This window comes from Anguilla anguilla, chromosome 10, assembly GCF_013347855.1.
Source record: "Anguilla anguilla isolate fAngAng1 chromosome 10, fAngAng1.pri, whole genome shotgun sequence".
NCBI classification, from domain to species: domain Eukaryota; kingdom Metazoa; phylum Chordata; class Actinopteri; order Anguilliformes; family Anguillidae; genus Anguilla; species Anguilla anguilla.
Genome location: NC_049210.1, coordinates 6,201,961 through 6,274,049, shown reverse-complemented (window position 1 = coordinate 6,274,049; position 72,089 = coordinate 6,201,961).

Sequence of the window (72,089 nt, the reverse complement as noted above, 5' to 3'; positions counted from 1 at the left end):
TTAACCCATGGTGCATTGCGGCTCCGCGCATTCCACCTTCCGGCTCCGCGTAATAACTTTGGGGAACGCCATTTCCCCTCGGCCCAGAGCACTTTGTGTGAAACTGACACAGGCGCACTGCTAGGGAAGGGTGTTTTATATTAATATTGACAAAAGCAATTCCCCCCCCTGCTTCATCTCCACCGCCAGCTGTGTGCAGTTTTTGCTTTGGATTACCCGTACTGGGGAAGCGTTCTCATTTAGCACAGTTTCTAACGGCAAACTTTCCACCTGACCAAAGTCCTTTGTCACTGTTATCGGATTTTATCCACTGCTAGACGTGTTTTTTTTGCAGTTTCCTCATCGAGAGCTATACGCATAGCCTCATACATCTCTACTGTTTCTTTCATTAGTATTTTTACATATCAGCAAGAGTGTTCTTATCTTTCAGAGTCCTGTAGTTGCATCAAAGAAGGAAATTTGCAGCCTTACTTGCAAGGATGTAGATATCTTTCTAACAAACAAGATTTTTTTTTGGGGGTGGGGGGTCAAATAATACCATGCAATACAACATGATAATATTCGGGAGGAACAAAAGTTGGGGGGACAACTTGCCCATCAGCCCCCCCCCCCCCCCCCCCCCCCGCTCCCCTCCCAAGGACCAGCATGTTTTAGATTTCACCCAAATTGTTCCTGGGCACAGCAAATGTAGATGAAAAGATTGCTCTTTCATCCTGCCCTGAAATCCAAGGTACATTAATATTATGACAACTACTATCTGTTATGGTTTGGAACAGTAACAGAATGTACTCGGCGAGCTTGTTGTCTAAAGGCTGCTGACAAAAGTAATGGTTTAGACTACTTTAGCTTGAAGGCCAGCCTCTCTTCTCCACATTATCATGGCTTCGAGAAGTATACCTTTCATTCCCTTTAGCAGAGATAAGATCAGCAGAGACATTCCGTCCTCACAGGCGGCTTGAATTTCTGAAACAAAAAATATGTAGGTTGTGTACATCTCTCAGTCAGCCTTTCATACAAAGGTTTACAGAGGATTATATAGATCAGATTAGTATGAATACATAAAGTAGTCACTGTCAGTAGCATATGTCAAAAACAAACAACTCGTGCACTAGAGACAGGTACAGCTGTTTTGATTTATTGTAGGATACGACTGCTTATACATCTACAGTATTTACTACATGACAAGAAATTGCAGCGTGTCATTACATTCAACCTAAAAATAAGTTTACTGCCAAACATATGTTCTCTCTCCTGTTACAGCTATTTTAATGTTTGTACATTTAAGTACAAAGTACATAAAACCTCTAAATATAATCATACCAGCCAAAGCTTGTGCTCATACACCCAGTAGACACTTCTCTTATCCCCTGAAACATAAGTTTCATGTATTAAAAATTTAACTACCTTATTAAAAAGGTCTGCACTGAGCATTGATAAGAGGAGGCAAAGGATTTAAACATTTTGGCATACTGCCTTCATCAGTGAAATGGTGTTAAGTGCTGATGGCAACATTTTATAACCTAACACTAAAACTTCACAAGTGTACGAATCAATTAGAGAGCAGTTACCAATCAAATCCTCTATTTTCAGGTCAGCTATCACTGAATACTTTGGACAGCAAAATCAAAAAGGAATTGAACGTACATCTTTCATGAATGTAGTCACTGACTTAGTTTGATCTGTATACCTCTGTTTCTCAGCTAAAAAAAATACACTCATTTTCATTTAAAATATAACCTAAATATGATTTTCTGGGGTTTGTGTAGAAATTAATAATGGTGTTGAATAACCCAGTGAGCAAAAGCCGGAATCTTGATTTATAAAGGGCTAGAAATTTAGGTTTAAAGACATTTTGACATAAACAGACTAGGATAATATAGCTCAGGGGTTTTACCCAGATATAGCCTGACTATGTCCTAGTCGGCTAGAAAACTCACTTTTCAAAGTACTGTAACTGGGTTTTCACCTGAATGCGACTTTTCACCAAAAACATTTCACTGGGAATAGTTGCCATTGGAGCAACCAAATTTTACATGACTGGTGAAGGACGATGGATGAAGAAGGATAGAAGAATACATATGTATGCGTACATGCAGGGACACCGCCAGGGATTTTTTGTGCCCCATGAAAAGATCACACATTGGGCCCCACCACTCCAGGCCACCCCATCCCTGCACAAATACTGGACCCACACCATATGTTTTGAAGGCCCCTGTCAGTTAGGGCCCTTGGAATCATCCTGACCTCCATCCCCCGCTGAGTACGTGTGTAATTTCAATAAAAGTACAGTAAAAGCTTTTTTTCTATGCTGTAAGCACTGTATAGTCGTGTGTACATAAAAAGACCAGCTACATATTTCTTATATACAGAATGAAAGTAACAACCTGACCGCAATATAATCTGTGCCTTCGTGGTTCATAGACTTTGGACAATAGCTCATGAATTTGAAAGGAAATCCGAAGAAAGATGTTTTTCAATACCGACTACTTGACCTCCCTTCTCAGCTGCCCGAAAATCCTTTTTCGTCTGCTGAGAACGCGATTCGACCTTTACTCCCGTTCCTCGATGAACTACCAGCAGGGCACCGCGGCCGCCGTCCTGCGGCAGGAAATCGATACTAATCAATTTGCGAGTCCGTTAGGTAATAACAAGCTTAGAAGCTGCTCGGAAAATATGCTTTCCAGACCTCTTTAATTTGTCATAATACAAGGGGAGAAAAACCAAACGAGATTATCTGTCCCTAAGTCCCTAATTCTTCATACGTGGCGGACACAAGGGGCAGGAAGTGAAGGTAATTTAAAGGAACAGCGCGCACCCTTTTGCAGACTCTCCACTCCGGGAAGATCCAATTTGGAAATTGCGCCGCTCCAAATCTTATTTGTTTCCAGTCAAGCTCAGGTATGTTTGTCCTTAGAACCCGGTAAAAAGGTAAGGTAAAAAAAAGTTGAGATTCTGGGCAACGGATGTCCGTACTGGTTGAGGGAAACCAGGCTTCCTGCTTAACTCAATTTTTGGATCAGTGGATTAGCTTCGATGTGAACCACAGAGCTTCCATTAGATGCCAAATCTCCTACAAAGAGCTAGTTTCATTTTAACCCTTGTAAGATGCAAGATCACGAATATATGATTAGAATGTTCTTAACCGAACATTCTAATGCTGATGTCACAATCACTACTGGTAATTGAAAGCAAAAAAACAAAAACAAACAGCAGGTCTTCAGCAATAGCTGGTTAACAGAAACACACTGTCATGGAAACAGGCACACGTATTGTAAATTTTCCACACGAGCGCAGCTAACATGTGGAAGCCAGCTAGCTCACAGATGTCACCTGTGCGGCACCAGAGACATTGTATTCATTGAATTCAAATGAGAAGTTCTGAAATATGCCAATGGAAATGCAGGGGAAGTGAGGAACATTTGGAATGCGCCCTCGGGGAGTGCATGAAAAGATCTTATCTTAAATATTATACAGCCTGAGCAACTATGACAAGTTCTAATGATACAGCCTCACAATGACACTAGCAGTATATGTAGATCAATAGACTAACTGTACAGTTGCCTTCCAACAGACGCCAGGGCTTACTTGCATCGTCAGCAATTAAATGCCTGGGCTAATAAAATAGGTTTTAACACACAGACACATGCACACACACAGCTTCATAGCATTAAATGCGCCCAGCTGCCATCCCAGACTAATCAAAGCTCTTTTGTTTGAAATAAAAAAAAAAATGAAAACTTCAACCCGAGAGAGACTGAAGTAGCTCGATAGGGCAAACTCAGCGGCGACCATTTGAAAATTCGAGCAATGAAAACTCAATGAATTATGAATCACAACCGCTTCTCATAAAGCCGCGATTCTCTGAAGTCATTGCAGCAGGGGTGAGTTTGCGGGGGCAGACCATCGCAGCCCCGTGTCTGTGTGGACCAGCTCATTCGCTCGGTTAAATTCGGCTGTGCCGCGACCATCGGTTTGCACTCTGCTTTGGAGTACCCAGTCCCCCGACTGCTGCAGTTCATGGAGCTCTAAGAATGGGCCTCACTTTATAACCAGACGTCTTAAAAACTTGACTCGGAGCACGGCAGGACAAGTGCGACAGGAGAGCTGTTCTGCTGCCACCTGGACTTAGATCCTACCTTCGATCCTCAGATCTGGGGCCTAGATTAGGCTGACTATCTTCTTTTACTGGCCATGCCTTCTGTTTGGGACCAAAAATATCCATCCATCCAGGCTGGATTTTTAATTCATAAAAATGTACAATTAGCTCACTCCATAGACTGTATATAAGCAAACAAATAGCCTAGCATTATGTTCATAACCCCTGACCACCTTCGTTCTTTTAAAAAAAAATCAAATATATGATCACACTAGTCTAAATCCTACATTCCTCATGAGGACCTATCTACATATATCCAGGGGTGTCCAGTCTTATCTGAGAACATGCCTTGAGGGTGGCGGCTTTTGTTCTAGCAGCACTAAAACACCTGTTTCTGCTAATGAAGGCCTTGATTAAAGAACAGGTTTCATTAATTGGACGGCAGGTGTTTTAGTGCTGGGCTACAGGTCTTGAATGAGACAGGCCACCTCTGAACTAGATTAGCCAAACCCTGACAAATGAGTGTACTGCTCCATAGATTATAAAGTGAAAAGGACGTGTTGATTTTAAGTCACAGAAATGGGAGACTGAGGCACTGCTTAATGAATAAAGGCAATCGTTAGTGCAGTGTGAGCAGCAACAAACACAGATCGACCTGTGAAATGTTGATGTGCTAAAACGTTACACTGAGTATATCCCGTCATTTTTTAAAAATGTTGCTGCTCCATACGCTTTGCTCTCTGTATAACAATGGCTTATTCTTCCACGTGTTTTTGCTCGTTATAATTCCTCTCGGCTTTCCTTCTTTCCGTAACGCATTCCTCAATTCGTTGGGTGTACTTTGATTGAGTGATGGGCAGGGACAGCTGGCACAGATACACAGTGCTGGGCACAGCTGCCCCATGCGTGCCCCACACCATCCAAAAGCACAGCGGGCACGCGGACCGATGCTCGGGTTTCTGCTTCTGCGGCAGGGCACGGGATCAGGGGCGACCTCTCTCCCCTTCCCCAAATACGAGGGCCATGACCTGACTGACAAACGGGACGTCCTGGCTAACGCCGACGGTTTCCGCCCCCCTACAGACGGCTGCCACCTCTCCAGCAAGCAGGAATTCAGTCGGTCGGTAACAGGGAGCGGAGAATATTAACACAATTAATACGCCGCGTAACACTGATACTTACAAACTCACTGAGTACTGGCACAAGTGTCTGGATTTACACACAGTCAGCCTCGGGTAGTTTTGCTGCTGCCTTTTAGCAGCGAGTACCGTCTTAATGTTTATTCGCTCTAATTTAGAATCGCCTCTCAAATTACCGCTGTGGGGCCTAAAATTCAAGCAATGAGCGCAGCCATCAAGGCACAATCACTCCCCTTAATGAACTCAACCGCAGTGCAGTGACTGTATCACAGCCCACACGGTACTACAGGAGAGCTAGCGTCTCTCTGTGACTACAGCTGGTAGCCTACGGGGAAGGAAGGAGTGTAGCAGTACCCTGCGGAAGCTTCTGGAATTCAACCCTCCTTTCCCCTGGCAGAAGTTAATGTTTTTTTACCGCTGAACGCTCCAGATCATGGAAATTTATGACCCTGGCAAGGCTTCAAGCTGTGAGACAGGACCAAGCTTGTGCTTTAATGAAAACAGAATATACTGCATATTATGTTAAATATGTGCACATCATAAAGACAAATGTATTTCAAAGCAACATATTTAACAAATATATTGCCTTAACTGAACATGGCAATAATTTGTAAATTTTCCACATTTTGTGAAGTGCAGTATTTTGATAACGTATTTTTTCATACCTGATTTAAGTGCAAGGAGTCGTATTTATGAAGTAATCCAGATTCTTTGCTGGTGTTCTCCCCTCTGTGTTGTGTTAAAACCGCTCTGGCGGAAACACAGATTAATCTTTTCACAGTTGGTGTCTGGTGTTAATTCATCAAAAGTGAACAGGGGGGTATTGATTTTCAGAATGTGAAGCCTACTGTTATTGAACAGTGACATTTGAACAATCAGCCCATTGTCAAAGCCCTGTCACCAACTGTACATGATTGTTTTCAGATAGCCTGCCGCTGTAATAGAAAAGATTCAACTGTATTAATTTTCATCGGGGTGCCAGGCCACAAATGTGCATGGTCACCCTATGATTTTTTTCAAGGATATACTTTTCTTATTACTGACTCGGATGATACCACCATTTTCGCAGACAACCATGTGTGGCTTTCATGTGGTCGAAGGCACAGGAGAAAGAAATGCATTATGAGACATATGGTAGTTTCAGTTAGCTAAACGGATAGCTGTGGGTGAAAATGTCTTTCCGTTTGTTTCAGCTTGAATAATTCTCATAGCTGTCAAAAAAAATATTTGAACACCACAGTCTCTGTACTCCAGAATGGATCAAAGATAACATTGATATGGATATGGATATGGACAAAATATTCCTTAATCTACCAAGCATTATGGGTAAATTATTATACTTATATCTTAATGGCTGCAGTGACTGGGTGGAGAGTATCGCAGTGCTCCAGGCATTCAGCAGTTGAACGCCTCAGGGGAAAAGCTGCCTCGTGCGAGCGCAGGCCTCAGCGTCCGCACCGTCTGTTAATCTGCATTCACCGCGCGCGACGGTCCCCAGCGCCGCGTCTCCCGATGATGTAATGCCTGTCGCGGCGCGGCGCGGGCTACGGCCCCTCTGCGTGCGTGTCCCTGCGCCCGCTGTCACCGTCGCCGTGGTAAATCAGGCGAGCTCTGCGGCCGTGCGGACCGCCTCGGAATCAGCGGGGACCGCGGCTGAGGCGGAACGGGCCGCCGGGACGCTATTGGCTGGCCGCGGAGAAGGAAGCGATTCCGAGTGGAGGCGCTCGCGCGCGGAAACTCTGTCTCTGTGTGTCGGCCTGGCGCGTGGTGTGGGATGACTGTAAAGCGTTACCAGGCTACCCAGGCGGCCATTTCTGAGAACAGGAGATTCCAGTGATGTGAGGTATCGGTGGAATCATGGGAATTTTCAGAAGATGCATCAAACTGGGATGCTTCAGCACCAGCAGACGGTAGATGGACATTTCAGCGTTAAGAACACAGAGGTGACCTCCGGGCTGATCTATTGCTGTGATATCTGTGGTATTACCTCATTGGCCAGTCGAGGTACTGCTATCTCATATAATTATGCCATTCATAAAGAAAGAATCCTGAATGAAAGCTTTCACATGATTGGTGAGGATTTGAGATGAATGGCATAGCTGTGTAACTGCCAAAACTGTCGCTCTTCAAAAATCCTCCTAAAACCCAGCAATTCATTTAGTCCCTGGCAGGGGACATGAGTCTCTGGTCATAAAGTCAAGAGCCATATATTCTGCTATGCTGGAATCTTCACTACAAGGCACATAAAATAAATAACATTCAGTGAAAAGAATTTGGAAAATATTTTTAAAACATGTTCATCTAAGACACTTGTATTACGTAAAAAAAAAAAAGAAATACTTTAAAAACTTTTTTTTCTGCTGGGTCTCAGGATATGAAAAACAAGATAAAATGTTAAGCTGCTTGAAAGTCGTCTTTATTAACATATTTCTATTTAAAGAGTACTTATCCTTCCTGCTGCAATTCTTGAGCAATTATCATATAATGCTGATAGCTGGAAATACAGAACCTTATCTTTTGTTACGCAGTGATATAAATATGTTATGCAAGTCCACCTAAAGTCTTCCCTCTCATAGCAGTGACATTTATAAATGTAGAGATACGGCCTTACCTGGTGTAGATCTTTGCTTCGTATCTGAGGTCTTTGGGTGGGGGGCGGAGGGGTGGCTGTTATCCAAAGTACAAAAGGGGGGTAGGGGTAGAAAGAGAGTGATGATTGACAGAGAAAGGCTATCCTTTTAATAACAGGGAAAGCTATTCAGCTAATCCTAGAAGAAACTAAAGATGACATTTAGTTATCCTTCAAGGCACGGAGAAACTCTGAGCCACCTGAAATATAATATAATTCCCTATTTGGTCATTTTTCGCTTTGACACGGAACTTCCTCCTTTTCTTTTCACTTTTTGAAATGTCAGTCCTGTTCTATCCGACAGTGGTCCATCTATAACTATTTACACTTTCTATCTTTATTTAACCCAACAATGAGATAAGATATGCACCAAACACCTAGAGAGATTCCAGAGTGAAAGTGTGAAAAATGAATGGCAGAAGCTTATTATTTTACATAAAAAATGTTAATTTCCACAATACTTTATACTTTGTGTGAAGTGAATTCAGTGTGGACTTTTTACCTATAGATGTGTCTGTGATGGCCTCAATGCCAGGGCTGCCCCTGCCCTTTTTTGGCAGAGATTGCATGGATGGGGGGGGGGGGGGGGGGTGCACCTGTGACTAAGTGCAGTATCTCTTTCAGGGGTGCTGAGGTCCCAGTGTCTCCCCCCTGTACTTCATAAGCCAAGGAGGGGCTATTTCCAGGGACACAAAGCCCCATCCTGCCTATAGAACAGGGTGGTCCTGCTCACAGCACAACAACCTTCACCTGACATCTTGAGATATTATATATATATATATCAACTTTAATACCTTCACACGGCTCCCTTTCCCTCTGCTGCTCGTTGTCTCTTTTAATCCCGCAGTTCATCCGCGGACCTGTACTGGTGCTGTGCCAGAACACACTGCGCAAAAGCATATCACACACTGGCTTCCGGAAGTCGGTATTAATGCAATAAAAATGGCGTCTCCTCTCCTGTGTGTGTTCAGAGACAGGCTTGCCAAGCCTGGCACCGTGACCTCTGCGCCTCGGCATTAATAAAGAGACGTTAAACCCAAGTCCAGATTCACTGCGGTCATTGAAGACCCCACGGAACATTCCGGAAGGGTAGAGGTGTTAACCCCAGTGCCCGGGTCTAATTCCCAAAACGGCCGCTCTATTGGCTGGATTAGCTCCACCAGTTTAATTCCTCTACACACATCCATTTTCCAGGTCGTCGCTGCAAAAAGAGAACTGAATTCTCACTTCACCTTTCTGGTTAAATGAAGGCAAAAAAAAAAACGTGTTCGCAAAAAAGTGCAGAAGTACAGAGATTCATTTTAAAAAAAGCATTTCCTCCAAAAGATCCCACAACAAATGTATCTTAATATTCAAGGGAGTGTGCATTTTTCAGGGATACGCATCCCACATTGTTACGGGGAGTGTAATTAAAAAAGATAAATCTTCACAACGGAGGCCCATTATAGCTGTAAAGAAAACTTGCGGTTGCTTTTTTTTTTCTTCACCGAATCTCTGTCTTCAGCAGCTGCTGTTGGGCCCTCAGGTTGTTGCTGTAACCTGTAGCTGCTCTCGCTCTTCTAATAAAAATAAAAAAAACATATCAATGTAAAACACAGGTGCTTTCCACCAAGTCAAACCACGCTGAAGTCTCCAAACCTCCGCTTTACTGTGAATTTGCTCATTAAAAGGGTGCTATGCTTTCTGTGAAAAGGTTATGCTTTTCAATCATACTGCTAGCCATTTAATGCCTCCAGCACTTCAATTTCTCAATGCCATTTTCTCAATTGCTTACATTTACATTTTAGGAATTTTTTTAAACACTTGTTTAGTAACGTGACAACGAGAAAAGAAATGTTTATGCCCATAATTTAATAAAAATTACGAATAAAGAACATACTCCACATTACAAAGCAGAGAAACAGAAAATATGCAAAAAAAAAAAAAAAAGCAAGGGTGTCATTTGAGCACATTGTGAATTTATTACAGGTCTGAACAGGGGTGCCCTATTAACATGTCTCATGTGACTGAAACAACACAGTCCCTGATCTCAGTGACTTTCCACACACATCCTGAATGAAAATCTGTTTTGCACATAATAGCCTCGGGGGGAACATTAATTAGGCAGCATCCAATTAATAATTAATCACGGCTATTTTAATGAATGTACCCGATTCATCGAAAGGGCATGTGAGGACTTCAGTGCATGCTGAAGAAGAGCAAAGCGTTAGGTGAACTTTATAAAACACAAACGGATGTTAGCGTTATGGCGACAGTGTCTGATTGTGTGCAGACTCTATGCTGTGGCCTAAATTCCTTCCACCACCAACCTAGCAAAGCCAATAGCTCCATCCCGACAGTATGCACACCAATCATCACCTGAGGAGTGTTGCAAAATGTAGCGGACCAATCAGAGTGAACTTCCTGTGTAACAGACAGAACGCTCAAAACATAACACTATGTTATGCCTGTCGAATAAACTCTGATTCACACTGAGATCCCCCATAAGGCACAAACTGTGACGCAGGGGTGGCCCAATCTTATCCAAAAACCGCTGGTGTGGCTGCAGGTTTTTTCTTTAGCCTAGCGCCATGACACCTGATTAAACTAATTAACTACTCACGGATTCAATCAAGACCTTGATAAGTAGAATCAGGTGCCTTCAACACCAGGATGAAGCAAAAAACCTGCAGCCACAACGGCCCTTTTCGTATAAGATTCGACACCCCCTGGTCTGAAGACAGCGGTAGCTGAGAATACCTGTTCCAGTTTGACCCGTTGGTGTACACGCACGGACAAGTCAAGGACCGTATAACAGACGATGAAAACCACGAATCACGGAGGTGGATCTGTGCCCATCCCCTGGGGGGGTGAGTGTGAGGACTGAAGGGTCATTCTAGCTCCTGGGGTTTTTTTTATTTTTATTGCTCTTATTAACTCTGACAACGACGTTCATGCATTTTATTAGAGCCAGCCGGGGTGTCATTACCGCAAAGGTAATGTAGTGTGGTCTCTTCTTCATAAAATACATTATGTTTTATTGAAAGAACATTGAGATATCATCTCTAAAAGATCTATGTGCACATTGCTCACTTATTCCAGGGATTAATTATTTATTATCCGTCCTTTGGATGAATTTGCCCTGTCGCGTATTGCAATTACACAGTTGATAGCGATGTGGGTTTGCTGATATTAAATGAATGTGTCATTTATATTATGCAGAAAAGAACACTATTATCTTCAGCTCATCCATATGTTACGTCTTTTGGTTATTTCTCCGAAGCCGTACTGTCATTAGCTTAAAACAGGATGTAGATGGCCAGGAGACATCCTGCTTGGCATTCAAACCCCATAATAACTAGAAAAGCCTGTGGTTGTGACACGGACGTAAGCTTTGCCCTGGGTTGCAGTTCTCAAGAGTCTTATCTGACGCCTCATTTGTCCTAATCTCTTTCGGTTTGACAACCGCAGAAACAAACTTGGTCGCGCCTGTGTTCGTATTGGGCAGGCACGTACAGTGTGACGTGTGTGAGTGTGCGCGTGTGTGTGTGTGTGTGTGTGCGTTTACCTGAGTGTGAGTAGACCGATTTCACTGGCATTTCAGACGATTGCTAGATTGCTCATACAAACCCCAGGCTGCTGCTTTAGACAAGTGTAGCATTTGCATTTTTGCCAGTGACACTGAAAGCATTCACTAAAGACGAGATCTGCAAAGCTTTGCAAAAATGACATACGCAACCTAGAATGCTAGCACCTCAGCTCTGATGTCAAAATCATCCATTATTATCCAATCGCATATGCGACTGGTTGTGGCAAATGAACATCCTTTCATGTCACAGAGTATCAAATGTGTATTTTAGTTACACTGTAAAGGCTGTAGAAGAGGATTTTTTCAGAGCTAGACAAATTCACCCGTTAATCTTAAACAAGACAATCATTCCAAGTTGTTTGAGAGGGTTTTTCCATGTCTTTATTTATTTGCTACACAATCTGTTGAAATGCTTTGGGCCATAGCTTTGTTTCCTTGTAAGCGAATCACGCTCACTCTCCCTAATGTGCCACAAGTGATCTGTTATTAAGCAGCAACACAAACAAAGCAATGAGCGGATATCATTTTTTTCTATTCTCTATAGAAATTGAGAACATATGGTTTGTATAGGAACAGGAAAATATTCATTTGAAGAGCTCTACAATTGAACAATTTATTACAAGTAAATAATATTCTCAAGCATACTTCACATCAGACATCTACATATTTCAAAAGCTGTGTTCTAAAAATTCATGTCAACAAGCCATTCAAAGTATTTAAAAAAAAGACTGATTAGGAAATACGTGAAATTGTAGCCACTTAGGAAAGTTACCTTTTTTCAAGAAAAAGTGCAAAACAATTCACATGCAGGTGAAAACATCGAGAGCCATTGACAGGTAAAGGTATGGTAGGCAGGCATGGTTCGGGAGCATATTGCCTGCTTTGGCTATTGAAAACACTGTCCTTGTGACACATAACCATTTTGTTGGAGCAGGTCATATAGTTATGTAACTCAATAAAAACCAAATAGCTGCTTCAAAAAGGAATTCGATTAACATCGAGCGCTGCGGCCCAGTTATTTGACCCAGGAAAATAAACCATTCCATCATCGCCAGTTTAGGCGGACGGGAATGAAGAGAATATATTGGGCCTTCCAGACAAATAAAGAGACGGCGTTGACCGGACGGAATGAAAGGCCCACGTTCTGGCCCTTGAGTTCCGTGAGGCCAGGGGCCTTTGGATCTTTACGATGATGTGTGTCCCAACTGAAGGTATACGGGCAGAGGCGACGGGGGGGGGGGGGTTTCTCGGTGTGTCACGTCCCACACTCTCGGTGCGATGCGCTAACCGCTACCGGCGTGGAGACACCGCGGCCCCCCCATTAATCAAATGAAAGGTCGCCAGCAAAAAAAAAAAGCCAATTTACCAAAATGCTCTCCGCGCCACTCTGAGGAGTAATGAAAACATGGCACTCAGAGAGGCCAGGGACAGAGCTCAAAATGCTCAGCGAGGCTTTTTTCTTTTTTAAAAAAAACCTTTTTTCTTTTTCTTTTTTGCTTTGTGACTCAGATAATATGATTCAGGGAGAGAGAGAGAATGACGGCAGTTCTGTGTTCAATCACCGCAGTGCAGAGCGCACACGGTCCCTGCGAGCTGTCAATAATACAGCAGAACAACGGGCACAAAGTGTCACAAACCTACACTTTCATTATTTAACGGATTTTATTGCTACACGACGACAGATAAATATGCTTAAAGATGCCGTCTCCCTAGAAATGACACCAGCGGAGGTATTAAATAGCAGCGATTAATGCAGTATTGCACCGGGGGGAGGATTAGGTTCCGGTAATACTTGCGTTTCTTGAGAAACGGAAACAGGTCCTCTGATGAAAATGTCAACTAAATACATGTGAAAAGCCTGTAATGCCAAAGGGAAACATACAGCTAACTTACTTGTGTGCATCTTCAAACAACTACCAAGACAACTGCACAAGCATTTTATTATTAAATGAGCATATTTCACATATTCATGTTCTAAAACAAACAAGGAAACAAAATCACCGCGGTGTGTGATACAGTGATGCCCCCGTAAAACTGTAGGCCTGCATACGCATGGGAAAATGAGATTGTAAATATGCCTCAGGAATGTACGTAACTGATACGACGTCCAGCTAAATTTTCCAGCGTTTTTGCGTTACACTGACGTGAAATTGTTATTAATTGAGAGGACCGAAAGTGAGATAATATAATGCGAAGCGTTAATCGTAATGATGATGATGATGAGGACGGCGATGATGATTTTGTAATTAATACCTTTGGGTCCTTTTCTTGCTGCACCGATAATATACAATCGCAGGGGAGAAGCGAGGCTGCTTCTCTTCCGGAGTTCTCCTTGCTGTGCATGTTCCTCAGCAGGAGATGCCATTTTACAACTTTTAAGTACACCGCTTTCAGCGCTTTCGTAAAAAGGGTTTAGTAAGTACTTTCATTCACCCTTTTTATTCGTGACGTTCCCTCTGGTGATTATCAAATAACCCAGAATTCCGTGGGCGCGCCGCGAGACTGCATTATGCCATAACAGTAATAGCATGCAAATACAATTGCATATGATAAATGTTTTGTACATGTTTAATGCTGGAGGCAGTTTTGCGAGTATTACACCCCCTGCAGTTCAGTGTGATCTGAACTAAGCCGAGAGCAAAGCTCTCTTCATATCCTTCCTCTGAGAACGGCAAACCAGATCAAGCTTCCTCCGTTTTTTAATTGAGAAGTAGAGGTAGGTCACTGGAGATCAGGAATAAATTAGCTGAGGATATTCTTAGCAGTCTATAAATACTTTCTTTTTTTTGGTATTTTTTGAGGTCAGAAAGAAAAGTGCATATTTGTGAGAGGAATTATTTAATCATTCTACCATTCTACTGGAATGAGACTACAATTGTATTTATACAAGAAAAATATTGATGTAAGCTAACAGGCATCTAATGTGCTTTACTCACAATGCTAAGCTAAAGCAGCAATGCAACTGCTTACACTTATAGTTTATGATCATCATTCTGCTAGAGGGTACACAAGAAAATCCACACCTAAAGTTCCGCTGTGTTTGATAATTAACAGCATACTAAAAATACCCAGCATCACTTTAGTAAGACTATAATTGACAAGCAACAGGATAAACAGGATATTTAATTGTTAAACGGCCCTGTGCAATCAAAATTTTGCTGGCAAAGGGTGATATCTGAAAGAGCCAAAGAAAACAAATACCATAATTAAACCTCTTAAATGAGTTAAAAAAAATTTTTTTTTAATTATTATTCTAAAAGTAATAACATTCTAACACTGCCCACTACAGGTCAATCTGGTATTTTCCCTCCGGAGGCAAGTTTACTTATATAATTAGCAGGGTGATTTACATTTTAACCAATCAGCAGCGCCTCCATTTAACGAGCGGCCAATCCGAATTTAACTTGCAGGGGCAGAACAGACACGCGCTGTTAGGCCTCCAGCTCTCGCATTTATAAATAACGCTACTTGCAAAATTGTGTTATTTTCCCCTCAAATAAATTTGGACCCAGTAAAGCACACATATTTATCTTGTGGCTTAGAGAACACTTTTATTACAAGGAGAGAAAAAAAAAGTGATGGCACAGGGTCTTTAAATATGAATTATGTATGTATTTTTACATGCATAAATTGCTTGGAGTTATTAGATTAATACACTAGACCTCCCACAAGCTTATCCTCAGCTTGCCTTAACATGTGAAAAATAAGATAATGACAGTAATCCAGATGACCTGGCAGCAAATGGAGCAGAGGCATTTTTTTTTTTTTGGGTATAATCGGCTAAATGAACCTTTCCCTCTCCCCTCTCCCTCTGAACACACACTGCCCCGGGATAATTACACCTTTCATTAGCAATCACAAAAAAGAAAATACACAAAGAGCAGCTGGACTGATCACTCTCATGCCATGGCCTTGACCCTGAACAGTTAAATTGGACAGAGGTCACCCCTAAAATCCTCCCCCCCCCCCCACACCCCCCCTTTCCTGCCACCCCACCCCCCAGCACCGAACCACCGCCGCTTTTGTTCTGGCCCGCGGAGACGACGCTACAGTAATGCATTTAACGCTGCAAAAAAAAAAAAAAAAAGCCATGGCTGGGTGCCAAAGAATGATTTTAAACGAAATGTTCAAAGGCATGTGGAAGGACAGAAAATGTAATCATTGTTATTCGTGCTTTCAACTGACGAAGCGGGAAGCAATTAGGCTTAATTCCTTTAATGAAAGGGTTGCGCAACACGGGCTGTGGACTGAGCGTTAACTGAAAGATTTTGCACGTAAGTCTCTTATTTGTCATCGCGTTACATTGAGTGTGAGTGTTGATATTTTTCATTTCGTGGTAGCTAGTCATTTTCGAAAAGGCCCTTTGCCTCGCTCATTCCCACCAGATGGCGTCTGTTTTGTTTTGTGAGAGAAAAGAAAACCTGCAGGTCAATAGGAATAAAAAATAATTAAAATCTTGTGTCTGTGAGGTTTCGCACTCTAGAATAAGCCTGCCTTCTGCTCGTACAGCGTAGGCCGTGTCTGGTGGTGCAGGTCATGCATGCTCTTTTTCTCTTTTTTTAAAAGTCTTTCCAGATCTAGCGATGCAATCCTCTCACTCGTCTGAAACCCAATCAGGGTTGTTTGAAGAAAGAGAAGGTTCCAGGGGGGTTGGGGTAATTCCCAAAGGGACCAGGCCCCCTGTCCCCCATGCCTAACAAACACCCTACATCCCCACTCCCCACGGACTCACATCCTTCTACAAGTTTTCATTTTAAACCTCTATTCCAGAAAAGCGATTAAAGTCCCCCCCCACCCCCACCCCCTTAGGCCTGCTAGTATGTCAGACCCCTGCATGCAGCTTTCCTCCACCGCCCCCCCCCCCCCACCCTCCCCCCACTCTACAGTGGTAATCCATCACAATCAAGCTCATCAATACCAAGACCTGCTTTAGACAAAGAAACAGTGTCACTTATCCTGTAACTCGATTAAAACACCATTTCCCAGAGAGCCGAGTAAGCAGAACGGCAAGAGGCCCGAGAACGCCACGCTTCCGCTCCCCGCGATTCGGTTATACAAAACCACGGGACACGGTCGAGAGCTGCAGCTCAGTAATCTCTGAATCTGTTAGGTTGCTGGTTAATGTGTAGGTTAATATACAGACGTAACAGACAAGTCCAGAGTGCCTTTCTGTTGTAACAGTGAAGTCTGTAAAACAAGGGCTTTAGATGCATAGAGTCACCGTGACATCTGTTTCTCATTTACATTAACCTGGGCGGGTTTAATGAGTGAGTGAGTGCCCATAACCCACTTAAAGATCAGCCTTCTGGCGCGCGATCCGTTTGTTTAAATTAGGGGCTTGCTGATTGCTGCATCAGCATTTGGCCTCCAGCCAATAAATACAGTTTTTATTCATGTTAATAAGAGGCCGCTAATCAAGACGCGTGCTCTGCTGAATGACTTTCTAATGAAGAACTACAAATGTCTACTGTTGCATTATGGTTAAATGCTGATGTATTCACAGTTCATTAAAACGCGATCTGCGAAAGTTTTTTTTTAGAGAAATACTGTTTGAAAAATGAATTTGTGCAAATAAAAGAGCCCTTTGCTGATTATACATTTCTTAATGAACTCATTTGGCCTGTGGCCCAGCTTGGAAAGCAGTTCTGGAAAATGTGACAGCATTGTGTTTGCAGTGTAAATGTGCAGAGAAATTAGCTTCTTTATTTTTCTGTCCAAACTGATTTACAGCCCCTGGAAGCCGCTGAAAGCAATTGGAAGGGTTTGTATGTGTCCCTGGATGGGCCCCACAATCTGGTGCACGGATGGGCCCCACAATCTGGTGCATGGATGGGCCCCAGAGTCTGGTGTATGGATGGGCCTCACAGTCCAACACATAGATGAAACTCACAGTCTGGCAAATGGATGGGCCCCATGGTCCAGTGCATGGATGGGCTCCATGGTTGGGGTATGGATGCACTAGAACAGTACATGGATAGGCCCCGCATTCTAGCGCATGGATGGGCTCCACGGTCGGTACTATCAATTCTCAATGCAGTGCTTCACTAAAGAAACAAATCGCAGTAAAAAGCAATTCTGAAGTCTTGAAGCGGTAGTGTAGAGCTGACGCAAACACACACACACATGCATGCACGCACGCACACACACACACACACACATCCTCACTGCGGCAGAAAGCAGCGTTTTTAACCATGACTGCTCAATATTTGTCTGGAGCCACACAAAGCCGTTTGTGAGTAGACGGTGCGGCAGAAGCGGCGCACACACATCACGCTCTTCGAATCCGCAGCGGGGAAAAAAGCTCCGCTTTCAAATCTCAGGCCAAGCGTGAGATGCTGCATCCCCACCAGCGAAGGCAAGAGACTCCATTCCCACCCGCTCGGGAGGCCGAGCCGGAGACCACCGGCAAACTGGATGATGAGATAAATTGTCCCTCTCGCGGCGGAAATTGGCTCCGAAAACACAGAGAGGGAGGAAAATGGGGGGGGGGGGGAGCAAACTCGCCGCGCCTTCCTCCTGCCTCGCCGCTTTGCCCGCACACCCCCGTAAATACCCACCGTGACCATACACTTGAGCCGGCAATATCAAATCAATGGATTAAAGCGCCTCAATGACTCAAATTTGCCATTCGAGTCCAGAAGCTGAACAGGTAGTAGCGTAGTGTGGTGAGTGTAAGAGGTTGCGGGTTCAAATCAAAGGAAGGGCACCGCTGCCACTGTAACTCTTGAGCTGAGTACTCAGCCTGAATTGTTTTAAATGAAATATCCAGGTTTAATAATAGATAGCATGCACTGTAGACACGTAGGCCTACATCGTATAAAGACAGCATGCGTGTTTCCATTCCAACCAATCACTACACCTGCTGATTTCACTAATTAACACACCTTCGACCAGAGAGGAGGGAACTAATTACTGAAATCAGCTGGTGAAGCGATTGGCTGGAATGAAAATCTGCATACTTTCGGCCCTCCAAGGCACATGATTGGCCACCACTGATCCGGATGAAGGTGAAAGATGTCCTCTGAGTAACTGAAACACGGCTGAATGTGATCTGTCCTTGTTTCATCGCAATGCTGTACGGTACATTCCCAGTTTGATGTGCCTGTGGATTTCACACCGTCTCATTGGTCCAGGACGGGCAGGTAAATCTGAGTCAAAAAAATAAATAAATAAATGAATCGGCTTCCCCACAGCTCCAGAAAGCAATATTTCATCCTGGCAAAACTAATCTCCCGCACTCTCATTCTCGCTCTCAGAATCCATCATTGGTTCTGTTGGATTTCGCTGACGCCTGCCTCGAAGCAGCGTTCCAGCCTTTTCTCCCGTATCAATCCCCGCTTCCCGACTAATCGGGCGGGCTTGCATCATAATTAAGGACCGTAGGGGCCGTACACTTATCAATCACCTGTCAAATACATGGCGATGACGACGCTACTTACAACCCTTCTCTTCGGCTACCTCAATAAAAAAAAAAAATTAAAAAAAAAACTGGCATGCAAATGAGATATAAAAAAATAAATACAGCGTGCCGGTAATATGCTAGCTGACACAAAAATCTTTGCGGCAAATTTTTCACAACTTTGACAGATTAAAGCCCCTACTTCTTCCTGCTGTGCTTTAAAAAAAAAAAAAGGAAAAAAAAAAAGTCCCATTCACTGCGACAGGACCCAAAGAAACCGTCCCCGGGTCTGACTTCATCATCGTTGCATATAAACATCGTCTTTAGCGCCGCCGCTGAGAGCTCACTTTTAAAGCCACCTCCGCAGCTTCCTCCCCGGACCCCCAGACCGGTACTTAAGTGTGATGGATACGTCTGGCCGCCCTCCCAGGGTACGGAGAGGAGAGGGGGGCGAGTTTATTCGGTGTCAGAGTAGAGAGTAATATCAGGGTTCTTTCAGAAGCTCCGCTCCTGCTTCTCATCTCTGTCACTAACCCAGAGAGAGGGAGAGAGAGAGAGAGAGACCTCTTCCTTCCCTCCCCGGTCTATTTCCCCCGTTCCAGAACATTCCAGAACCTGACAAACCCCAGGCAAAGCTAAAGACAGGCAGCCTTTGGCGAGGCCCCACTAAAGTCAAGGAAGAAAACAATATCTTCGTGTGTGAATCTTTTTTTGAGCTTAAAATGTTTCAAAAAAAAAAAAAAAAAAAAAAATTCTTTTAATCTAGGATTTCACACTTTGGAATGAGCCTACATTTGGTCTGTACAGCATAGACTTCACCTGGGGCGAGACACCCTGGACGCACTAGCGGTTTAACTGAAGAAAAAAGAAAAAAAAAATCAGAAAATCTCAGACCCGGGGATAATTCGGTCGCCCCAGAATGTTTCATTAAAAGCACTTTGTTTGAGAGGCTCTGTGATGAATCTCACAGCTACGCCAGACTCGTCCCTGTCTCCTGACAGCTGTGTGAAGAATCCGGGTCAAATTTAAAACGCGAGTGGCAGTTAGGGCCCCTTTTTTAAAAAGGCAATCTCCCGTTTGTCCCACGGTGCATCTTGCCAATGTGAAAAAGAGTCATTTTATTTATGAATCTTTTCCGGCCGGCGCGGTTGGGGGTTGTGGGGGGGGGGTGGCGGTGGCGGCTATTGATTGCACTCTCTCTCTCTATCGCTCTCTATGGGCGTGCGGACCCATCAATGATTGCCTGAAAGAGGCCTCCACCGGAAAAAAAGGGTAAAGAACCCCCCCCCCCCCCCACTTCTCCTAAGCCTCTCGTTATCTGAATGGCGATGTCACTCTAGCGCAGGACTGGGACGCGCAACACCACCCTCCTGAACCACCCGCCCCCGCCTTCTTGCCCCCCTGCAACACAGCCAGGGAGGAGTGTCAGCAGCACATCTGAAACAGGACCGCTGTTATCTCGTCCGCCTTGTTGCCACGGTAGCAGAATACACCTCAACATCTGACTGCTGTCGCTTCACTGGCCCCCCCAGGGGTCAGTGATATGGGGTGGGGGGGGGGGGGCGGGGCTGTTGTGGAGGGGGGGATGGGTGGATGGGTGTCATGCGAATAAAGGGAAAAAAACATGACAACGCCTGATCCATTTCTCACATTGATATATGCGTGGGGGCTTAACAGAGATTTAAATAATTCAGAGCACTTGGGCTGCCAAAGCTCCATAATCAGCTTTGGAGCCAGGAGAGGCCACATGATGTAGTGTACAGTGAGGCACATCACACGGGTCCACTGCATAATTAAAGGCATGAGAGGTGATTTGGGAGGGAGGCTTTTTAATGGCAGATGCGGTCAGATGTGGGAGACTTCCTATCGCTACCGGAAACAGGAGCTGTACTGGCTGAGTGAACTGAGAGTGTGTGTGTGTGTGTTTGAGATATATCTGTGTGTGTGTGTGTGTGTGTGTGTTTGAGATATATCTAGGTGTATATGTGTGTGTGTGTGCGTTTGAGATATATCTATGTGTGTGCGTATGAGATATATCTTTGTGTATGTGTGTGTATGAGATATATCATCTCATATATATATGTGTTGCTGATGTTTGTGTGTGTGCACGGTATGTAAAAAAAAAAAGCAGCAGTGCTTTGACATGACGTATTGGGATAATTAAGAGAATTTTTGAAGATATTATCACGGAATTTACAGGGCCTGATTGACCTCACAGTTAATTAGATCACTCAGCCAGTGATGAAGTGCTATGCTGTTAAGTGATAGATGAGAGCTGTTCTCCGCAGTAGAGCCCTGTTGCGTATTACCATTATGCTTTTAGTTCGGACGGAATCAAAAAGACAAAACAGTGCAGACGGAAGATAGAATGCATTACAAACTAGCGGTCAAAATTCCACTCAGTTATTCCACAAACCGGACCTGTACAACTAATTTTAAGACTGGACATTCCATTCCAAAACTGGGCATCTGGCACCCCTGCCTCTGCCCCCCCCCCCCTCCTGCACAAGCCCTGAGGCATTTATTGCCCAATAACTGCAGTTATTCTACCAGTGATTCTGCCAGTGCTGTGTGCCCATGTTGTGCTGACAACAAGTGATGATATTTTCAATATGGCGCTGTGGAATATTTAAATGTGAATTGTCATTTTACCATTTGGTGCGGCAAATCTTGGCCACAAAGAAATGTCAGGCTTTCTGTTATATGGCCAGTACACCCTCATGATAGCAGGTTCATTAGCATGACCGGTCACCTGCCCAAGCTTGATATGAATGACATATGCCATCAGTCCCGGTTTACAGAACTCAACATGACATTATCCAATTATCCTCCGATTGGCAAGGGCTACGCAAACTAGCATGTAGCCTACGCACGTGCAGATGCACACACGACGTCCACAGCGCAAGTAAGTGAGTCAAATATGTAGTGACACTGGCTCACGGCTTTCAGTAGTCTCCACCCCCTCCACCCTGCGCCCGCACCCCCCACCCACCCCACCCCCCCCCGAGCCCAGAAATGAACACCGGCCAATGCCTGGTTCGGTCTTATCTCCCCCGACAGATCTGAGCACAGCTGCTACCATCCCATATAAAACTGCCTTTTAATCAGCTGTCCTCGTCTCACCTCCGAATTCCTCTGTTGCTTCTGGCCAACTTCCCCCCCCCCCACCCCGCCGCGATCCTGCCTTCTCCTGCCGTTTCTGTAGCTCCTCGTGACTGAGGTTAGCGGTAATAGCGAGTGATAAACTCTGTCGTCGCAGCTCCCGATTTCTCTGGTGACCTCAGCTTTTCTTTTTTTTTTTTTGCCTGCTTCTCCTCCCGCCGCAGTGACGCTCGTCAGGGGAGTAGGCGGCGGAGTCGCGTTCAGTGAGAAACCAGTCGAAAAAAATGTTTACAAACAATTGCCTCCCCCCCCCCCCCCCCCGACATTACATTAATTTAGCAGACAATCATATGCAGAATGAATGCTGTGTGAGAGGCAGCGTGTATGCAACATCGCTATGCTAACTGTGACAGGACCATTAGCCGGTCTACGTACAAAAACGTAAGCGATCCTACTTCCTTCAGCAGTAGTTTCCAGTCGTGAGTCTTTTCTGCAGGGCTTCCGATTTTCAGCACGATCAAAATTAGATCTGAAAAGTCGGGCTTAATGACGAGTGATCACCAGCATCAGATGTGGCCGTAACCGAGATGTGGTCATGGAAACTTTATGGAAATCTGTTGTCATGGTTGGACGGTGGCTACGGATAACATGGTTAACCTCTGGTCAGGCTTCTAACGATTGCCAGCCGATTGTCAGGACATTTTGGCCATTCCAGAAGCCTATTTCAGCCAAAAATGTATTCTGTCTGTGCTTTTGTCCTTCGTTTGGAGGTTTGTGGAGGACGTTATGAGAATCTGAGCAGCAAGCAATGGTTAGCAAGCGCTTCAGATGTAATGAAGTCAAGTCAGGTCAATCTCTAGCATCCCAGAGGGAAATCTGTACAGACGGTCAATAAAATCAACTGTGACTTAAGACTCCACAAGGTTAAGAAGGATTAAATACTTCAAATTAAAAAACATGACACATGTTAATGACATTTATGTCATTAATGAACCTGTAGGAATGTGGACCTTCAAGGACCTTCAAAGAGACTCACTGGCAGAGTTAGGTGACCCAAACACGATCCCCTTGTCTGGCTTTTGCAATGCTAAATATTAAATACACTCAGGTTTCATCTTATGGGAAACTGGTCTTATCTCTTGAATTGAAATCCGATAACTTACTGAGTAAACAGATTACGTGAACTGTGTATCTTGTGATCATTATCTCATTCTGTGTATGCATATGTGATACTCTCCCACCAGCACCTTCCTTCGCACCCGCACTTTCTTATCATTGCTGATCTTGACTGTATAAGCGAGCATCTTTGTTTTTCTCTGAGGACCCCCCCCCCCCCCCCCCCCCGTCTGAGGTCAGGTCTTCTCCAAGCAGCCACCTTGGACACAAAGCTGAAAGCTAGGAGGATATTAAAGTTATTCTTTGACATGTTACAAATGGCCGAGCAAGTCCTTCTGCAACTCTGCCACAATTTATTCATGGAACAAGCTGTTCCATGAAAAGAACGCACAAAGAAATACACATGCTTGTGTATGTTTTTTTTTTGTACGCTTATCTGTGGAATGTCATGTATTGATTTATAGTTTTTGTGTCTGTCACTCAAAGCTTGAACGGCTAATCTTCTTGAAAATACGGTTGTATTACACGCGTGAGGGTATTTTTCAGCCTTGCAATTTACGATGCTTGATATAAAGATGACTGTAAGAAATTCACAGCTGGAAATAATCTCTTAACAGTTACTCTTGGCTAGTTTTTTATTTCTTCATCAACATGAATGATGATTGGTGAATTCACCAAACTGTGTCTGGAGGAAAATCATAAACCTGACAGTTGCCATGAGTAGTGAGTCAATATTAAGGGCACATGTTGATTGAATCTAGGTCACTGTTCGAGTAACGCAAATTGTCTCACATCCAATTGTCTCACAAGTGGATTATGGGGTTGGGGCTGGCTGTAAGTAATGGAGGTCTAGGCCTTGACCAAGCGGTCACGAACAGAATAACTGCGTTCTTTGATGGATGAAAGCTTCTGCAAAATCTCTAGCCTTCGAAGTGGATACTCTAATATGACCCAGAGCATCCAATGGCAGTGTCCATTACTCTAATATGACCCAGAGCGTCCAATGGCAGTGTCCGTGCGGGCAAGGCCAGGGAGTTGAAGCTCAGCGCAGTCATTTATCTTAAAGCTGGGCAGCGTGTTTACATGGTAAAAAAAAAGAGAAAGAGAGAGATTGCACAGCGGTGCTTCTCAGTAGTAATGGGAGAATGAGGATTGATAAACATCATAATGGTTGGAGCTACAGTTATCTGTCAATCATTAAGCTGCATGTGCTAATTTAAAACCGCAGCAAAATCAAGTCAGCGTGTCACTGACAGAAGACGATGGCTCCGCCCATTTGTTATGTCACAAAGCCCCATTCTCTCCCATCAATCACGACTGCAGGTGCGAGCTTCCCCCACCGCCCTGTCAGCCTTTGAAAGCGACAGCAAGGCCACACTGAGTGGGTGTATGGCGGAGAAAACGCAGACCCGTCAGTCTTCCTTGGGTTGGAGGTCAGCGGAAAACGATCCCAACTGCTCATCAAAAGAAACGAAACCAGGGGTTAATTAAGGGGTAATAAATAAACCTAACCCCTAATTCTTAGATCGAATGGTAAATATCATTAGAAAAAAAAATAAAGATAAACTGTCTGTTGCTGTCTACAGAAAAACGCGTGATTGTTTGTTTAGAGAAATTGACATAATGAGGTTGCCACTGTAGTCTCACATCAGATACATTCAGGGCATCCGTACTGTTCCACCATTGCATAACATCAGTTACGTAACATGGCAACCCCCCCGATTGTGTGTGATAAGAGGAGCAAAACCCCGCAGGTTCTTAAATCACTACCTGGGATTGTTGCTGAGAGGAAGAACACGACACACCATTCAATTAAGAGAGGGCCTCAGTTCATTACGACGTTATGGAAGGTTTTTTAATTACATCCCGTTCTCGGGGGGGGGGGGGGATTACACGCGCCGAACTGACATGGAATTGGCACGCGGAGGAGGGTGAGCGAAAGAGCTGCGGAGATGCAGCCGCCTGCGCGCGGTTCAGCCGCGAGCTTTTAACGAATTTCACTTTCAGCGCCCGTCACGCTCTTTCCGCTGCCGGGCGCCCGATCGATAAGCCTCGTTTTTTTTTTTGACCGGAAAACGTTTTTTTGCGTCCGTCTCATTCTGAAACCATGACCGTCTGACACGCGACCGTTGCGCGCGCTCTCTCCTCAACGCCTGAAGGCGGTTCACAGGAAAATAAAAAAATAAAATAAAAAATGTCGATAAATTTTCCTTCTCCGTGTCTCTTATTGCCTCCACAGGCCTCAAAATGGACTCCCAACTATCCAGAAACCACAGAGTTCGGATGCCTTTTTCGTAAGCTGAAAATAACAGGGTAACCGTGAAACAATGCGTCAATCTGGAACACAGCGGGGGGGTGGGGCTATAAATAAACCGAAAAAAATATAAACAAATAAAAGCAGGAACCGTCGAGCCCTCCCTGAAGGTGTCCCAGAGACGGTCGGGGCGCAGCTGCGATCGGAGCTCGCCGGTCTATTCGGGTTAGCGTCAAAGTCCCTGACTGACAGCGCCTCAGGGCACACCCCCACCCTCACACTCTCGGATAACATATTATGATAATAATGGTAATTGAAGTTAATAATAACCTTCAGAGGGGATTGTGGCTGAATGACAAGCGGGTGGATGTACTCTGACACCTGCGGAGGGAGGGGCCTGGCACAGGCCTCAGCCACTGAGCGGTTGGTGCCATGGCTGAGGGGAGGAGATTTGGGGGGGGGGGGGGCTACAGCTGCCAGGGGCCCCTGGGTGGAGCGGTGGTCACGTCCAGCTGATTCACTGCCATAGCCGGAAAAAAAAAACAAAAACCCAAAATAAATAACTGCATTAAAAACCCTGCCATAGTTTTGTTAATGGATGCCTCTGTCGCGCATGGCTCTTCTTTAAGGCTGTGAAAGAGCTCTGGTTTCACTGGGTCCTGCTGGCTATCGTGGAACTGAAGCTAACGTGCTAGCAACAGGCTTTGTTTGCACACACACACACACACACACACACACTTTTTCTCTCTCTCTCACTCACAGACACACAAAAACACACGCAAACATTCTCTCTCTCACACACACAGTCTTTCTCTCTCTCTCGCACACACATACACACACACAAACGCGCACACACACAAGCCTGGATACGGCAGTTAAGTGGGTAATTATTTGGCAATCTGCAAAATGTGGCACAATGTCCAAAGATCACCTCAGTTCATTTTGGCTGAGGGGGATTTGTTTTTCTTTTGTTGTTGCCAAGCAGCATCATAAAATTCTCTTTAAATAAATCGCATTGTTGATTACATTTATTTTCCTTTTTTTTTCTCCGGTGTTATTGCTGAGTTTTAAGTTAACACTACAGCACAGTTGATATCTTTTTTCCCAGCGCTGATGCAAATGAAATGTCAGAGAGCTCCATGGTCACCAAGAAGAGAGCACACCATCTCTCTAAGGTTTACTGTCCTTCATAACATAAAAAAACAGAATGTTACAAAGCCAACCAAGGCTGAGGAGTACTTGTGTATTTCAATATGCACAACCGTCCCACACAACGTTGCACATAAACAAGAGTACTTGAGCGAGAAACCGAAAAGTCATTCTGAGGATTCAGCCCAGGACGATCCTGAAGTTCCTGTCCTTGCACGACTTGCCGTTAACCCCTTCTCTCCAGGGCATACCCTCCAGTGGCGATCCTTCCGGACTCTTCCCACCGGCCTCGACGGTAACGCTGTCGGAAAAAAACGGCTGAAATATGGCTCCCTCCAGACGGCCCCGCAGAGCTGAACCTGCCGTAACCCCCTGAAGGTTTTGTTATGACAGGGGAAATTACAGCTTCTGTGTTCGGTCTCCGCCTCCAACCCCCCCCCCCCCCCCCCCTCCTCCCCCGCCCCATCCACCTCTCGGCTCGTCCCGCGACCCAGCGGGAACCGTTTACCGAACAGCGGCCGACGGCCCCTGCGTGGCGGTTTTTTAACGGCTTGCTGTCGAGCTCGAGCTCGAGCCTGGCCGGGTCCTCCGGTTCATCATCTCCCTGCCTCCCCCCCTCCCCCACCCCCCGCCGGGAGGCTGGTCGGCAGGATGAAGCCGTAAAGCTGGCCCATCATGCCTTGCGGTCGGGGGGATGACTGGGAATACACGAGCGGAGCCTTTGCGGAGGGAATGGTTTTAAAAAAATTAAAAAAAAAACCTGAATAATGAAGAAGCAAGACCGTGGGGGGGTTGGGGGGGGGGGGGAGGGGGGAGGGGGGGGAGGGGGGTGCAGTATGGCGCTCCCTCGTGTCCCGTCCGCTGAAATAGAAGGCAATTAACCTCCCTCCCGCCGAGCGCGTTGATGAGACGGCCTAAACGTTAAAACGGAGGCGTACCACGAGGCGAGCGCCACCGCTGCTCCAGCACCATGTGACCAAACAGAGCTCAGTGGAACCAGGACGCGGGGTTAGCACTGTGCCTGGTGCATCCTGGGAAGGCCTATCCATACTACCGGGCCCTCCTGGTTCTGACGGGCAACCGGACCCCTGATATTGGTGGGGTCGGCAGCGTTAGTGTTGTCTGTGGCGAAACGAGCAATGAACTCAACTCCATCGAGAGCCACAGTGCCAACAGGACTTCATCGTTTGCTTTTCGATCAGGGGTCAGTTCAGGCGCTCCTGAGCCAATCGATGATTTAAATGAAGCACTAGACACTGCTGCCCTCCAGGATTTTGAGGAGTTCCCTGCTTTAGATGAGCTCAACCCAGACCACAGGTCTTCAGCATCGGGGCGAGAGGGGCGGGGAAGGGGGAGAGGGGCATTTGAAAAAGAGGCAGGCTCGCAGAAGGCACGGCCGTACTTTGGGGAGTCTGCAGCATGGGGCAGGCCCCTCCCCCTCCCTACGGGGGCCACTCTTCGTACCCTGGCTGGTTTCCGCTAGGCAGGTCCCAGAGGCTCAGAGCAAAGCACTTTTAACGAGGGGGAATGAAGCACCACTTCCTCCCACAAAAACATCCACAACCCCAGCTCCTACCCCCACGAGGGCACTGCACTGAACCAATGAGAACAGTCTGATTTCAGTCCATCGCTCAACTTGAACCCCAACACACACATACACACACACACACATAGGTATGCACGCAAAATCCCACACAAGCACAAAAATACATGAAAATACGCATGCACTCACACACACACATGCACATATTCACATAAATACACACATACGCATGCAAAATCCGCAAGAACACAAACACTAGTGCACATACACAGACACACACACACAGACCCAAACCCGAGCCCATCTGGCTCTCCTCCAGTGGATCTGCAGCTCATCAAATGCCTGAGTGAGAGCGAGGCTCAGTGCTGCGGGTCTGTTTTTACTTCCTTTTTCATTTTTCACATATTGCCGGGGAACTACAGCTCATTAAACCGCGAGCACATAATATCCTCTCCCAAAAAAACCCGCCGCGGCTCGCCCGTAAACGCCGACGCGCGGTTCCGCTCCAGAAGAGCGCCAGTAAATCACTTAAGATAGCGGCGGCGGCGATGGCGGCGTTCGCGTCCCGTCCCGCCGAACCGCCGTCAGTCTGGGAGGCATGAGGCCCGTCACCGTGCGTCGCGTGCGTTGCGGCGCATTTGCGAGCGGCATCCGCGCGGCCTCACGCCATTACAGCCTCCCGAAATCAGCCCCCAAATTATTATTAATATTCACACTTGTCTTTAGGTCTTTCTGGAAAGGCCCGCCAGCAGGGGGCGCTGTGAGAAGCGACAGCCGCACTTTTCACGGGCTGCCAATCACTGCTACGCATTCCGTGGTGGGGAGGGGCTGGTTGAGGGTGTCGAATAGGGGGTGTCAAACAGTCCAGGAGGGACACGGTGTCTGCAGGTGTCGATGCTTTTCCTTTACATCGACACTCCGCGTGCAGGCCAGAGGTGTCAAAGTGAACTCCCAGGGGGCCGCGGTGTCCGTGCGTTTTCGTGGCTTCCTCTCAATCAGCCGCCAATTAAGGCCCTGAGAACAAGGTATGTGGACCCCGAGCCGATCGATGACCTAAACGAACCACCGGCGCCGAGAACACCGTAAAAAAAAAGAAAAACCCAGCCCACACCACGGCCCTCCAAGAGTGGAATCTGACACTTGCGATTTAAGGCCTTTTGAAACAGGGGCTTGTGCCAGGCCATTCGGCCAATCAGCCGCTAAAACGAACTGCTTAAGAGCTGAAAAAAAACCGCACGGAAAAAAAAAAAGCGTCGGACGGCGCGGGCCCTCCAGGCCCGGAGACTGGCACCCTGGGCTTTGATCCACGAGGCCGACAATGAGTCCCCATTCAGGCCCCCCCCTCGCCGACGGAGGGGGGGGATTAGACCGAGAGCCGAAAAGAAAGTGACACATGCTGAGGGGATTTCATTCCCCGTCTCTCTCTCTCTCTCTCTTTCAGACAGCCAGGCCTCTAGTCATGACAGGCAGGGGGTTATCTCCAGAACACAGCAGCCAACCGCCATCCCCCCCCCCCCGCCCCCCCTGTTCTCCTGGCGCTCTCTCCCGGGCTTGGCGGAGACCCGGGCCAAAAACATTCCTGCTACCGTTTACGAGCCCTCGGGGGCCACGGTCCGGACGAGGCGTCGCCTGCGACTCCGAGCGCACTTTCCGGCGAAACGCACCACCGACGGGAATGAAAGCCGCCCCGGTCACTGCGCAGCGTGGTTGAGCGCTGGGTGCGCACACGGCGAGCGGAAACAAAACCAACGCCATTGGGATTAAAGCGTTAAGCTAGCACAGATCACAGGAGGCAAATGTGAAAGGCTACAGAGAGGCTAAACTGAAGAGGAAGCCGTTGGGGAGTTTCTGACTACCCATTGAGTGTCGGATAATGCGCGTAAAAGCACGTACGCTCGAGGCCTGCTGTGGTTGGCTTCGATTGAGCCGGAATGCATTTTAGAAGAAGCATTCTGGAAAGGAATTCGGCTCATCTCTTCTTCAGTCAAAACCTACTTCACGTCTTATCCGAATCTTTTTTAAAAGGAAACGACGAAGCAGGCACTTAAAAATTCTCGCCCTCTCCTGTGTGATTCTGCCCTGGCGTACTTAATTCTTTAAGAGGAGCTCCCACGCTGACACTTTAAACCTTACGCAACAACCGCTTCTGCCGTTTGAAATAAAGCAAGCTTTCAATACTCTTAAAACTTGCGGTTGTACAACACGAATTCTTGCTGGACGCAGTAACATTTCTTCTTGTTCTGGACAGATGGTTAGGGATAATTGTTCTTGGTGGTTGGCGCATTGTCAGGGGAATTAATATTTTACCAGAGACAGATACCTAAGTGTTTCTGTGACTGAATCAGCTCTAAAGAGCTCTGTATTTATTTAAATAAAAACCCATCGTGATTAAGGTCGCCAGGTCCATATTTCAGCATGCGCAGCTAAGGGGCTTCTTGCATACAAAGTGTGAAAGAGAGAATTGATGCTAAGTTGATACTAAATCTTTAAACTTGTTTGTTATTCCGCAATAAGGAACTTGTGCAGGCAAACTCCTAAGTTAGACAAACTCCTGGAGCTAAGGGGGTGTAGCAGGGCAAAATTTCCCTGTCACTAGTGGGTCCAGGAGGCCTTTTGGCTGCAGTGATTTAATAATTAATATTTATTTGTGTTTTTACAATCTCACACCCACCCCCCGCATCGGTCCATGATCGCAATTCTCACCCTCCGTCGCATTCCCTGACCCACGTGTGATCACAGTCCCTCCCACCCCCCGTGATAGCAATCCCCCCCCCCCCACTCTGCGACCCCCCGCCCCCCCCCCACGATCGCCAACACAAACAATTTTTCCATCCACCGCTGCTGAGCTTCATTCGGACCACAGTGACCACTGCAGCCACAGTTGTCACTGGGATAAAGCGCCTTTCTCAACTAAAACTCATTTCCCCTTCTCTGCACGGACACCCTTCAGAGCTTTTCAAAGGCTGTAATCATTGAATAAAAGTAACCCTCGCTTGGTTTCTAATGACACCCACAGCTGAAATAGACTCATAATCTCTCTCCTGAATGCTCTGCCATAAATCTGCCATAAAGATTCATATCTGTTATAAGAGACAAAAAATCGGTCAGTTTTTCACCGCAAGCCACACTTTATTATATACATTTTTCCGTAAATGACGAAAATTTAAAAATGACCGGGGCAACTGTAATGATGAATGGAAGTAAGCCTGTCGCTCACATGAATAAAGCTTATCTAGGTGCTACATTCACATTGTTTTGGCACAGATTTTCAGATGAGTCAGATGAATGCAAATGCAATTCTGTTTTTTAAATTTTTTTTATTTAAGTACACTTAAATATTAGCTAATATTACCTCGCTGAATTTTCTAAAAAGGTTCTCTTAGTTTTTATTTATTTATTTTTTTTTATTTTTTTACATAGCTTACTAAATTCATTCAGTTAAATGCAGTGAAATGGGAAGAAATAAGTACGGGAACTAGGGTGACCATATATAAACGAAATCCAAACAACTAAAAGGGGGGACTGCGATTACGGATGGAGGTGGGGGGGGGTGGAGGGGGGAAGGTGGGGTAGAATGTACATACAGTTTATGAGAAGGCACTCATACGCGCATGTATTAATCCCCATATGGCAGACCTTTAACTCCAACCATAACAAAGCACAGCTCATTCAGCAGCGGGGACATCTCATTGAGCTGCTGATCACCAGAATCAGGGGTGCCAGATTAGGGTTGAAATGAAAATTCTCACGGGACGGTGAGATCTCCAGGAACAAGGGGTTGGGCAGCCCCTGCTGTGCAGAGTAGCCTACTGGTGCGTTCTGGCCCACTTCAAGCACTGCTTAAATGGCTATTTTTCTTCACGCAGTCAGCCCCTGGGGATATCGTCAGCTCGTGAGCTGCCTGAGGGCCGTTAGCACGTTAGCGTTCACGCAGCTGCCGCTGTGGAGTCGGCTGGGGCCGGTACAGATTCGGTGGCTAATCGCGCTAAGCTGGGCAATTATACACGGATTCTTGACTTTGGAATTTTTCAGTGTCCGGTGTCAGCACGTCCAGGCGAACACAGTGCCCCGTATTGTTGGTTGCCCGTCACGCTCTGCTGTTTTATTTTTTTAAAATCGCATCACGTAACAGCTAGCAAGCTACCGCAGCTAGCGAGCCTAGTACGGTGACAGCTCCCCTCACTCTGAGAATGCATTAGCCTGGCTTGCTGGTTTACTTGCACCTTGTGAACCTCTGGGAAAGTGATTTTCCGCAGCAAAACTTGATGCCAAGAACTTGCATCAAACCCGCTGAGGATCAGGATGTTTGGCGTGCGCACTTACAACATGAACTGTTTTCACTTCCAGAGAAGACAGGGATCTCAACAGTGGATTATCGCACTATCCTATATCCCATGTTTTATGATTAAATGGGTGATTTAAGGAGACGTTTTGGCTCTACTCCACAGCTTTGGATTTGTAATAAAAAAATTCACATGTGATTAAAGTGCAGATTCTCTGCTTTTATTAAAGGGTATTCTTATTGTTCTTATTCTTATCAGGTGAATGACTTGGCCAGCCAAAGCTTTTCCAGCAATTGGCTTTGAAAAACTCCTTTGTTGCTTTAGCAGTATGTTTGGCACAATTGTCTTGCTGTAGGATGAAGCAACATCCAATGAGTTTGGAGGCATTTGCCATTTGAACTTTGAGCAGATAAGATGCTTCTGCACACTTCAGAATTCATTCTTCTGTTGTTATCAGCAGTTTCATCATCAGTGAAGACAAATGAGCCAGTACCTGTGGCAGCCAGACATGCTCAAACCATAACACCCTGATGACCATGTTTCACAGATGAGGAGGAGAGCACTTAGGATCTTGGGCAGTTCCTTTTGGCCTCCACACTTTGCTCTTGTCATCACTCAATACAAGCAAAGCATTCTCTTCATACAAGTGAATCTCATTTGTCCACAGAGTTTTTCCAGAACTCAGCAGGCTCTTTTAGGTACTTCTGAGAAAACTGTAATCTGGTCATCCTGTTTTTGTGGCCAACTAGTGGTTTGCATCTTGCAGTGTAGCCTCTGTAGCTCTGTTAATGAAGTCGTCTGCAGAGAGCAGACACACGAGGAGTGTTTCTGATCTGTCAGACAGGTGTTAGGAGCTTTACATATATATACACATGGCTGCCTCCATGATTAGTATTATAGCATAGCATTAAGCAATCTGCCACCAAACCAAATTCGTGTCAATCAGCTGTCTTCCTCAGTGGGTTTCATGTAGCCCAGCTTCAAGTGTCTGGAATGGAGATGAGGTTTCATTCGGCTTTAAATTCTTTACCCACAATGCACTGTGCAGAGACTGAATCGGGGCTTCAGCATTCCGTGCCTGCTGTATTTCTCCGTCGGGTCACGTAAGGTAGCGGAACGTTAAACAGCATCTGCAGCTCTCTCCAGTCAGGTATGCCACCTTGTGTTTGACTAACAGCATGGAAAAAAAAAACAAAACATGCGCGAAGCAACTAACAACTAATGTGCCTGAATGCACCTCAGCTCATTAAAAAAAGACTCTAGTAGAAATACATTAAGTTTAAAAAAAAAAAAGAAAACAAAGAAGCCACATCAGCCCACCAGCATATAAAAAATTAAAAGAGGTCACAGTCACGTTATTTGTCGTTTATCGAGACTTGCAGGGTGGTGGTTTTTAATTCACTCTGGCCCGTGTGAGGAACAGAGAAGGTGGGGGGGGGGGGGGGATAAATACACGAGGGAAGCTAACGGCTGTGGGGAAGATGACAGGGGGGTCCGCTGGAGAGAATAGTCCCACCGCAGCCCCTGTCATCGCTGTCTCCAGGGCGGCCGATAGCGCGGCTGTCTTCCCGCCTGTTCCCGGGTGTCCTCCGTGCCGGCTGGGCTGGGGAAGAAGGGGGTCCCCCCTGGGCCGCGGAGACAGACAGCTCCCCGCCAAAGCCATTTCCACCCCCCAAACCAACACCACCCCCCCCCCCCCCCCTTTTCCCCGGGCCCACCGACGCTGTGGCCCCCCCAGGAGCCGGATTCATCACCGGTGTCGGGACTCCGGAATTCAGACGCCGCTCTGGGGAGCTTAATTACCTCCCCTCTCGCCCGCGCGCCCAGGCCTCGCGAGATGTGCAGTCGGGGGGGGGGGGGGGGGGGGGTCTGCGGCAGGCGGGAACTGAACCCCCGCCCTCGAGAAACGGAGGAAATAAATAAACCGCGCTGACAAACTGGAGAGCGCTTCGGCCCCGCAGCAATCAACTGCTTAGTACCGAGACGACTCCCCGGATGTCAACTGAGCCGAGAATGAGCCCAAACCTCCTAGAACCCCCCCCACCGGCTGCTCTCAGTGGGTAGCGTGAGGTTTGGGGGGGGGGGGGGGCGGTGGGGGGCCCAAAGGACGAAGGATGCTAGCGTGAGCCAGCCGCGTTTGGCGGTAAATCTCGCAAGAAGGGAGATTCGGGAGCTGGAGCGGCTCCATTAGCGGCACACAGGCTCCTGCTACAGAGCTGGGCCCGGCGGCGACGACGAGGACTCTCGGGCAAACACAGCCGATGCGTTTCGGGGAATAATTCGGTCCCCGGCTAAATTAGCCCGTCCGTACCGGCGGGCGCGGGCTGGTGGGAGGCGAGACGACGGAGGAGGAGGAGGAGCTGGAACGGGAGGGGGCGACAGCTGCGGGCGTCGAGCGAGAGAAGCGCGTATTGACAAGCGAGTGGCGAGGATGAGACGCGGCTCCTGCAGGCTCCGGATAACAACAGCCAGCCGTGAGTGCCTTTTTATAGCCGCGGGTAATTAGTCAGTGGGCTCAATGGCTCGAGACTCTCAAACTCCTCAATTAGCTGGAATTAAGATATTAAGAGGAGAGCGATCGGAGCAAAGAGCCCACCCAAGGCTTTCATGATGGTCTAGCAAAAAAAATAAAAAAATAAAATAAAAAAAAGCAGAAATGCAGATATCTCAGTGGTACTGGGAATGTAAAATCAGGACATCTTTCAAAAAAAATTTTGCATTGATTCCCACAGTTAATACTTAATTAATTAATTAACTTAAAATCTTTCCTCATTTAAATAATATTAAATCACAGAACATCAATTCCATAAGGACAGATTGGTGGAGAGTGAAATGGCTGCAAGTGGGGACTGATTTATACCGAACAGAAAATGGAGAACGTCGGACTAATCTCATATTCTGTGGACGGAAATTTAATTTAATCGTTCTCAACAGGTGTGACTCAAAAGAAAATGAGTTCCCTGGGTATAATATTTTATCATTTTTCTCATATGGAGGTTGCACATTTCGAGCCACGACTTCATTTTCCCGTGGCCTGTATTTTTTGTGCTGTGTAGTCGACATGACAAGAACAGTATTTTTCATACATAACCATTTTTTGGCCTGTTTTCCACTCCTGCTTCCTGATTGGCTCTCCAACTTGTCCTCATGACCTCCTGTTGTGTTTCAGATCACACACAAGCACCGCGTGAATTCAAGGCTTTTTTGGCTCGTGGCTGATTTTCAATCAAGTGCACATTGGCATTAATTTATAAGGACCCACTGAGTGTTTTTTGTCAGAAAATTTGCCATTCGTCGTTTTAAAACCGATTTGCGTGGCGCAGACAGTGCCCAAACAATCAGCTGCTGCACACGGGGAGTGGTTCTTCAGGAGAGCGCTGGGATCGCAATTCCTCTCGTATTCCGCAATACAGAGTAACTGACAGGCCGGCACAGTTGATGGAAGTCACATTAAAATAAAAGCACTTTTTTTCCCCCCCTCAAAAATGCCATTCAGCCTCCAGAATCGGGGAAAGCCTAAGGCGGAGATTTCTGCAGGTCTTGCACGGATCCGCGAAAGTCGAAAAACGGGATTCCTTGTGCCTCGACATTCAGGACAGCCGCCGTTTCTCATTAGTGTTACAATTAAAACGTACGTCGATAGCGCAAGTGTTCCTTGAGGTTTCATGTACGCTGTGTGTGTGGACCGTGCACGTTTTTCAGTGTTAATTGCTTGCAACACATGCTCATTATTGGGAATGTAAGTCGCGACCCAAGTAAAGGGTGCCTTCAGTTATTTTTAAGCGAAGCCGTTACTGCAAAAGCACGCGTAAGTACTGTATCATGAACCACGTTCACGCTTCAGTGGAATGAACTGGAAATGTACTGTACATATCTGAATATTTACTTTCCAGTAATTGCCCACTTACAGCCTCTAATAATGATATAAAGGCTATCAAGAGGATCCACGCACATCCATCCACATAAAATGGACCAGTTCTTTGCTGGTGAATTGCATACTTCACAAAAAAAATCAATACTTAAATAGCACATGCTATTAATCTGTGGCTTTATGTATCTACAGATATATTTCACATACTTTATATTCCTAAGTCTCTCTTGCAGAAGGAATGCCAACCTCATTATGATGTCTGGGTTGGAAAAAAAAGTACAAAAAAAAAAAAGATTCTACAGATTAATGTTAGAATTTAAGAGCATTTCAGAACAGTTCTGCCGTGCACAGCAAAGACAAAGTTTAAATTCTTCAATTCTCTGGGTTCAGTCAACTGTCAGAGCGGCTAAAAGTTAGCTGTAGTCACATTAAACCTGTAGAGCAACGGAACGGGCTGGCATGGTATGAACAGCTCATTAAATTATGCACAATTTTTTTCCCCCTGCATGTTCGCTGATTATGTGCTCTCCCTTTCTATCTTGTTTATGTTCATTATAGTCTTTGAAGAGACAAGCTGGGTTGTTAGCACTTCAGACAGTATGCGTTCATTACACCTGAGTTTGCAGGTGTGCATTTATTTATTTATTTATTTTTGTGTTTCATGTAGAACAGCAGTACATGAGCTGAGAGATCATAAGTTTTTTATTTTTTATTTATTTTTTTTTTTAACTGGCACTGGTTAATGCCATGTCAAAGCAGATCTCCCCACCCGCCTTTCCGCAAGTCCAGACGTGCGAGGCAGAAAAGAAACGGAAAAATGACTGGCAGCGCCGAGTGGGAAACAAAGGCAACGATTAGTCATCTTTTCTTCCAGAGCGGCGGGGTTCTCTCTTGGCGTTGACGCCGAGCTGAGATTGAGCAGCGCCGAGCCCTCCACATAAAACCAGCCGAAGTGACGGAGGCTGACAGACCGTGCCAGTCTGGGCCGTCTCAGATTCCAGAGAGGATGTGCTCTCCCAGTTCTCTACATTCTCTCCTGGAACATGAGTTTCATATTTCACCACATAGTTACACATCTTTAACCTGTACCGGGATATTGGGATGCACCTACTATAAACTACAGTTAAAAGTAATTTCATACATCCACAGATTATCAGTGGTGCAGTCACACTAGAAAGGCTTGGGAAATACTGTTTATAAATAAAGATTACGCCATAGTCATTCTGCCCCATGACTATTCTTTTCAGCCCAAAATCAGGTTGACCCGGGCCTGTTTTTGACAGGAGCGACGGGGCGCTCTGTTCTCCCGTGAGGCGACGAAGCCACAGGGGGGCCCCATCTGCTCGGAGCGATGGCCGCGGCGGAAAGGTGTCGGAGACCGCAATGGCGGAGCCAATCAAAATCTAGGGGCTGTCACTCCGGCCTCCGCAGAGTTCCAGCCGCCCCCTGACCCCCTGAGCCTCCAGCTGTCACCCCCACACCTGAACCAGGCTGAGGACCCCCCCTCCCCTGGGGAATGGTTGGCTGTGGTGCTCGTGTGTGCCACAGTCCTGAGTTGGGATTGGAGGGCTGGTGGGAGGGGGGTGTGGGGGGGTGGGGATGGATGTCGAGTCCAAACCTGCCCGTCAGCTAGCAGCAGGGAGGCAGGGTCGTAACGAGGGGCGACGGCTAAAACGAATAAACACATCACCGGAGCTGACAGCTTGATGAATGTGCGGGAGAGAGAGGGGGCTGCTGGGAGATGTCTGGGAGAGGCGGAACCAAATTGCCGCTGCGAAACAGGGGGGCCGGGGCGGTCTGCGGGGAACCGTTTGCTGGGGTACACGGCAGAGGAACGTGGGACAGCTTTCGGGGGCAGGGGTGTGAGCACGTTTCCCCCCCTAAGAGTGCTGAAATTGATCTCCATCCAAAATGGCAGCACTGTGGGACTGCGTGTCACTGACCCAGGCTGGTTTAAACAAGCGTAGAGGAGAAGGACCGGCTCAAAGGGGCCTTAGGATACTCCCAGTGCGAACATAATTGTCACATGTTTACACTCGCCTCGCTCATTCAGTAACACTTTATTCTCCAAAGAGATTGATTAGCGCTTGACAGTGACATAGCCAGGAATTAATTTGGTCCCACCCCCCACAAATACCCCGCCCTACCCCCTGCCCCCACACACAAAATGTCCTGACCCCAACTATCACGACATAACATTTGACAAAAATGTTTAAAGATCAAATTGACTACAGGATAATAATAATAGCAATAATAATAATAATTAAATAATTGGTTTCCTACCTCACACAACCAAATCTAGTCTTCTCATCTTTGTGCAGAAGACATCCTCAGCTGTCACCTCAATGTCCCTGTACTCTGATAGCAAAGCCGGTCCTGTCCTCCACCATTCGAGAGAGCAACTTCTTCTACACAGGCTGTAGTGACAGTTGTAAAGTTTTTTAAAAAACACTTGAAAAAAATTATTCATTGCAGGCATTTAATCCATCAACTGGACTTTCACGGGTTGGGGTTAAACCTGAACCGGGTAATTAAAACCTCAGTTAAAGCAGCTGGTGACACCACTAACTCACACCACCTGTGTTCTTGGGCCTAAACCGGTTACTAATTTCAAGCTGAAACCAAAAACAGGAGAAGCTGTGGCTCTCCTGGACCAGGATTGCTGACATCTGTTCTGAAATCATACATACATGCACCGGCAGATCATTTTCATACACAGGCATACGCCATCATATGCCATGCCAATATGCTATTTGAAGTTCGTAACATTTTCTGATTTATTTAGGAAATTATTTTCTGTTTGATAATTAGACGGATATTAAACTTGGCACCTGTCACCGGCGCATAAGAAATGTGAAAAAGGGGGCAGTATCTCATCTCAGCTAGACGTGAATATATATTTCCATTATTGGACTGTCGCCAGCTGTTGGTCTGCCATCTTTTCGAAAACCGTCACTGCTGCAGCTCACTAGTGGCAGAACCATTCAGCAGCTTATTTATGAACAGTCCGTTCTCATCTCGGCTGCATTGCCTAAACCAGGCACACTCAAGGCACCTGGCCCTTAAGGGTCAGTAGTACTGCTGGTTTTAGTTAATTGATTGATTATTGCCACTGATTGGACGAAGATTTAACTCACCTGGTGTCCCAGGTTTAAATCAGCCCTGGTTAGAGGGGAAGAATGAAAACCAGCAGTGCTACTGACCTCGGGGGCCCAGATTTGCTTATTCCTGGCCTAAAATGGCCACTATTGGACCGCTGTAGTCAGCTGACTGTGTGGTAGAAAGGGTTCATAAATAAAGTGAAAGAACTGAGATGTTTGCAAACTGTGCATTTCAGGTCACTTAGTTTATGAAACGGATGTACTAAATGCAGTAAGAAAAAAAATGTATCATTGATTTTTTTATGAGATTACACAGCATTTGACTATTCTTCACGTAATAGGTCCCAGCCAACACACTGAAAGTCTCCTTTTATGATTTAATGTATGTGGGTAAATTATTAAGAAGAGCAGGTGAGGCCTTGTAATTCACTGAACGTGGAGCTTAGAGCAATGGTTGGGGACTGTGTAAAAGACACCCCGCCTCCTTGTGTGCTGATCCCCAGCCCGCCCCCCTCTCCATCCCCGCGAACGCCTCCGGGTCACATGTCACTGCGTCCTGACAGGCCCGCTTGATTCATTCGCGCCTTTCGGTATCTGGAGTGACGGCAGGTGAACCGGCTCCTGTGGAGAGATATACGAGGCAGAAAGGCAATGTAGCTAAACGCATATAAAGAGAGATTTTGGATGAGAGGCCTCCTTTCAGATCTGCTTAGCCGCACTTTGACGGATGCTTTCTCTTTCACCTCCCGGCTGATATAGATAAAATTGGACAATTTGGGGGGGGCGGGGGAGGAGGAGGGATTTACAGGGCAAAGAGCCGTTTCTTATGTGTGTCTTATCGAGGTGTTAAAGGCACCTCTGAGAATATGCTCCGAGCCCAACTGAACTCATGAACTGGAGAACCTGAATTATCACACAATAGTTTAGAGTGTATTAGAAATTGTGTTGTTATTATTATTATTATTATTATTATTATTATCATCATCAGTAGAAGTGGTAGTGGTAGTAGTAGTAGAATAAATGCCAAATCCTTTATATCAAATATATGTCGAAAAAAAAATAAACCAACATAAATGTATTATTAAGTGTTCACAAGGAATCATTTTGTACGTCAGCTGAGATGGCTTTTGGGGAGCCCTCATTGAAGTAATCAATAAAATGACATGACAAGTAAGGCCTAAAATCCAATGCACTGACAACAAGATTTCCCAAATAAACCATTATTATCAGTCCTCACAAGATTACAGGTCATATAACATAAAGGACACTGATATGATCCAATGATTCAGCTGCTTGAGCCTTTTTACGGGATCCATACTCTAAGCATGAATGCGCTGGGGAGCAGATTATGGATCTTGAGTAGGCTCGGACAGCCGACTGTCACCTCTTCTAAAGTAGAAGAGGAATTGGGATTGCGTGGGCATGGTAGGACTCCACTGCAGGACAAACAGCCAAACAGCCAATTTCTATCTCTGACAGCATTTCTCAGGGCTGATTATCCGTGTATGCAGCTAGATATATACTGATAGACATAGAGCACCTGACATAGAGCACCTGTTGCATTTTGTTCAAATATTTAATATAATTTCCTATTGGGGTAACCAAGGTCACAGATCAAATGACAGGGGCACCATTAAAAGGAAGCTATTTTAGAACAACAATGATGGGTGGATGACGGGGCGGGGCAGTGGGTATGTCAGGGTTATCGTACGATGCACGATTCTCTCTCTGTGCTGTTTTTTATTCACAGAGCCCAGGTGAAAATGTGCGCGCTCTGACATCAATCATTCCCTGCATGTATGTGCAAAAGAAATGCAACCCTCACGCCCGCTACTCAATCATCGCACTGTAAACAGAACATTACCATTCCATAAACACTTCTTCCCCAGCCTGCGCTTTGCATCGCGTTCAGAGCAACGTTTCAGTGCCGAGATGAAAAGAAAAAAGAAAAAAAAAAAAAAATGGAGAATCTGTGCGATCGCACGCGACTCGCCCCCCAGGATAAACCGCTATCAGACTCGGCAGTGGGCGCGGCTTAAAGGTGAGCGTCACCTTAGCTTTCAATCCGCTAACGGACGTGCCTCGGAGGAGATTGGAACACGGCGGCAAAGCGCGAGGCTCCCCCCGGGGACACGTCCTTGATTGGGCCACTCCGCGGCGTAGTCGGGGGCGACAGCCCCGCACTGCCTCGCTCCCCCCCCACTCCCCCAACTCCCCCCCCTCCCCCCTCCCTCAGCGGCTGCTTAATAAACTCCGGCTCAGCTTAAGCTCATTAACCTTCACTAGCAGCGCGGTGCCGTGATGACACGCTTTCAATTCGAGGCTGTTGTGTAAACACTGCCTGATGAAGCCACGCTCTTATATTACATTTCTGAATTTAGCGGATGCTTTATCCATGGAGACTTACAGTACACAGGCTTGCATGTTTTCGTAAACACCTTCGCGCACCTGCGCGTGTTTGCCAAAGCAATTCGGGTTAAGTGACTCGCTCGAAGGCGCGACGGCTGTGTCCCGGCTGGGATTTGAACCTGCAACCTCTCAGCCGCGAGCCCCACTTCCCTAACGGCTATGACACACCCGCATGAGAGGGGTGCAGTCGAGCGTGCGGGATGTTCCTCTGATTGATTTAAAGGACGGAGAGATTGCGTGACAGGCAGTTGGGGGTGTTTACACGTTGAATTAAAAAGGCGAGAACATAAGCGGTCCTCTTTAATGGCTGTTTACTTTGGGCTCTCACAGCGTTGGAGAAATGAACAGTAATTCATCTTTATTTTTACTCCCACGTTTTACAACTGCAGATCAGGTATATGCAAATGATATCGACTGTAATTGCAGCTTAACATTAATTTACCATTTTTGGAAATGTTGGAAATTTGAAAATGCACTCAAGGGAAGTTGTTTAGCCGGAATCTAACGACTGTAATTAAATCTGGCTCACACTTGACAAGGAACTCTCTATTTTATTGTAAGAAAAAAACACCACAAATCGCTGCTAGGCAAAACGTTACATTTTAGTACTGGTCAGACTTATAGAATTAATCGATAGATGAATCATACTTACAGTACGCTGCTTCTCACCATTTATATGGGGACTTTCGGTACAGTGGAATCTAACGTGTTTGAGCATTCTTGCACCTCCCAGTTATTGAAACGCAAGGGAACATTGGATTCGTAACACAAGAATCTGAAGGCGGACAACCTCAGAAACGTCCAAGAGGGTGTGCCACCCTCCAGAGGCCATTTTATGCCTGAATGCTCACCACAAATTAGCGGAGGTGAAGACAAATTTTTTAAAGCCAGTTAAACTGGTAGATGGTTCGATGAACAGATTCAGAGATCCAGAGTTGGCCAGGTCTTTGGAGACCGCCTGCTCATCGCTGGAACCGCCGAGGGGGATGTAACGGATACAGAAAGCCAGGATCTCGGCTTAAATTTGTCTTCTCTGAAAGACAGTGCCTCGGGTATCGCAGTGCCTTCAAAGCCAGAGCTGTCAGGGAGCTCTCAGCTAAATTATTCTCCCATAAACCACCAAGGTGGCCGCAGAGCAGTTTTTTTTTAAACGCTTGTATTGCCAGTGCTACCGCTGGCTGTTTTACCTATGGCTATTTCCATCTTGCGCTCTGATGTGCAAACAGTTCCAGCAAACTGCAAAAACAAGCGGTCTATGAGTGCGTAACCTTGACCAGGTGATGGGAGCTGGATTCCTGGAGGGCTGGTGTGTGTGCTGGTTTTCGTTTCCACCGATTACCCTGGCTCAATTAACCAATTAGCTGAATACCCCAAACGGCTGTTCACTGCTGTATTAGACCACGGTAAAATATTCCAGAAAGGGACACAAGAACGGCCTTCAGCTGTCATTCACGGTTTTATCATGAAATGTATCTATTATGTCAGATCACAGAACTGATTGGGATAATTAAGAAATGAAAACTAGAACTTAGCATAAAAGAGATAGGGCTCTTTAGGAACAGGGTTCCTTCACTCCCAGCCTACATGTACCATCACAAATCCAGACCGTTCTTCGGAAATTTGATAAACCCGATGAAATTTCAGTGAGCTTTTTGAAAAGGAAGGTTCAGAGGTTCAGCAGACAGAAATTGGATTATTCTGGAGACTCTGAGCTCTTTCAGTTGAAGAGAAGTGAAATGGCATGAAATCTAGAGACAAATATGATCCTCCTATGCCTCCCTCAGGGTCCAGTAAGCCTATGTACCCTCCCAATGGCACAAGTCCATCTTGGGTCCTGTGATGACGTGTCGTGGCACAGTGCTGCATGCACGTTCACATCAAGCTGTGCCTGGAGTGTGCTACCAGGGTAACACCCCCCCTCCAAAGACGTAGAACCACCCATCTGCCACCTGTCACCCCCCAACCCCCCAACCACATTATAAATGCATTAAGACACATGTTTCGGTATGCGACCCCTGGACCAGTAGACTGACCCCTCCCCCTGCCCATTGAACACATTTATAAATTTAAAAATAACGTATATATAATTATATACATATATAGTCTTGTTAACATCCTCCTAAATTAATCCAAAACACCCAGTCAAAGCCTTAACATCAGAGCTAGGTGGCGCTACTAGGTGGTGTTCCTACCCGGTCCTGCTTTCATGATGACCCTCCTGGCGAGCAGTGATTTATTCGTAACGATACCTATAACTCGGGCGGTGCGCTCAGTCAGGTTTCATTTAAAAAGTCAAGTGGGGAGAGGGCGCGAGTCAGCCTCTTTCCGCCCGCAGTCTGATATCGAACTCAAATTCGCCGTCTAATCTGGGCGCCTTGCACTCAGCGCGTGGGGTACCTGCGTTTTTTTTTTTCCTTCTCCACGCCCCGGGGGAAATGCGCGTCTGATGGCTGCATGCGCACTCGTCACGGTTCCCGGCCTGCCTCGCCAATTGTCTTTTTCTTCCCCGAGCCCATCTCTCTGGGGGATTGGCTGATGTAGCATTTTTTCTCTCGCCCTCTTGGCAGATGTTCGCTCTTAGTGACTGCTGTCATCCGGCGAGGCGATAATATCGCGCACTGAGAAGTTTATTACCGCATGTCCTCATCCATACGAACTGCCGCAGCCATTTATTCTGCAGCGGGGGAAGGTTAAGAACCGCAAATCCCAGAGAGGATTAATGCCGAAAGAATTGCTTGATTGCACAAAGGTCAGCAACCTATTTATAATCCGCGTTGGGGCCTGACAAATACGGCCACCGGAATGAGAATATGAAACAGCGTAGCACTGAATCAGCACTACTATAAATGCCGTAAAAAACTATTGAAGAACGGTGGGTTTTAAATAAACCCTTGCATAAAACAACCAGAGGAATGTGTATTTCCTTTGCATATTTACAGAGAATAGAACGCACAGATAGAATTGTCTCCAAATTATACCGTGTCATCAATTTAGCATAGCCTCGCAAGTAATGCACATTCTTAAACAAACGTGAAGCATATTGCAGATTACATTCAAGACACAAACTGACAGATACTTTGTCTTGATAAGTATGCATTAATGATAACAAGGAATCTGCTCAAGAAACCTATCTCAATGGGGATTTGATGAGACTCGCCTTAAATTCCTTGTGACAGAAAGAATGTTGAAGATGCACAGTGCCATCTAGTGGCAACACATTTCTTGCTGTCTGCCCAGCCTCAAAATTGCAAGCTCACATAACTGTATGGTACTGCGTACATACTGTGTACTTTCGGGTGTCTAATGGCACAATCGATAATTCACAAGGTCTTGTATCTTGTAATGTCAAAATAATCTACTCTTTGGATAACCTTCACTAATACGGTTCTAACATAGTCAAACAGTAAACTGAAGTCAATTAAATACTAATAGATGTTTATATTGCCTCAATAAGAAAATTAAATGTTGATTGCAAAAAAAAAAAAAAAAAAAAAAAAAAAAAAACCCAACATACGAAGACAATGAAACATTAAGAATGTAGAATTTATCTCAGTGAATTTTTCTAGAGCTAATCTTTACAGACAGAATTTTGAGACAATCTTTGCGTCACAGTGTCTGGCCCTAGGGTATAAATGGAATGACTCACAGTTCTAAAAACCAACAACTATCTGCTACAGTGTCCAGTGCTCCAATCAGTCAAACAACAGCAAAGGTTTATTGTACTATGAAGCCAACCCTTGCTCTTCATCCTGCCATTAATGTGCAACCTCAGACTGTGTTGTTTGGACATGCGGCCGCATGTCTTCATGCAAACCCATTGCGTCGCTCTGTTGACTGGCAGCTGTGGCGTGTCTCCGACTGCGTTCGTAATGATGCCGAAGGATGTGTTGTCACAGTCCCCCAGACTGTCATTAGTCAAGGATTAAGCGGCTTTTGAAGTCTAGCCTGCTTCGGAGAGAAGGCACTCCAAAAAGCAGCACCCAGGCGGGAGAAATGCAGCCTCACTCAGGAGAGTGTTTACATAGCAACGATTTGTGTTTGTTTATTTTCCTTGTCGAAATCTCAGCGGGCCTCTTAATAGTTCTTGCACGGCTAATAGAGAAATGGTTTAAAGCTTTTTTTGTACACAAACACGAGTGTGATTCATTATACAAAGCCAGTGTGGGTTTTTTTGTGTGTGTGAAAGACTTCTGCATTTTCTCTCCATTTGTTAAATTCTCAGGCAGGGAACTCACACGCGAGAAACAAACAGCGTCACAGAGCTAGCTCTTGCAGTTTCTGCTCTTTGTTCGAGCTCTTTTGTCAAACGACTTGTGTGTTTTATTTACTGTTTTCCGTCTTCCTAACCTGGTTGACATCCCAAGCCTGCTGTGTCGGTGTGTGCGCGTGCTGTTTGTTTGCCTACTAATGTCACACTGAGGAAGAGAGAACTCCTAAGCCCAGACAGTCGCACACCTTTTAATGCCATTTATCATATAGGTTACAATTTAAGTAACCATTGGCCACTGTAAACTTGATTTACTGTAATTACATACTGTGTATAAGACCAGTTACTACAAACCTATATACGTATTTGCATGTCAGTTCAAGAATTATTGACCCCCTTGATGAAAATGAGGGGAAAGGGCTAATTAAACCGAATAACAAATAATGAGCTTTATTTATGTATGTTACAGGTTTGATGTCATTCTGCTTGTGGTGTTCATTAACTTAAGTCCCATTCACAACTCTTTAACTACATTATATATCACGTTCCGGCAGAGGCCGGTTCATTACTCTAAGTATTTGTTAAAATCGCTCATTGAGGTTTCTTCAAAGCTCCTGTGCTTCGGAGCCCCGGTTCGCAGCGATAATTCATTCATCGCTTGGCTCAGATTTCGCAGTTACATAAAACATGTTTTATGATTGTGTTTAGTTGCTAATTTATTCTCCTGCCCCTCTGTCTTTGCTCTCTGGAAAAAAAGTGTTTAGAACACTCACAAGTAATGATCCAGAGTGCGGTGTTTACAGCGTTTAATTTGAATGCCGAAGGAAAGCTGTACACTGATCCGTGTGTAAATTTAATTGCATTTCAATCCCAGCTGCTGAATTTGAATTAATTTCTGGGGGAATGTGCTTGTCTGCACATTTGCCGACTCCCTTTTTTAATAAAGATGACAGCCAGGCAATATGTGCTGTAATGCGAACAAAAGGTGAAATCAAGGAAATCGTTTGTTGCAGCTCGGTTTTCCGGGTTCGCGAGCAGCCATTTCATTCCGGCGAATTCGCTGCGGTAAACAAACATGAATTGAGAAGGCAGAGAACCGAAACGTCAGACTGAATGAATTTCCGTGACATTCAAGAGAAAGGTCTCCTTCTTTTAAACTGTAACTTGGCTTCGCTGTTTGTTCTGTGGTCAGGCGATGGCATGTCTCATTAAGCATTCGAAAAATTGAGTAACGAGACAAAACGTTAAAAACTAGTTTCATGCCAATAAGGCAATAAATACAATAAATAGGCTTGCCTCGCAGCAAAAGGCCAGCATGTCCTGCCAAAACCAAAATTGCAACAGCGAGCAAACAGAACACACTGGATATTATAGCCGGAAGGCCCAAGAGCAACCAACGAAGCTCAAATTTAAAACTTAGGGGGCAAATTTTCGACCTTGGACACTCCTTTTTGGAGAAGAAAAGAATGAACATTACATCATAATCTGGAAAGATTTTTTCCTGGCTAACCCTCGAAGGTTAGGCCTAGAACATGTATCTTCCCCCCTCCCCATCGCTGTATGATGAATTGGGACATAAATGATGCAGAATAACAACATTATCAACAGCCCAACCCCGTTGGCCAGCTTCTCCCTGTTTCCCGGGCCCAGGGAACAGCACGGTGAAGGGGGAGGGGGGGAGGGGGGAACAGGCAGGGGCGAGAGAACATAAATCTCCCGAGCGCCAGTCACCTGGTCTTTTAAAAACCACTGGAGTGCAAAAGTGATTTGATCTGTAATCCATTCCCATTGTTAATCTTCACGGGCGGGCTAATGGAAAGCGGCCTCTTCTCGGGCTCCACCTCATCAGCCCGGCTGTTAAAAAACCCCCCCCCCCCCTTCACCCTGAAAAAGCCGCCGCACGTCTAACACCCTGCCCCGCGGCGCTCCGCCAAGGCCGCGGCGGATCCGGCTTCAGCCGTTTGCACCGCCGCCGCCATCACCGTCGCCGCCGCGCGCGGCAACCTTTAGAAATGTCAGCGCGTTAAGCCCAATGAATTCAAAGTGTCAGGCCCGTGGTGTCAGACGCCATTAGTTTTAATCCTGTTTGCCGTGAAAACCCACTTGAAAGGTAAAGGAATCTATATCTGTCTTAGCTCAGAGCGCCCCCCCCCCCCCGGCCCCCCCTCGCCCAGGTATCGCAAATCTTTCGGCGGCGGGGGTAACCTTTGGCTGGGTTCTCCCTGCAATATTTATCACGTCTCCTCGCCCCCCGAGCGAAAATGAGTTTGACTTGGGGGTGACTCGGGCGGCTGCCCCGCTAAGCAGGGGGTCTGGAGGGAGGGAGCTGCTTCGTCTCGGGACGGCGAGGTCTCCGGGTTCCTGCTTGTGCCGCTTCGCCGCCTCCCTCGCGCGGACATGGTTTTTTTTTTTCCCTCCTCGCTGCTCTTCCTACGACTCTGTTCTCGGACAGCCTCGCCTGTAGGGGTCAGCGCGGTGAGAGAGCGATCGACAGCCGCGTTTCCGCCAGTCGCTGGCTGACCTGAACCCAGTCTGGCTTATTGGGCAGGATGAATGAAGTCCCACAGGCACTGCCACTTGTCGTGAAAATGGTACCTTGGACTGCAACATCATTATCAACCAATTTACATTTGGTACGGAAGGAACTTTGAATATAAATCACTGAGTTTGTGTAGCTGGTTAGGTACAAGGAGGTTACCCTAGGTATCAGATGAAAAGGAACCTTGAACGTTGGGTGGGTGGGTGGGTGGGGGGAGGGGGGGTTGTTTCCATAGCAACCAGTTGCGCGCCGCTTCACTTCGAATGCAAAACAGGGAAATGGTCAATTGAGAATGGAGAATTGTGAGCCACCAAACATTACCTGTGAAAATATCATCTCACCATATAAGGGGAGCTAAAACAATGGATAAACTAACCACTAGCCACTGAATTTCCTGAAAGAGCACAGAGCACTGCATCGCTTAGAGGAGAGGATTTCTCTTGTGGAAATTCCACAGGATGCGTATGGGCGACCACAAATACAAAACACGTGCTTTTGGTTCAGGCCAGCTTTCTGTGGCTTTTTCAGTATCCACGTGCCAGATGGCTCAGAAAACTACAAGAACAGATTATGCGCACTATTATATACCAAATTCAGAAGGTTAGTAGGGTACCTGGGTGTAGCTACTGGAGAAAAATGGCCTGTCCTTTCAGATAAGGTGTAACTTCCTTGTTTTTTTTCTGTTCCAACCAAACCGGGGTCAAACACTTTATTAGAATTCTTTGATCTTTTGTCCAGAGAAATAGCCCAAATATCAACAAAACTACTCAAAAATCAAAAAGAAATAAGAATTATGTTAAGATTGTTGGAAATGGATAGCCATTTCTCTTAAAATTTTCTCTGAGAAATAGCAATATCCGACAATCTCAAGAACAAATTTTTTTTTCATGATTCATTTCGGTTTTGTGAAGTGGCCCGTTTTGTCGACAGTTCCCATTGTGCCGCAGAAGAGCTTTTAAAATCGTACCGCTCGTCTAAAGAGCTGAAATATTTCAAATATGTATCTGACCCAGGCCTGGTTGGTTGGTTGAGACTCCAGCATTCCTCAGTAAAACTCAAGTGGATGTCGCTCCGTTTCTGGCCGTGGGCGATGGGAGAGCGAGGATCCAGACTTCTGCTTCCTCAGCACTGCAGGCAGGGCCTCGTCGTGGGATTGTGTCTCCTCTCCCTCCCTCCCTCCCCCCTTACTCCTGGGCTGGTGCCGGGGTTCGGGGAGGTTAAATGCACTAAATCACAGCAGCGGAATACCAAGCAAGCCAGTCAGGGGAAGGCGGCGTTGACGGGCGCGTAAGTCAACCGCACGGCACGTCGGTTAAACGCTCCTGTCCTGTGTCTCCATCTGCTCCGGTCTGTTACTCACACAGGTTCTTTACCCAAAGCTCAGCCTCTCAGCGCCCACCCTCCAACATTCACTCACACACACGGTTAATTAAAAAAAGAAGTCTGCATGTTTGGAACTCTGCCACTTCTTACACACATCTGTTAGGGTGACCATATACTGGATTTCATAAAAAGGAGGGGACTGGAGGGGGGTGGGGGTTATGAACGTAACACCAGGCCATTAGTTTCTTTATATATGGTATTTGGAATGAGCAAAACCTAACAAGAAATATTTTGAATTTAGAAAGCCCCTCTGGACGGCTGTTTTTTGGTCCCAAATCTGGTAAATAGAGGACGTCTGGTCAGCCTACCTTTGCACTCCGAGTCACAGTACTGCATGAGATCCAGGCGGAGTTTGTCTCTTACTGATGATAACTGACAACTGCAGGGCAGCATATTGAATCTTCCTAATAAGACATTTCATTTGTGTATCGGGGAGGACATTCAAGAGGAGGCGAGAAGTAGAGGTCAGGGAAGAGCCAGTCTGGATTTGCTTTACTTCAGACTGTGTGATAAGCGCTAAATAGCGAGGGAATTTTTTGTGGTAGGTAGGGTCAGCGACATTTAAAAAATCTCACAAGGACAAGAGCGCGGTCCCAAAATCAATTCTGAATTGGGCTGGCAGGCAGAGCAAGCATACCAAGGCAGAAGTGACAGGGGCAAAGGTTTTGTTTGCGATTCAGATCTCTACAAAAAATCTTTTGAAAAAAATAACCTGCTGATGTCTGTACTCCTGCAAAGAAAAAACACGCCCCTACTAAACTGATATTTTACTCCATAAAGACGCCCAGACTTTCAGCCCTGCTGCTGGGTTCCACGGCGGTTTAGAGTGAGTGATTGCTGCCGTAGGCACTCCGCGCTGTGGCATATTATCAGAGCCGGTTATGCTGTGGGCTACGATAAGGAGCAGACAGAGCTTACGTACATACTCCAATAACAGGGGGATCTCAGTCTAAGGCAGTGTTTCTCAACCCTGGTCCTGGGGACCCACTGCCCTGCATGTTTCAGATGCCTCCCTGCTCCAACACACCTGATTCAAATGAATGGGTCGTTATCAGGCTTTTGCAGAGCTTGATATGACGACCCATTCATTTGAATCAGGCGTGTTGGAGCAGGGAGACATCTAAAACATGCAGGGAAGCGGGTCCCCAGCACCAGGGTTGAGAAACACTGGTCTAAGGAGTCTAACCTGCATCCTGTAAAAGAAGATCCTGCAAAAAGCAGTGAAAAGACTGCCAGCAATTTTGCCAGTAAAAAGCTAGTCAATGAAGGGAATGGGATGGCTATTAACTAATGAGCTATTGCTGTTATTATACATGACTTTGGCGGTGTTTTGAAAGAACAGTGAAATTCTGAAATTATTACAAACATTTCACCATCAAAAAAGAGTCTTTTGCAGTGTACAGGCAGCATTTTTACACATTCACAGATTTGCCTTTTGTTTGTATCAGACTGCTCAGCCTACCTGTAGGCCTACCGCTTCACTAACATTGTAAAGGCTGTGAATGCGACACTCGGTAGCATTAATGGCTGCAGTTGCTTTCCTGTGTTTCTAAGATGGGGGCTTTAGATACATGCGGTATAGATACAGTTCACCGCTTCTTTATGTTTTTCTACCCTTTCCAAGGTTTTTTTTATTTTTTTAGTGATTGCGCTTCAGCTAGCGGAAAGTTCTGGAAGCGCACGCAGAGCACAGCGTGTCCTCCCCCGTGTCGCCTGGCTGGCCGTGTATCAGATTGGCAAGATGTTGCACTCCGCCAACGCATAAAAGCTGCCTCCCCCCCCCCCCCCCCCCCACCCCCCAGCCGCCTGAATATGGTTGAATCCTGAGGAGAAGATCGCTCCATCTCACACCCTCCTTCAGACCTCCATCTTGTCACCCTACAGACGGAAGCGGGCCACATTACGCTCTGGCGGTAGGCTAATTTTTTGCGATGTGCGCTAACTGGCCCTACCCCTTTGCCTGGCTCTGGCTCTCGAATTTGAGAAGTCAAGTAAACGTTTAGCCCCCCCCCCCTCTCCACTGCGGGTTCGTACCCCAGATGTTTAGAAGTAAGACGTCCCCAGTCAGAGGAAGAGGATTTTTATAAAAATTCATCTGCTGGAATTTCAATCCGGAACATATGGCCTTTATGAAACGAAGGCGTGCCAACCAACGGCAGCGAACGAGCTAGGGGAAAATTTGCACCCGTTACTTAAGGTCAGCGAAGAGCCTGGAGGGGACACAGCTTTTCAATATACCTTCTCAAACAATAATAAACGCATTCCAGTGACACTGGAGCGCGGATAGAAGAGCTACAAAGTGAAGCTCTGCGGGAACGAAACCAGCAGCCAAGATAAATACAGGTTCCGATTTTCACAGTTCCTCGGTCGGGGTCGGCTCAGTGACAGAACCGTACCATAGCGGCCCGGCGGCAGGGCGAACGAGCACTTAGCCCCTCGACAGCAAGTCAAAACCGCCAGTCGCTAGGAGTGCGGCGACGGGAACCGACGACAGGACTCGAGCAGAGCCGCTGCCCTGCCTGCTTGGAACTGCTGTTATTGCGCTCTACGGTTGCGTTAAAAGCCCGTTCGCCCACATCAAGGGGTGGAGGATCCTGTTTGTTTGTGGGCAGCATCCGCTTCTGGTTTTCATTTCCACCAATTATCCTAATTCGGTTAGCTGACGAGCTGTGTACACCAACACAGGTTTGCACGTCGATTGTACCACAGTAAAATGCTTTATACAGCCTAAGGAAAGTAGAAAAGACCTCAACTGCCCTTTGTAGACTTATCAATTAATGTAGCTAAGATGTAAGATAGATGAGAATAACTACAGGCTGAATTGTGAAATAATTCACTATTTTGGTTCTATGACACATTCAAACATAGCCTTAGAAAACCAGATACATCTTTGATGCTGCTGGTGTCATTTTTGTACCACTGGCTTAAGACTAAAAGCATGGGAAAAAAAGCATCTTTCTGATATGATCACATGTATAGCGTATAGCCAGATGTCTATAAATCACATAGATAGAAGGAACAAGACTGCAATCTTATTAGAATCCCCCATTCACTTTTATGGGCACTTCCTGCACAGCCCATATAGGCTAAAAGCTACAGCCCCAATGGATCACGCCTTTGGAATACGATTAGGCCTACAGCATATTTGCTTTGTGCCTGAGTTTTCAACGGTACTCTCTTCACCAAGTGGGCCAAGAGGAATGATATGTGAATTTGAACTGAATATTTGATGTTTGGCCCAGTTTAAACAGACAATGAGAAACACTACCTTTTTGACTGATGAGGGCTTCTATGAAAACGAAACAACCGACTTTCGTTAGAATACTGGCGTTTGGTTTGCTTAGCTGGAGCAGGCCAGACGGCTCAAGTTCAGTAGTCTAATGTTACAAAAGATGCCGCACCCGCGATACCTACATTTTAAAACTAGGCCAAAAGGAGTACGTCTTCCAAGTAGCCCAATTCAGTGGGAAACCTTCGGACCTGGGAACACAGCTTGTGTGGTACCATACAGCAACTTGCGCCATTGAAATAGGCTACATTGTGTACAGGCTTGTATGATAGATGAATACTTGCATCGTGCCTTCAATTCGAGGAGAGTACAATCCACAGAAGTAAGGTTGAATTTCTTTTGCCATCGCGATTTCATGTCTCATGACCACAGAACTGAATGTTGATCGCGACTTTGGTGAAGAAGATTCGTGGGAATTCTGGGTAAGATCCAAGGGACTTCTGGGTAGAATAAAACCAATAAAAAATGGAGGTTCTTGTGGATAGTTTGACACATAACACCAGTAGCCTACCCTACCAGCTTTGTCGCAATAATATCAGGAACTTTGTAAGAAAGCATTAGCATACAAAACTGCCGTAATTTCCACCTGTGAACTAAAGCGTCTTTGCACCTTCCTCCTTGACAAATCGCATATGAAATAACACATTTTCCGGTGAGTTAAACAAATGGCAATTCATCACCGAAGAACTGTAATGCTTTGAGGAATAATTTCATTTCAACACAGATCGCTCCGATTGCCGCCCGGGATGTATTCAAATGCTACGTCGGGCAGGTTATTCAGGGCGCTTAAATGTATTCAAATGCCAGATCGGATATTCAGGATCTATCGCTGTTCCCTTTGCCTGCCACTGAATAAAACATTTTCATTGTAAACAGAGGGAAGTGTGAAGGTCACTCGGTGCAATTTCCAAAGCTATTTCATAGAGGGCGGGAGCCTAGATCAAACCAGACACAGTCTTTGCTCTCTCGCACGCCGCAAAACTCCACCCGAAAGTAATGGCGATAGATTTGTTTTCATTTGGTTTGTCTACGCTGCCAAGCGAGTTTACAACCGCGTCGACACTTGGAACATCACATCGCAGGCTACAGCGTTAACGGAGGTTTCGCTTGCTCGAAGAGGATCGGGCGAAATGCCAGAGTGGGCGGGTCGGCGACTCCGGGTTCCTTGTCTGTCTGCATCTGTCGTTGATGATGATCCAATTGCTTTTTTTTTTTTTTTTGGTAAACCAATGACAAGTAGACTAACCTCTTAAACGAAGTCAGGTCCCCGTGGGAGTAGGATAAAAAATAGGCCTACATTTGCTAAGGCTTCAGTGACAGAGCAGACATAGCGTTGATCGACAAACGCATTATCTGTGAATGCCGGTAACGGCATTCGTTGACTATTAATAAAAAAAGGGAGAAAAAAACAAAACAAATATTACAAAACATTCTGTATTCATGACGCAGGCCTTAAGTTCTTAACAATCAAGGGCGATGGACCATTTTTACCAGGCGCCTCCATCGTGCGGCAAGACCAATCGGTGCATTCCACGGGATTCAATCAATTTCTAAATGCCGGTAATGAATTATTCAGGTAATGTGTACACAGGGAATGAAGGCTTGTGGATTTGGAGTTGTTTGTGTAATTGCTTACTTGCCAGAGGCATGACCCCTCTCTCTTCTCTCCCCCCCCCCCCCCTTTTTACATCTGCAGCCGCGCGTGCGCGCGAAGGAGCGATTCCCTATCTGATCACCCGTGCCCTTGGCAGATTCTATGTTGTCATGGGAACTGTCTAGACTCGTGGTCTGATACCGCGCTACGTTTCAATGCAAATGAATGAGAGAGAAATCAGAGCATCTTGTGTGCTATTGCTGTGGTAACATAAATTGCTTGGTCAGGATCTGACACATTTCAGAATTGCATTTCAATAGGAACAATACCAAGGATCAAACGTTATTCTTCCAGATGGTTTAGAGCAGACGTGAAAGCGAACAATGACCTGGAAGACGGTGCCACAACTCCACCTGGTGGCGAAGTAGTGAAACAATACAAACGTGAGCACGGCAACAAGGCAAGCTGGAAAGGTGTACTCTCAAACAATTATTAAACTAATTAACGACATGTATTGATAAAAGAATTGTCAGGTAATTCTACAGGCCAACAATAGGTTAAATACTTAATAAAGCTTGCAGATGTTTGCTAATTAAAAAGCATTTCATGAGGGTTTGAGTGTGCATGCCTGAATTCATGTGTGCACACACGTATTTAATTGCATTTTTTGTGTTAGTCTTTCCTACCAACCACCCCCGCCTGATACAGCTTGTCTCCCGTTCAGGCGGATCAAGGTCATTCCATCGTGTGTGTCTTGCTGAATCCACGGTTCTGTGTGTGGGCGTGTTTATGTCTTGTGTGTTGTCATGACAGAACCAGACACCAGGGGGCAGCAGATCTCCACCTTCATTACCCCGGAACATTCCTCGCCTTCTGTGTTCAGTGCAAAATTATGGCTCCTTTTGTCAGGTTATCACACGTTCAGATGCATCGGCAGTCGGGCCGGGCCCACAGACACCCTTTCCGCCCCATTCTTCCTGTCCGTCTTTTTTTTTTTCTTAAAATGACCTAATGCAATTATGTGCCCGATTGATCATCGTTCTTGTTTTTTTTTCCGCTAAGACCTCATCAGCCGCTAATTAAAAGATACCCACGAACCCGCGGGATTGGATCGCCGTCCCAGAAGGACCGGGCGGCGTTTGGCGGGACCGGCGAGGGCGGCTCGGCGTCGAGGAGTCCATCAATTCCGGGACAGCCGACGCGAAAGACGAACAGACAGGAGGTTATCTGCTCTTTCCCTCCCGTGGTCAGCGCCTTCCTTATTTCTATAGGGGTGTTCAGGCACTTCAGGAGGGGGGGTGCGGGGGGGGGGGGGCGCGGTTAACTTGCACCCGGGATTAGACAAGTGCATTCATCAGCGCAGCAGTGGGCTGGTGCTGGGGGCACGCCGACCCAATTTATCATCCCAGGACCCCCCCCCCCCACACTCTCTCTCTCTCCTGACTTCCTGGGGGTTTCATTACGTTTTTCTACAGCCCTCCACAGACCGCCTCTCCCAATATGGTGTCCCTGTAAATGTTGAATGAGTGTACTGATATGGCTGGCTGGCTGGCTGGTTGGCTATGGCGGGTCTGTGTGTGTGTTTGTGTGTGTACGTGTGTGTGTGTGTGCATTTTTTACATTGCTGTGCATGTGTGTTCATGCATTCCTGTGTGCGGATGTGTTTGAGTGTTTGCATGTGTGTATTTAAGTATATGTGCTATGTTTTGTACATTTATGTACGTGTGAGTATGTTTATCTGTATGTTTGTGTGTTATCTTTGCATGGTTGTGCGTATATGAACATGTGTGCCTGTGTGTGCATACTGTATGCATACATTGTGTGGCATATGTGCGTGTGCATGTGCTGTATGTTTATACATGTCTGTGTGTGTATACACTGTGTGGATAATGGTTAGATGTGCACGTCTGTGTACTGTATGCACTGTGCAGGGCATGTTCATGTGTGTGTTGTTCAACCCACGCCTCAGCGGTCTGATGATGATGCTGAACCTGCTCTGGATTGGTACAGAGGGAGCTGTGAAGAGCAGGACTCTGCACCGGTCCAGATAAAGAACAGGACTCTGGACCGGTCCAGATAAAGAACAGGACTCTGGACCGGTCCAGATAAAGAACAGGACTCTGGACCGGTCCAGATAAAGAACAGGACTCTGGACCGGTCCAGATAAAGAGCCGGACTCTGGAGCGGTCCAGATAAAGATCCAGACTCTGGACCGGTCCGGACCTGTGAAGAGCCGGACTCAGTAAGACTCTGGTCCTGAGGATTCTGTGGCTGGAGGACCACATCAGCCAGCCCGCAGGGCATTGCAGAAGAGCCTGACCCTGAACAGAGAGGAAACCGCACCGCTCACTGGGGGGTGGGCGGGAGGGGGTTGTGGAGCGGCCTCTGAGGCAGGGTGGGTGCTTGGTGGTGGGGGGTGGGGGGCTGGTGTTGACTCCATCACAGATCCGCCCCAGCATCCTACCTGTGGCGCTGGAGGCTCCAGGTAATGCGCAGGGCTCATTTCAAGCGGTCAGGAGGAAGGTCACGGCGGCGGCAGTGGCAATCGCAGCGGGCTTAGAGAGACTGCAGACTGGCGGAGGGCTTGTTTAAATGAAAGGGGGGGGGGCAGGAAAGAGGGCAGATGACCCAGTGGTGGCGGAAGAGGCTGGCAGGTCTCCCTTTGGAGTTTCTCTGTTCTGTCACGGCGAACCGGAAAGGTGAGGTTACCCTCACACTGCAAAAGCCAAAAAATAAGTCAATCTTAATGAGTAATTTAGTCTTATATATCTTAAATTTTTATTCCTATTACTTTATTACTATTACTAAATACAACAAGAGTGCTAGTGAGGTTGGGCTCATTTCTAGATTTGCCAAGGGGGTAAGACAATTTCACTCGTCAAGCAAAAAAGGAACCTAAAACAAGCTCATATTCTCTACTCGAGAGAAAGAAATAAGATACTGAGTTTCATCACGAGGCCGAAATAAGACGTGTGGCGTTAATGAGGAACGGCCGAGTTATGAGAAGCGCCGCACGCACACAGGAAGCTGGGTCGCGACGCGCCCCAGTGAAGGAAGCGACGGCGGGTCCGTGAAGCAGAGCCGCGGCGGACGCGGCGGCGGCGGCTGTTTATCGATCTTCAGGGACGCTGAGGGAGCGCGGCTTTAATTGCGTTCTGCACGGGGCTAATTAAACGAGCGCTGTCTTCATAATTATCGGCCGCGCTCTCTCGCCGCCGCCGCGAAACGATAACTCTTCCTCGGCGATGCTTAGCGCAGCCATTTTAGCAGAGGACGGCTAACAGGCCCGCCGCGTCCTTCCCTGCTCGCCTTTTGCAAGGCTGGCATCCGAGAAGGCTGAGTAAGGTCCTCTCCCCCCCCCCCCCCCCGCTCTAGAAAGAGAGACGGCGTCCGGCTTTTACCGTGCGAGTAAAATATGTTTACCACAAGGGAAAAAAACAAAGAAAGAGAAAAGATTCGGGGAAAAATACGTCATTCGTGTAATAAACGTAATGGGAGATCCATTTAACATCTCTACACAGGAATGCAGTCCCCTCCAAGCCTGGCTCCATATATCCACGTGCTTTGTCTTTCTGGTCAAAGCATATGGATGTGGGGTCATGTTAAAAGAGTGCGGAATTGAAGAATCCTTCTGGAGAGGTGTCGCTGCAAATTCCACGCATCATTAGTTTCTCCCAGAATCACCCTGGCAGACCGTCGCCCCCCCGAGGCTTCCGTTAAACTTCCTTCCTCGGCGCCAGAATGACTTTGAGCAAGTGCGAGTGCTTACACATGCAAGGACTTAATAGCCTACAATATGTTTTTTTCTTCTATTCTGTTACTCCTTGGGCCATATGGATGCAACGCAACACATCCCTTTCAAACTGTTCAGAGCAATCCGGGGAGAGATTTTTTTTTTTACAACGATGTTCTTAAACGGTTGCAAACTGAACCTTGAGAACAAGCGGGAGAGAAGCTGGAGTTTTCCCTCCGAAATATCGGCTCGCTTGCTTTCGGCTGAAGCTGTAGAACACCCTGCCGCTTTCGATCAGACCCATAATCCCCGGCGAGAGCAGAGAAACGGTTTGCCTCCCTGATTCACGGCCTCTCCCCCCCTTGTGACTTGTGACCAGTGACCCCCCCCGAACCCCGGCCTTGGCAGCAGCATTAGGACCTGGAGGTCACGGAACCTGGGTCAGCGATGAGCCCGTACGTGAGGGTCACCTTACACAGACTCCCACCCCCCACCCCGTTTCCATGACAATCCCTCTTAGATGAAATGATGAGAAACAGCAGGTGATCTATCAGCCCAACGATGGATGGCGTGTGAGGCGCCTTTGCTGAGCGTAAGTGCATGTCTGACGGGTCAGCGGTGGGTCTGCCTGTTTTTTAATTTATTTATTTTCCTTGCGTGCGGAGCTTTACGGTGATTGGATTCAGACGAGCGCGGATTTATAGCCGCAAATCCAGCTTCGCTCGATCCCCCCGATCCCCCCGCCCCCCCCCTTTCTATTCGCCGGGGCTAATGACATGCTGATGCACTCTGGGTAATGGCCGAGGAGACGAGACAAAGCCCGGTGTTGGGTGCCCTTGAGGCTTTGAAATCGAGCGTCTTCCCAACCTTCGCTCGGCCGCGCGCCCCTGCGACCGGACTGCTCGTCAAACCCCGTGCGAAGGATACCAAGAGGCTCATGGGAAACGTAGTTTTATGCTCCATTGACCAGCAGAACGATTCAGGCAAGTAGGCGGTTTCCGGCCTTAAAAATAAACACCAGACTGAAAGCTATGCTCCCTTAGAAACAAACCCGCAGAGACAAACGCTAAGGAAGATTCATCCAGCAAACTCTGGGGGGTGAACGAGGATTTCCGCAGTTTTCGTGACTTTTCTGTGTGTAGTTTCCCTACCCGCAGACATTGTGCGAGGTGGATGTTTGCTCCAATCCTGTCTCAGGTGACCTCCCACGTGTGGCGTTCTGCCTTATCATGCTTTTCCCAGGTTGTTTGGCCTACTTTCGGATTATAATTACAGGCAATTTAGCAAACTGACACATCCAGCAGAGGCTCATCGGTTTCACAGATTATTTTTGACCAAGTCCCGCTCCCTCGATGGCAGATTCAGCCAAAATGGCTCCTGTATTTAAAATGTTTACTGCACCAGTTGCACGTTAACCTTTTTTTTTCCTTTTTTTTTTTTTTTAAATCAAAGCTTCACCTGAAAAGTGCTGAAATTCCATTTGGCCCAGAGTTTCTTTTCACCAACAGCGCGCAGACACCCGGTCGCATTCATCTGAATTCTGAATGAGATTTCCGAGACGGCATTAGACTTTGCGATTGCTTTCTCCTTTTTTGTATTTGCGTGCCGAATGCTTTGGATACACTTGATTTGTCTTCAAGGGCGTAATTGAAAATCATATTTAAAGACAAAAAGGTTTGCAGCTGTGGGCCACTGAAGGCATTTCCTTAGAAGAAATCGAGGTGATCGGCAAGACCAGGTGTGCCTCGCTACAGAACTATAATATAAGCAATTATAGCAAAAAATAAGATTAGAGGTAATGAAAACCCAGAGGAAAAACGTTACAGTAAGTGTTAGGTGCCATTTTCAGCTTCAGAAAGTATAACGAAATGTCAAGGGACTTAACATGAGTCTTGAAAAGGATTTCCAGCAAGTCCTCCTTATTTTCCTGCGTTAGAAATATGATATGAAGCTTTTATTAGCACTAATTACAATGTTTTGCCCGGAACTGCTTGCGAGTATAATTGAAGTACCAAAGGATGCGCCAAACAAATCTTTCAATTGACATTAATGCCTTACTTTGCGGCATACGGCAAAATATTTAATCTGCTTTTATAGTCTGGCGTGCGCATTTTGGAAGGTGAAATTATTCGTCCTCATTTTAGCAAGCGCATTGTTCCTCTTGAAATGAGGTGATCTGACGCGCCGCGTTTTTGATTTGCTCAGCTAATAACCTGTGTTTGTGCGGCTGGGGGGGGCCTTGTTCGACATAAAAATACGCTGACTCAGCATCCGCTAAGCATTTCGTTCATCGGTTAATCCGTTAATCTGTACGCACTTTAAGGTTAATGGTTTCTGAATTTATTACATAGAAGAGTCTTTAATTAAACCGGGGGTCTGGTCGTTAAGTACGAGTATGAGTACACCTCCTTGAGGTGATTTAGCAGACAAATAGATCATATATGGAGACTCGGTAACACTGATGATGCTCATTAAGTCCCTGTAAATGCTTGTGTCTTCCGTTCCTACGTTTCTGTCTGCACTTACTGCACCTTTTTATAACGAAAGCAGGATTTCATTTAAATGTGTAATTTCTCAACCGGTCTCTTCCTGTTAGTGACTGTCTGGTGTACACAGAATATCTATGTCACCCATGAACCAGACCCAGCCCTCAATTATGGACCGGTAAAAGGGGCAACCTTTGTCTGTGTGTGTGTGGGCGTGCGTGCATGCGTGTGTGTGCATGTGTGTGCACAAAGGTAGGCTATGGTAAATCAGTGTCTGAAATATACTTTTGTGTATATCTAGTCACCGCCACGGAAGAGAGACATATATTTGACGGTGCCAGTGAAATAGTTTTTTCATGGGAGGGGTTGAATTCTATCTACAGGATGTTTCCCCCTATTTATTGCGCAATAAAAAGTCCCCTATTTGACTGGACGCCTGCGCTGAGTTGATATAGATGTTCAGTAGAGTGAACAGGAGTGCTGGCTGGCTGCATTCATGCGGGAGGACAAACATGCTAGCCCCGAAACCACAGAAGAAGACGCATGGACGGGACAGGCCATCAATTGATAATGGATTGCATGTTATATAGTGCCTTTTTGTGACAGGAAAGCACTTCACAGTGAATGGGTGGTGGGGGAGGGGGGGGAGGGGGATGGGGGGTACTTCATCGCAGGGCAGGCTGTGCTACTATATCTCATAATGTGGGTAACGCTTCTCTTTGTTTTTCCAGACTGCATAAAGAATCGCGGCTTGGAGATTGTCTCATCAACGTTTTAAAGAACGCGTAATCCATCAAAGCCTGCCAGGCTGCTTTATCTTAGTTTTCTCATTACTTTTGACTGCCTCATTTCAATGTTATCAACTACTTCCTGTTGTCATTTTGTATGTTCTTCTCCTTAGGCTTTTTGCTGCTGAGGCATTAAATTATGTAGCTGTTGAGTGTATCAACGCTGTCTTTGATTTCATAAAGCAGCGGCAACGTCCCAGTTTTAATACGTCTGCCCTCATCTCTGTTCTTCCTTTATCTGCTTTCATACTGACAGTGTGTGTGTGTGTGTGTGTGTGTACACAGTTGTTATTATAGAGGCTGTTATTTCTTGTTTGCATTATGCATTATTATTATGAAAATAATTGCCTTGCCTTTGGTATAACTATGGGTGGTCATACCAGTAAAGCACATCTGAATTTGAATTCGACACTCTGAAGATCAGACAATGTCATTATGGTTTGAATTTGACGATCGGATGATGTCACAATGCTTTGACTTTGACGATCAGATGACGTCACAATGCTCAGAGGTGAGAAGGTAAACCTGACAGTTAGTACTGTTCTGCAGGAGCCTGCACTGCTAAATAAATGTGTCCAGTGTTTCTGAGCCCCAGGACACAATAACAAATAACTGTAAGAACCAGAAGGAAAAAAAAATCGATGGTTTTGATTGGGTTCTGTTGCTCTAGATGGGCGGCTCCGGGGTCCGACTTAAAACAACAGCGCACTGTAGCTATAGAAACGTAGATGCCTGTGGTGTATTGCGTCGGCAATAGCTGCAGCATACAGAATTCCGATGACCTCCCCCAGCTGTTGGGGATGCTGGAAATTCTTCATTGGAGAAGCCCTGACTGATGTTCAGAGCCGCCAGGCGCCGGGGCGTGTCGACTTGTGACGGATAGCCCCGTTCGTTCAGCCGGGAGCAATCTTCCGTTTGTCCGTCCCGCTGCCCCGAACTCAGGGCGGAACCCCCCCCCCCCCCCCCGAGGGAGGGAGCCCTCATCGATCCTCCGGCCCGGTCCTCCCTCCTGTCGTACGGACGAGCGTCCCCGTCCGCACGCCTCCTCAACCCCGCCCGAATCCCCCCCCCCCCGCGCCGCCAGAGGTGGCTTCTGGGTACGAATGTCAGCCGCGCGCGACGGCGCACTCCGCTCGCGCGGAGAAAAAAAACGCTTACACCGTTCCAGCCGTGCGGTAATGAGTCTCTTCGCAAGAACGTTTTCTCGACACGAATGTAAAATGAAGCACGAACCCATTGTTTCTGGGGGCTACGGGGAGATATCTCACTGCTTGCGCGCTTTAAAAAAAATAAATAAATATGCGGCTTATAGACTTCTGAGCAATTGAGGTTAAACACCTTTGCCCCTGGGGTATAACAGCTGCCGCCTACATGGAACATTCCGGTTACCTCAACAGGCCCCGCCTCCCGGTGATTATGCGCCGTAGCCAATGGCTGCGGAGCTGCTGGCACAGCGTGCGCATCGGTACCCGTTTCTGTTGCGCCGGAGGTCTGTTGCTGTCATAGCCCGGAGCGTCGCCTGGTTTCCCAGGCAGGAAGTGCTCTTTTTTTTGTCTCTTCGGCGGGCTCGGCGGAGAAGACGAGTTCATTTCCCGCCAAAGAAACGAGGGCGAGAGACGCGACGAGAATGGAAAAACGGACGAAAATTACCGCTAAGCAGTACTGCGCAACCGAAACGACTCGTTGTGAAACGTGCACGTGCGAAAATACTGACTGGCTTTCACGTTGGGAGTGCTGGGAGCTGCTTCATGTAAAATGCATGCATGGAGGTGGGGGGGCTATGTTAAAGTGAGACAATGGCGGGACAATTTGTTAGAGTCCTGCTGTTTTCTTCCCAGGGGCTACCCAGCCTGGTTTATTCACTCCCAGCAAACTCAGGGCTGTATGCTCTGGCTCGAGCTAAAGCCTTGGCTATGCCATCGGCCCACTGTAACCAGTAGTTATCACTGTTAACACTGACGCCCTGGCCAAATTCCCTGTAGCCCTTTGAACAGTAGGTTTATTGGAATGGTTTTTTCAACATTCTAAGTCAGTGTTCTAGAACTACATTGCGTTCAGCATTAGAATGTTCAGCTAAGAACATTCCAATCACATATTTGTGACCTCCAAGAGTAAAAAATCTGACTCCCTGGATCTGGCCACCTAAGCACGCCCTTGAACTTCCGATTGGCTGCATAATCCCTTGTTTTTCCTCTACCCATGCCGAATCCTTGGGTCATCGCTGCGAAAAGAGATCTGATAGAATTGAGTAGGAAAGACCAGATGTCTGAAGTGGTGGGGTACTCATGGATTTGTCCCACCTGGGACAGGAGGGGCTTATTTTTTTTGCCAGGGCTCCTCAGACGACCTCTACATTAGTCCCTACCCCCTTCCAGAATAATCCCCAGCACAAGCGTGTTCTCCAAGGCTTCAGGGTAGCAGAGAGCTAGCCTCTCTTCAGATGCTGAGCGTTGCGTCAGGGCTAGGGCCGCTCCACTGACCGCCGGGGCCTGTTTGATGTTGACATGCGGTGGGCCTCTTTCATCTCTCCCCCAGTCTCACACCTGGAAGTCGGCGCAACCCTGAATTAATTCCATCGGAAAACAAATGTAAAGGAAAATTCAGTTCCATGACAGTCCCGAGTCCTAGCTTAGCGGTAGAGGTGCTGAAATAAATAATATAAAATAAAAATAAAAATAAAATAAAATAATAATAGCTTGATGCAGCACCTTTCATACATTAAAATGCAGCTCAAAGTGTTTTCCAAACATAATAAAATAAAATGAAACTTGATAAAACATAGTAAGCATAAAATGACCAAACATACACACAAATTTAAAATATTCAAATGAAAGCATAAACCATTAAAAGTGAAACCAAGGAGCAAAGGAAATATAAAGAAATAAAATAAGAAAGCTAGTTAAAGGCAAGATTATGCAAATGACTCTTGAGCCATTTTCTGAAAACCGAGTGCAGTAGTTTCCTGGCGGACAGCAGTCGGTGGCGCATTCCAAGCTGTACTCTGTGGCGGGGAGGACTGGACGACTCTCTCCTTTAGCTCCTGTGCTGGGACTCCTCATTAGTTTGCCAGAGGCGTCCAAAACCCAAAGCGGGTCGTATTTCCGTGTCGTTGCTCAGTCAGGTGACCCTGGGGGTGGGGAGGGGGGGGCGGGCGGGCCTCCGCGACGTCGTCACGGATACGCATCACCTTCAGCCCCACCGATAAGCCCAGAGGGGGAAGCTCATTTGCATATGCGTCGCGGTGCCACCGGCGGGGCACGCTCGCCGCTACCCGCCGTCTTTATCTGCGTTCGAGAGGCATCTGACGGAATTCGTAATGCGTCCCCGCGCGGAGCATCGCTATAGCAACGCCCGCCCGCCGCAGGAGCAGGGCCTTCGCGGCGACCCGTTCTTTAAAAGACGTGATGAATCTTTTACGGCCGCCGTAAATTAATGTAGTAAAGCTGTAGTTATTGTCTGCTGGAATAGAGCCATAAATATAAGTGGGGTAGGGTGGGGTGGGGTGGGGGGCGGGGGGAGGGGGGCATTACCTTGGGACGGGGGGGGGGGGAACCCCCTAGACTTCACCGGGAAGGAATCGAGAAGGAGGAGGAGGAGGAGGAGGAGGAGGAGGATGGCGAAAGAGGGGCACACGTGGGAGGTAAGTCTCCAGATGCAGGTGTGAAAATAACAGCTTTTCGGGAAGATTCCCTCCCGCCCCGCGTGTTGTGAGCCGTCCACTGCCGCGGTTCCTGAGGACTGCAGCGGGAATACTGCTGTCCTGCGTTGCATTAACTTACTTTACTTATTTATTTATTTCTTTATGCTGATATAAATGGATTTGAATTGCTTTGACATTTCCCTTTGATTTATTCCCTCGAATGGGGTGCAGTAATGTTCACCCCATTAGGTAGCAGTCCCACGTTCCCCCACTTCCACCCCTCCCCCCCACCCCACACCGCCCAACCCCCACCCCCACCCCCACCCTCCCCCCTCATGAAGCTTGTGGGTGTTATTCATGGATTGGTATCAGACTTCCCGCCAAGATTAATGCAGGCCCTTTGGCTTTCCTGTGATATGTAAAAGCAATGTTTTTTTTTTTTTCTGTTACCTGCCCATCTTATGAAACGCACCAATCAAACGCGGCGCCACTTCTGGAAGCTCCATTGCCTTTTGTTATGTCATCAATCCCGCCCCCCCGGGGGGAGAATGCAGTTTGCCAAATGTCTGTTCTTCGTCCCAGAGCCCTCGATGAGACGAGCCAACGTCTAAAGATCTCAATAAAAGCCCGTATTGATTTTAACTGGATCGCTTGTCTGAGAGGTTTAAATTACAAACCAATTAGGGAGGGTCACGCAACGTAAGCAAGGCCGGGCCTTTTCAGAAACGCGCGGCTCGGTTAAGACCGCGTTCCTCGGCTTCGCCAAACCCCCCGAGCGCACGATTTTTAGAGGCGGTCCCGCCCTGCTGGGAAACCTGACCTCTTATACAGGTGCGCACACCTTTGCCTGATCGTCGCCGGCTGTTCGGAGCACGGCGTACGGCGGGCGAAGGTAACCGCGGCGACCGTGGCTGAACGCGGCCTGAATGTTTTCACGTGATAACGGCAAATCTGTACTGCGGGGAACACATTGTTCTTTTTCTTCTTTTATTTTTTTTTTAACACTGGACGACTTCGCCTCCACACCAAATCCCCATTTGCATGAAATTAATATGTGGAAGGTAAGAGAGAGAGAGAGAGAGGGAAGAAAAAATAAAATAAACAAAACTGTAGAGCGTTGAAGTTAAATTCATTAGCAGGCCCCAGCAGGAGCTTTTGTTCTCTAGCTTTTTAAGAGTTTCTGCTCTGCCTCTATTTTTTTCCCCCTCCCTTTCCAATCCTTTCTGTCTCCTATTTTTGGTCAGAAGAAAAAAGGCATCAAAAGCAGGCAGAGAAACAAAACTGGAAGCAGCACATTAAAATGGATAAAAAAATTTTCCCCTCGGAGACAGTAGTTTTCCGGCCTCCCCTAGACTCGGATTTGCTGCATTTTCACGCTAACGTGCTAATTGGCTAATTTGCGAAACGTCGCGATAAGCCTTGTCTCAAGCAGTTTTTGGCACGGTAATGTCAAACCGCTGACGGACGTTTTGAGTTCCTGTGCTGGAAAACGTCGGCGTAGTTGTTATTCGCTGCTAAATAAGCGTAAGAAGGGACTTTCTGGGGAGTCCCGAGCGTCGGGTCTGTGCGTCGGTTGGTGAAAGAGCTCATTTGAAGACGGTGATACATCAACACGAAACGAAACGCGTTTACGATAATATTAACGCTCTGAAAGCTGAGACCGGCACCAGCTGTTGTGCAATTTTTTGACTGGGATGTCAGATATTTCATCTTCCAAATTACGGCTTGGCGGCCCGTGTCCCATACCTATACAGCACTCTTCAGACAAGTTTCGATTTTGGCATTTTGACTGAGTTTAACGTCAGCCAGATATTAAAGAAAACCCCAGAAGATTTTATTAATATGAATAAACAGAATTGCATCTTCGAGCACGTTTATAGTGGAATATTACCTATGCAGATTTTATTAATATGAATAAACAGAAGTGCTTCTCTGAGCACATTTATAGTGGAATATTAATAAAGTGAGGTGCAAAATGGCGGTATATAATTCATACGTTTAATACATGTCAAGGTGAGCACCATTGTCGTCTCCACGCTAATATTTCTAAAACCTCAGCTCAGTAGAGATGATATGGAATGGCTTTGCATTCTTAGAGAGATTAAGGGCTGAATAAAAGCAAGTAAATGAACACCCAGCAAGCAATATATGAGTCATTGAAGACGTAATTTGATATTTCATAGCAGAAGACACAAGCAAGAAAAGATTTGGCAGTAATCCTTCTTCAGCTCTGATGAAATGGAAAGCATACAAAGATACTTTGATTGATCGAGCAGTAGCATGACGTCACCAGGAGACCACTACTGGATGTGCTTAATATATATCAAAGAGGGTAATTCCACCACTAAGTATCACAAATGTTTATATAGTGCCTCCAAAATAACCTTGTCAATGTCAATTTTCTTAATGCTAAATTCTGACATGCTGTGACTACTGACTATAACAGATAGCTTGGCTTGACTTCCAGAGATTTGCGTTTTTGCGAACGGTGTGTCACCAGAGGCTATTTCCTGACACATTGCTTGGCTTCCAGAGGTTTATTGGAGGTTTGCCACTGCTTGCAAGTGGCTGCAAGTGTGCAATCATTTCTAGTGAACAGAAAGTAAAGTGGCAAGTAGTCTATTTTGTAGGTTTTACTTGTGCAGGCTGGGGGGTGGAAAATGCGAACACCTACTTACTGTGCTTACATTGTAGCATGACCCCCCCCCCCCCAAAAAAAAAAAAAAAAAAAAAACGATGGCAAGAAAACACTCCCCAATGGGAGGAAATGTAAGGAGGAACTTGGCTATTGAGGGGGAGCCCATCCTCCACTGGCCGGCCTGATGTAAAATAATGGCGGAATGTAATTTAACAGAAATGTAATAAGGAATGTATCACAGCAATTAAAGTGGCTTGAGCAGGTTACAGTTGAGTTAATAAACTAAATGGAATAGTCAAAGTCCAAATTATATTGTTTAATGTCACTGAAGTATGATTTCTTCCCTTTTGGTCAACACAAGTAATGTTTCATATACTGAGAAGAAATACTTAAGGAAGTATTCCTGACAGGAACAAATCGCTCACTAAAGTAACTAATAAACCATCGTGCTCAACCTCTAGCATGCTATTTCACCCTGGCTAATGGCTTCGTTAACACAAGTACATGTTAATAAATGAGTTAATTCTTTGTTCAGGCTAGTTAATGCACGTTAGTTAATGGAGCCTTTGGTTACCATGGCGTCAGATTTCTCGCTGTGTGCTCAAAGGCTGTGCGGTAGAAGCCGGTGGGGCCTGTAAGCTCTGACAAGTGGAGCGCTGATCTCCTCTCTGCTCGTCTCCAGGTTGGGTCTCCGTAGAGACGGAGCGGCGCGTTCGCGGCTCGGAGGTACAGAATGCAGGGGAGCGACGCCATCGTGGTCGCCGCCCCCCCCCCCGCCTCGCTCAAAAGCGCAAATGATTCTGGAAGGGGGAAATCTCTCGACAGACAGTTAGCCTCTGCACCCCTCCTGCCTCTGTTCCCCCAAAGCTCCCCCCCCCCCCCAACCCCCCGGAGAACCTGCCGACAGCGGCAGGTGGAGCGAATTCGGTTATGTGGGAGGAGGGAGGAGGAGATGGAGAATGTCTCATACCTTACAAAAAGGAATGCATGCACTTTTTTAAAAATGGCCGATTATTGGGTGTGTGGCTGAATCCCTCATCTGTGACAAAGCAAGGAACAGAATCATTTCAAGGGATGGTGATAAAAACCAGGTAAGACCAAAATATTTAGATATAGAGCCCCTCCAAAATGAAATGAAATGGATTTTCTGTTTACCAGAGCAAAATTATTCATCACTTTCCAAGCTGTTACTTCATTTTTCAGTTGCCAGGATTTTAAAAAGTCAGTTTCCGTTCCTGATCTATTTCTGTTCTCACTCTTCAGAATGTGGGGTGCTATTTATGGGCCTGTCTTGCAGGCAGTTGAAGCTTCCGTTTGATTGGTCTGTGCTGATCTGCGCAGTCACTGCATCGTGGAAGGGCGATTGGTTTGTAGCTGGAGCTGGCAAACTGCAATGGCCTGATAAACCAGAGGAGAAGCTGTCACACTGTCACATCCATTGTTTTCTGACATCTATTACACATTTCTGGGCCAGATTTACTAAAACCCTTAGCACATGCAAAACCTTTCAATACATGTAAAACCAATAACATGACCAGTGATTGGTTGTGTTATTAGTTTTGCGTGTGCTGAAAGGTTTTAGTTTGTCAGGCCCATATATGTTGATGTTAGAAAGTGATAGATGTTTTTGATAGATGTTGTACTGAAATGATAAATCGGGCCCTACAGTATGTGTTTAAGGTAGCTAGCTACACCCTATGTAATTTCGAAAACAGCCACTTCCACTTTCTGGCAGTGTGTATAGATGGAAAATGTGAGTTGTTAAGAAAGTCCTGCTGTGGGGTACAGTGATTAAGCAGGACCCTAGAAAGGGAAAGACAAATCGACCGACCGCGAAGGAGAAGCACAGGGGCTGGAGAAAAAGACGACCAGAGGTGGAAAAGTCCAGGAGACAGAAAGCAAGAGTCCTGTCTCGTGTTTCTTCCACCCCTGAGCTCAGCTAGCCAATTTCACTGATTAGTTTAACCTTCTGGCTGAAGAATGGTGCTAATTACTGTATCAAATCCTGGTGACTGGAACAAAATACTAAGGAGGACTTTTACTTTCTGAACCTGGATTTTTCCATCTCTGGAGACAATAGTGAAGTAAGGGTGAGCATGCATGAAAAACAGCTTGAAAAGGCCTGGTTGAAACGATACTGTGCTGTGCGTGTGGAAGCAGTGAATAAGCTGAGTAGGTCGAACAGGAAAAGGTAAGGAGACCAGAGCAACAGACCTTGAAGGGCAGATGACCAGTGCTATTGATCCCAGGTGAGAAGGACATCCACACAAAGCAGCTCGCCAAAACGGTCACAGGAGAAAAAGACACTGCACAGCAGTTTAACGGATGACAGGAAACAGATCTACAGTTAGGCTGTCCCTTGAAGACTGACACACAGCCATCAGTGGAGAGAGAAAGAGAGAGAGAATTTTGATGTTCCTTTATTGAAACACAAAAACTTTTTTTCCACAATTCCCTTAAAACCTACCGTAACGGCCATATTTAAAAAAAACTCCACATAGATTTTCCAAAGGCTTCATCATCAGATGCGTGTCAACAGGGAACACCTAAAGCGGAAATCAGCTGGGTTTTTTTAAATTTTCCATTTAACATAAAACAGCAGAAGCCAGAACTGCCACATTGCAAGACTAAAAAGCATTCTACGCACACACGCACACACACAAATATTTCTCTTTTACAGAATTAGTTCAGCGATATTGTTTCAGTCGCTGCGACATGACAGGTTTCTTGAAGACCGTTGAGCTAATGTGGCTCAAAGAGCAGCGGCCTTTTACGACTGACAGCGATAAGGAGCGGGAGAAATTCAGTTGGAGGAAATGAGTTTAGACACTTAATAGGGGGAGCGGGGCGTGCTGATGAAATGCATTCACGGTGACAGGTTCAGATAATAAGCTTTATTCCGTCATCTTGAAGGTGCGTCCAACTGCCATTTCAGACCGCTACCACGGTACCTTCCCAGGACACATCGATCGCTTCCCGTTCTCTTCACTCCGTCTAGCGGCGGCGTAGAACGCGTTTTTTTTTCTTTTCTTTGCGCTTTTCCGTGTAAAAAATTGCGCCGTTCTGGGCGAACCTTTAGCTACTCTGATGTCTGTCAGCTGAATTTGTTTCGGGGGGGGGGGGGGGGGGGGGGGGATATCGGCACAAATGCACGACGTCGACGACGACGACGACGCGCTTTATGAAGGATTGGATTCAGTTACGAGACTAATCTGCACCTAATCATAGAAAATCTCCATTCTGAGCGGATAGTGTCCCCCCCCCCCCCCCGACCATATCTCATTACTTAAAATTTAACACGAGAGGGACTGATTGTGCTTCGTCTGGCATGAGCCTCGCGGTGTTTTAATTAAGCGTCTAATCGCGACTCGGACTAATTCTCACTTTTCAAAATGAGGGGACATCACAGCGGCGAGGCAAATAATTGGCTGCGATAACCTCCGCTGCCAACCGAGGCCATCTCAGATTCCGCGGCGTTCCTTCTGCTGTCGGACAGGAAAATCGAATTCGAAGAAACAAAATGAAGGCTTACCAGGGTTTTCGAGGCTTAATCTCAAGATATCCTATTCTTACTGAATGCGACGGTGGCTTACAGTGTGAGTTTATAAATGTAATGCCCGTGACTTTTTATCGCTGTCATCTACATTACATTTTGGGCATTTAGTTAGACCCAGTCTTATCCAGAGTAACTTAAACAGCTTACAATCTTGAACACACGATCCATTTATACCGCTGGATGCCTCACTGACGTTCTACAGGTTTAGTGCATCGCTTAAGGGTACAACAGTGGCGTCCCTCCTGGGAATTGTACCCTACTACCTTGGAGGCCCGAATCCCAAACCATTATGCTGCACCGTTATCCACAGAAAACATATCATGTACTGCATCTCTATGTGGCTGTTTAAATGATTTAAAAAGCAAACTTAAGATTCCATACAATCCTCAGCAGACAGCATGTGATGGAAAAGATGGCGGCCCCTGAAGGAACTGACCTTGAGGCACAATGTAATGATTTTCAGACTCCGGTGGAAATATGTTCTGTGAAATTGTTTTAAAAATAAATCAGTGGCGATGTTCGTTTTATTTTTTTATTTTTTATTTTTTCTTCCAGCAACAATCAGTGTTGCAAGAAC